Genomic DNA, 72089 nt, shown 5'->3' on the forward strand with positions numbered 1-72089 from the left:
TGATCATTCTAGACTCAATAGCTAGAAATATCGGGAATCCCTACCATCCTTAACTCTAAATGGGTCAGATACCAACTTCTTTCTTTCAGCAAAGAGAGAAGGACTAATAATAGACGAAAATCTAAATTACACTGAGTATGTAACAGCAGTGTGTAAAAAGGCATCGGCATCTCTCCGTGTCCTACTACAATATAAAAAGCTTGTACAAACACTTATACTTCCAGTTAATGTTTACAACGATGTTATCCTGCAAGGTCTTTCCCAGGAAAGCTCCCGGTGCCAGGAACTGGCTATTAAGGCCGATGTTCGTTATATCTGTTATGTTCGCCTCTTTGATCATATTTCACCGTCATAGTAACAGCTGTTCTGACAGTTTGCAGACAAGCTATGTTCGTCTCATTGATCATATTTCACCGTCATACACACAGCTGTCCTGGCAGTGTGCAGACAAGCGCAGAGATTTGCACACCTCCTATCTTCTCTACTGTCTTATCAATCACCGATACTTCTCTTCGAAATGAATGCTCTAGCCTGAATAACATGGCAGAAAAACCTGTTCCCATTAGGACAAAATCCTTCCTGTCCCGTTCCATCGTTCAGCTATTTTTTCGAAGTCTCAGTAGAAGGATTCAGACTCTGGAATAACCACCAAAGCTGTATTAGCGAACTAAATAACATCTCTAGTTTTAGAAAACAGTTAATGACATATCTACGGAAGCATCAATAATGAGTACCTATGTCCCTGCACGCTCTCGTTACAGCTGTACATCCTACTTACCAACCAGATTTTCCTCATTTCCCAGTAAGATTAGGTGGTGCAGCCTTAAATTTCCTTTCCCCACAACTCGCTATATCAGGAATCCTTTGATTTGCATTTAATAAACCCAGTCGCGGTCACGTATGAATTGTTACTTTTTATTAGTGCTTGTTCGGTTTAAATACACTACAGAGGTCATCACGTGATCTGTGTTCTGTGAAGAGGAATAGAACATACTACATTAAATACTAAAGAAATGTCCGCCGGGACCGATCGCCCAAAATTAAAAAGGGAACAACTTATACGTTACCACGACTGACACCATTATGGTTATTGTTATTATTGATATTATCATAAATAGGAGCAGAAGTAAAGTACGTCCAATGTTAATATTATTAGTTCACAGTCAGCAATATTTACTCACATTATCTCTGTAGACAATAACATCATTTTAATGACATTTGTCGTATAAAAATTGTTATTTCTTAGGTTAATATGTTGTAGGAAAAGTACTTATGTGTAACACCCTGGTAAAGGGTAACAGAGGGCCTAATGGCCCTAATCAGATAACGTCAAATGAATAAATAACAAGTAAATAAGTAAACAAATGAATATTTCTGTTTGTTTCAGTGTGTATTTCTTTCAGTTACGTTCCTGACTACACTGCAGCAATTCTTTCTCTGTAGGTTCCGAGTTTCATTTAGCTACGTTACTTAGCAGTAATATATCATGCGAAAGTTAATTTCGTCCTTACGATTTGCACACCAGTATATTTATGGGTGTCCTGCTGCGTCACCGTACGTTTTGGCTATGTTTTACCCCTCATCCTCAGGGCGAACACAGTTAACAGTCGATAAGAAACGGGACTGTACGCCAAGGAAGTTGTCAATAAAACTGTCACAGACCCTACAAACTTGCATTTTTACATTTCAATACCACATACAAATTCCAAATTGGGTCCCGGCGATATATAGGTGCACCAAGCATTCAATATGTTTATATGTATCTCTGTCACCTACAAACATACATACTTGATCGGGAGTTGCTTGTCCGAGCGCCCCAACGTCGTTCTAATGTGCGGCAGTGCAGCACGTTCAATTGGGGACCGAGGCTATTTTGGTTTTAGAATTTGTAATTATGGTCCCTCTTTGCACGTTATGTTGAAATATTTTAACAAGATCAGAAAATTTCCAACCTTATTCGATACGAAACATGAATGACTCAAGTCATTCTTTAACGTACAAAACACGTTGTGAACGCGGCTTAAGTATAAGAAGTGGATAATCGCGAAGTGGCTTCATGTACACAGAGTTCGTGATTGTCGCAAATGTGGTGGCACCACATTGACACTTAATTTTTAAAATTTTGCCTTTGGGACGGAGCTGTGTTGCAACTGAACAGTTGAATTGATAGCTTGATTTTATAGGTACAGCCGATCATTTCGACACGACTGCGCTCTCGCTCACGGAATTGTCTCCATGAATTTATCTTACGTACGAGAATTCGCTCTATTGGTTGAGAATCTGCTCGGAGTTTTGTTTATTGACAACTTAATTCTCCATTTGATCAAGGATACTTAAATTCAGGTATTTGCTGATACTAGTACCTAGATATTACGCTCTTAACTCGTGACACAATCTTTAACGTTACTATGTGCCTTCCAGAAGCTGTGCAATTTCTTTGTGTACATTACTTGTCCTTTCAAGCGAGTTTCAGAGGCTTGTCCTGTTCGTTCTACATAGATTTTATCAGAGTCACAACGTGAACTGCTATGCACTTGAGCCGATCTACAGCAAAAATGTAACACCCAGTAATCAATCAACAGCCTGGAAATTTGCCAAGAGGTCGATGGAACAATGTACATTCGCAATAACTTTGGTTCGTTGACTAACAAGAGGTGACCGTACGCTGTCACAATACGTTCTTGATAGTTAATCTCTGGAGCAACTTAGATCGCATCTGACAATTACGAAAAATGCAGAATAAATGCTGACTTGAGTTCTGGAGACATGTGGTGAATTAGCCTTCAATACTACTTTTGGTTTTCTCAGAATAAGGCCGTAAACGTCTGCTCCTAGTACTAAATTATATGGACAGTGACTAGCAATTAGATGTTATTCCGTTCAAGTGCATCAATAATGTTCACAGCCTCAGCTTAGTACTTCGCATAACCAAACGTAGAAATGATTAGCTGAAACTGACTGCAATTACAAGTTCAGAACTCCACGGAAGAAGTATTAAGCCTCAGACAGAGCATCGATAAATGTTCAATCTGTATCTAGTAGTTCACGTTACTCCAATCTGTTAAGTTCACGAACTGCAGTTACGGATAAATTTCATGAGTACTGTGAGATTCACCTGCAAATTTACTATGTGTAGAGGAAACACTTCGCGAAAATATCCAAGAGCCTACACCCCACAGCTAGGATGGACACTGTATCCTAATGACTTGTGCAGCGTAGTCTCTCTTCCTTAAACTCGCGACGACTGTCTCTACAGCATGCTTCCAAGTATTGCTTGTATAGGCCTTATGTCTATCATATAGCTAGACACTGAACACCCTTCTTTTACAAAACTTACATTGTGTAAGCTACATTGAATATAAATACACTAAAATGAGTAAATCAGTACGAAGCACGTATTTCTTATCAATAAGGTATCAGATTTGAAGTTTGCGTTTGGTATGATTTTTGTGCAGTAGGAGGAATTCCTTTATGTAATTAGCAGTACACAAGCATTTAAAATGAATAGTCTGGATTATTTTTCACTGTCTTTCTTACGATACAGTGATATTGTGTTATCGTTTACGAACGATCTTCGCTGGTGTATGAGCAATATTGAGCCACTTGCTCGAATGATATTGGTACGTGGCCCCTTTAATATGATCTTGCACAATCCACACCACAACTATTATCAGGAAGGGAAACGGGATGGCGAACCATGGCTGGTAGTCATACTTTAATTTACATCTACTTAATTTATTAACATAAGGGTCCTTCAGATAATTCCCCACAATCTTCAGTAAAATGCAGCAGTTACTTAGTATAAGTTCTTACTGAAACAAGACAGTTATCAGAATCCAACAAGTACAATCATAAAACGCATATGAAATCAGTTAAGAAAAAACTAGCAAACACAGTATTGGCGTGGCTTCGCCACACTTAACAAAAGCTCACAACTGACAGTACAGTTCCTATCAGAGTGGGCCAGCCACTTAATTAAATTTGATTATTACACGGCCCAACACGGCCCAAACAACACTTAAAACTCACGTGGTTAACCACAATTCACTAAAACACGAATATGTAACAGAAGCTAGAAAGATTGCCATGAAACAAACCCTGATTACACTTTACGTGACTGCACACTGTAACTTAAATAGAGATGTGACATCGACTCAAAAGCACTGTGGACTGTCTATTACTACAGAGACAGATCACTGCAATTAGCCCAAAATTACATGACAATCGATAGAGAGAATTTAATTACTCAACACCTGCTCTATTTGCTAACGTTTACATAGTTGCAGGTCTATCTTTGTGTAACCCAAAAAACATTTGTTTGAACATCAGAAAATCACAGTCGAAGTAAAGAACGCGTTGTACCCGCCTTGGCGGAAAGGAAAGATATACTAAGCTTTTGGTATGGGGTCTTCGCCCAAAGCAATCCAGCCGTGGCAGGGTTACGTAAACACAGCAGGACCTAGGCTGCGGGCTACACTTCACTCCCCGCCAAGGCGTTGGCACTTACAGCAGCTTTTGACAAACACAGGACAATTGCAACTCTCTGAAAAACGCACAAAAATACAGGCAGAATCCTTGCACCAGACATACGTGCATCAGTCTACAAAATGTTCCGTTCACAGCAATCACTGGCCTTTAAATTGAAATCATTTAAGGACGGTTCACCGATAATAGTAATATCACTTAAGTGCAGTTTTCATTCACTTAATACCCTTAATAATCAATTAGAGAACAACCAGTACAGTTATAACTAAGACTTCATTGCGAAGCCAACATTTAACCAGTTCACACGGAGCTCATCCACATACTTCTCGATTAACGGCTGTGTAAGTTCTACAGTCATCTAGCGAGTGAAACGCCTCGTAACACGTCGCTCAGCCACGTACACTAACGGCCAACTTACTTTATGTTTGCACACAGCATAACCCAGCGGCTCAAGCAGCTTAATCACGTTGCGAAAGGGACCTTTCCCTTGATAGAAATCATGAAACTTATATCTCCGACCTGCCCCACAACACAGACTTGCCGACCAATACAACGCCGCAACATATCACGCTGATAGGGCACACCTGGTCGCAGTCGACACTGCTTTCTCCAAAGACGTCCCAAGTCTCTCAATGTTTTTCTTTCGAGTCCTGACGGCCGACTCTTGAAACCCGACAACCCGGAAGAAAGCCACACGATATCCAAAATCGATCGCAACGATGTAACGAGCGTATTCGGTGCGGGCGCCTGTCCGCCACGGCTCAGATATCGTAAGTAATTTTACGGTCCCTAGACCTTGAACATAATTTAACATAGGTTCCCCGTGGAGTTCCGAAAGGTTGTCTTCCAGGGAGAAGCTCCTATGTCGCTGCTTGGCCCTTTTCTATGACATATGCTATCCATTGCCATTTTTTGGGTTTAATTTTTGCTATTACGTCTTGTTCCCCGAACTTACTACATATTTAATCATTATTCAGAATTCTGCAGTCATTATTTCTGTTCGTTACGGGTAGAAATGTTTTACTTACAGGGTGTTTCAAAAATGACTGGTGTATTTGAAACGGCAATAAAAACTAAACGAGCAGCGATAGAAATACACCGTTTGTTGCAATATGCTTGGGACAACAGTACATTTTCAGGCGGACAAACTTTCGAAATTACAGTAGTTACAATTTTCAACAACAGATGGCGCTGCAAGTGATGTGAAAGATATAGAAGACAACGCAGTCTGTGGGTGCGCCATTCTGTACGTCGTCTTTCTGCTGTAAGCGTGTGCTGTTCACAACGTGCAAGTGTGCTGTAGACAACATGGTTTATTCCTTAGAACAGAGGATTTTTCTGGTGTTGGAATTCCACCGCCTAGAACACTGTTGTTGCAACAAGACGAAGTTTTCAACGGAGGTTTAATGTAACCAAAGGACCGAAAAGCGATACAATAAAGGATCTGTTTGAAAAATTTCAGCGGACTGGGAACGTGACGGATGAATGTGCTGGAAAGGTAGAGCGACCGCGTACGGCAACCACAGAGGGCAACGCGCAGCTAGTGCAGCAGGTGATCCAACAGCTGCCTCGGGTTTCCGTCCGCCGTGTTGCAGCTACGATCCAAATGACGCCAACGTCCACGTATCGTCTCATGCGCCAGAGTTTACACCTCTATCCATACAAAATTCAAACGCGGCAACCCCTCAGCGCCGCTACCATTGCTGCACGAGAGACATTCGCTAACGATATAGTGCACAGGATTGATGACGGCGATATGCATGTGGGCAGCATTTGGTTTACTGACGAGGCTTATTTTTACCTGGACGGCTTCGTCATTAAACAGAACTGGCGCATATGGGGAACCGAAAAGCCCCATGTTGCAGTCCCATCGTCCCTGCATCCTCAAAAAGTACTGGTCTGGGCCGCCATTTCTTCCAAAGGAATCATTGGCCCATTTTTCAGATCCGAAACGATTACTGCATCACGCTATCTGGACATTCTTCGTGAATTTGTGGCGGTACAAACTGCCTTAGACGACACTGCGAACACCTCGTGGTTTATGCAAGATGGTGCCCGGCCACATCGCACGGCCGCCGTCTTTAATTTCCTGAATGAATATTTCGATGATCGTGTGATTGCTTTGGGCTATCCGGGCGGCGTGGATTGGCCTCCCTATTCGCCAGACATGAACCCCTGTGACTTCTTTCTGTGGGGACACTTGAAAGACCAGGTGTACCGCCAGAATCTAGAAACAATTGAACAGCTGAAGCAGTACATCTCATCTGCATGTGAAGCCATTCCGCCAGACACGTTGTCAAAGGTTTCGGGTAATTTCATTCAGAGACTACGCCATATTATTGCTACGCATGGTGGATAGGTGGAAAATATCGTACTATAGAGTTTCCCAGACCGCTGCGCCATCTGTTGTTGAAAATTGTAACTACTGTAATTTCGAAAGTTTGTCTGCCTGAAAATGTACTGTTGTCCCAAGCATAATGCAACAAACGGTGTACTTCTATCGCTGCTCGTTTAGTTTTTATTGCCGTTTCAAATATACCGGTCATTTTTGAAACACCCTGTAAGTTTCTACTGGGAAATACCATGATTTACTTTTAGCTTTTTTGTGAAATTACATGTTTCAGATTCATTTTCTATATATGCAGTTTGAATTCCCTGATAATTAGATATTGCTAATTAACGTACTTCAGTTAATACTGTGAAAGATCTAAGTCAATTTGAAATCTTTGCTTGCATCCTACAACTCTGTTTGCCGATGCAAACCCGAAGTTAACAGTGGCAGTGAATGGCTGTTGTAGCGATACTGTGAAAGGGATTTCTTCATTATAAAACCAAGGAGAAAAACACACGATAGTGAAATAGCTCTCCATGTTTATGACGCGTCATACAATACAAGATAAAAGCAGACGAAAAAACTTCACAGTGCAGTGTGCAACGTACTTTTCGTTCTCATTCGTATAACTTGAAAATTCTACTGCCAAAAGAAAAGAACCAGAGCAGAATCTTAACGAACAAAATATTTTTTTCCATAACGCTTACTTTAATTTTTATGATGACATTCTTCAGTAGGTACATAGTGCCTGGTGCTGTTCTTCATTCCACAAACTCGAATTTGTTTACTATGTTGTCTGGCTGGGATGGACGGTGTCAGCCCAGACATATTGAATTACCACAGTAAGACATCGAGCGCTGACAGGACCGATAAACGAGGGTAAGTGTTCTCATACACGCAGAGCCACCGCGGCATAGCCTCAGACTCGACCCTTTTAATAACACGGCCGTCGGAGCTCAAAGGAACGTTCAGTCGTGCTATCAGTCTGTCCAAGTCACTAGAACCGGAGAGACTGACAGTCTGCTGTTTCAGTAAAACCACGACAAGGTGATCGATGACGCTCTGCCGGGTACCTTCTTGGTGACTTCGGCACCAATCGGCAGTCCACCTGACGCATACTACAGCTATGGCCTGCCGTTGCTGTTCTCTGGGACATCGTGAATGAGAAGAAGACTGATGTCCAGCCATCCTTTCTCTACCAACTGACATCTTGGATGGCCTGCAAGCTGTCACCTCAACACTGTCCGCCCCTGGTAGCTGAGTGGACAGCGGAATGTCGTATCTAACGGCCCCGGTTCGATTCCCGGCTGGGTCGGAGATTTTCTCCGCTCAGAGACTGGGTGATATGTTGACCTTATGATCATCATTTCATCCCCATCGACGCGCAAGTCGCCGAAGTGGCGTCCACTCGATAGACTTCCACCAGGCGAACGGTTTATTCGACGGGAGGCCCTAGCCACACAGCATTTCCATTTACCTCCACTCTGTCCAGGAGTAGTGCATTCACGCAGCCTACAGAGCGACCCATGAACGCCAACTGCAATCTTGGTAGAACCATGGTGAATGACCAGGGTCTAGGCTTTACGACAACCAACAACATGAACCACAGGCGGCAGTAGTTACCTGAGCACATGACAGTCTGTCTTTAGAGTGCTATACTGGAGAAAGTCTGGCTGGGCGATACCTTCTTGTTCCCTCACTGCCAAAGGCGTCACACACGACTGTCGCTCACTGACCTGGGCCTCCGCTTCACATTTCGCTAAAGAGCATCAGCACGTCTTCGCGTCATGCATTCACGCCCATCGCCCGACTGCCACCCTAAAGACACTTTACAAATCTGTACAGCCATCGTGAAAAATAAATGTTATTGCAGATACCACTGTGTCACTGACGTTTCTGGTTATAAACTGAACCACTCATCCACCATCTGTGCCCGGTCCCCTGTGCAAGACGTGACCTCAGATCTTTGGCCAGTAACAAAATCACTAACCGTGAACCATATTCGATCTTGAACACAAAAATGTCTTCAGGTTGCGTCACTGTAAAGAATGATCTTGTTGGCATTACACTACACTTTGTCGATCACCCACGTAAGTTCATTTCCGTTGCCTGGACGACCCGCTGTGAGATACATAAAATGTTGGAGTTGCAAATACGGAGAACCACAATCTGTATAGTGGAACGACGATAATTAAAATTTATGACGGACAGTGTCTCGAACTCCTATCGCGAGCGGTCGCTTACCATTATTTTCTTGTTCGTTGTATTTGGTCGTAGCGGACGTTCCATGGCATCCGCTGAAGTTTCTTTTCTTATCCCTTCACTCAGTTTTTTAATTACAGATATCAGCCAACTCTCTGACCGAACACGCTGAGCCACCCTGCAGGCACCATTAGCTTATCCGAGCACCACTCTATCCCAGAACAAAACTTCCATATGTCTTCAACCATGGCTCAACAATCCACACTCGTATACTCATTATTAGCTTCCCGTATAGGGGAGACATTTTAATTAAAATCCGCTGGCCCAGTGTCGGCAGATAAATACGATATTGAAGTTCCCGTGCAGTTCAGAATTACGTAGCAGTTTTCCTTCGGACATGACACAAATTTTCACTGTTGTCAATCCATTATACTGCTGATGGTTGTCCATATTCGCTTCAATGCCTGTTTCTTAGAACATGCATGCTTTTCCAAAGAACAGTGCATCGTAATTCTGAACAACACAGGCACTGCAATATCGTAACTACTGTTTGAGGTCACAGCAAATGGACACCATTCTCAAATGCATTAATAAATAACTGTCAGTCCTCAGTCCATGCATATTAGCTGGTCTGTTAGACTCCACGATTAACAACCGCAATCTTTTCTAGAAACATTCGGGTCTGCTGGCATTGCAGTGGAAGTGTATGTCGTTACTTATTAGTGGGCAACTATGCGCACTTTTGTCCTCAAGTTGCGATAAGTTTCATTAAAATCGATTAGCTTTCTGACCAAAGATTTATGCTTCCGCTCCGCCGAAAATCAAATGCGGAAAAAACGGAAAACAACAGACAGAAATGCTTGGGGCAGTGGAAGGAATGGCTATAGACATACCGGACAGTTTTTTTATGTCTCTCATTGACATCATGCAACATGTTTAAGACGTCGTAATTTTTTATTACACTCACGTTGAGAGAAAAAACAGAACACCTTTAACCACTATAGGTAGGACGATCATATTCACATGTATGTACATTATTATGTCCAGCAGTGATGATTAGCATTTGAACCATGAGGGCTCGCAGGTTCAAAGTCAACATCGATATCGCGGAGCAACATCACCTACCGGTAAAATGTGCCTGGGGCTCTCGTTGTCGCTATAAACTAGAAGTAACTGATCATTGTGACTTGAATAGACATGCAGGATGGCTCGCAGACGTATGTGCGAACAGTACCATCAAGTCAGTGAGTATGAAAGAGGGCGTCGCATTATTGGCATGAGATATATTCATCCATCCGGGAAATTGCTGCTCATGTAGCACAAAGTGTTTTGGAGGTACAACGGTTGTGTGCAGAATGGTTCACCGAAGGCCATAGAACACGACGAGATGAATCAGGTCCCACCACGCAGACCACTCCCATTGAAGACCGACAAGTCATCCGAATGGCATTACAGGACAGATTTGCATCTTCCTCAGCTGTGGCGTAACTGTAGAACAGTACAGCACATCCTACACCATCAAGGTTGACAGTCCGTAGCCGTTTATTACGTCACAGATTTACGTGCGCGTCTTCCACTTCTCCGCCTATCTTTGACGAATGTGCAGAAACATTCTAGACGGCAGTGGTGTTTGAAGCGACGTCTCTGGAGGGAAGGAATGGCATCAGATAGCGTTTTACGACGAATCAGGTTCTGTTTGTTTGAAAATGATGGCCGCATTTTGTTTCACCGCAGACAGAGGGAGCAGAATCACAATGAATGCTTTTTCACAAGACGTACAGTGACAACTCAAGGTCTAACGGTGTGGGAGTGGTATGGGTACAACCACAAATCACAGCTGGTGCGTGTCAAGGGTAATGTGACCAGCGTTACCTGTGTGAATGACGGTCTGCCACTCATAGCCATACCCATTCTGCACAACATCCCAGACGACACTTTTCAGCAAGACGATACACAACCACACGTTTTTGCACGAACACGTGCCTTCTTCGTGCCACAGGGTGATAGCCTTTCGCGCTGGCCCGTCAGATCACCAGACTTATCGCCAATCAAAAATGTGCGGGAAGTAGTGAAACGATGGGTACAGCGCTGTAACCCAATGCTAATGACCACAGATGAACTTTCGAACCAGTTAACTGTAGCGTGTATGGCTATAGCACAAGAAGCCTCTCACGCCTTATGTGCACCGCTGCCACCACGCACGGAAGAAGTTATCATGGCCCATGTGCCTGCTAGACCACAAGACACGTACTGAATGAAAGGGTCTGAAATGCAAATCATTTCTGCCGAACATACTAATGTACTGTACATGTCCTGTGAATATGAACGTCCTATATCTAGTCGTTGAAAGCGATTTTTCTGAACATGAGTGTACTAATCCGTATGATGTTCAATCTTAACACCTCAGTGTATATACATATACTACTTGACAAATGGTCGGATATCAACGTAACTTCGTACTGTTATACGTCATCAGTGGATATGTAACTTATTACAAAGAAATGTAGTTCTCTATGTCTTGTATAACCGTCGCCAGGTTGCATTAGTGCGATTCGCTTTTGGCATTGTCACGAGGCCTCGTCGGGAGTATAAGGGACGTGAACAACGTCAGACAGAGAGGCGTCAAGGTGTGAGGAGCTATCAAGCATGACTTCAGGTCACGGTTGGTATTACTTGGGGGAAGCCTGATGGGACGAAGATACGTCACGGTCATCCTGCATCCTCATGTATTACCTCCAATGTGACAATATCGTGGTGTGATTTATTAACAGGTCAATAGTTGTCTGCATATGTAACGTGCGTCTAGGAAATGTCTGCGTTGTGTTGAAGTGCTTCTGTTGCCTGCGAGAAGGCCATACCTGCCGCTGATGGAATGTGTGTGAAATCAGTTCGGACGTCTGTTCCGTGTGTGCCAGTATCCGGGACATCGAGGATCAGTTACTACAGGTGTGGGACAGTTAGCCTCAGGACAGATAAGAAATACCTTAGGACATTCATCCCGGTACATTATACTCTGCAAGATGGACTGCAACGTTACACAGTTAAGTGGGCCTATAATGCCAATTTCATTGTAAATTTGACCCGATTTTGTAACCGGTGGGATAATTCAGACTGTCAATCCATGAAGTTTCATTACGTGTCTTGCTTCTTTTATAGATTTCACTTTTTTTCAGCAGTATATGAATGATATGTGAAATTACATTTTGAATAACACTTATACTAATTTTCACCATGTACATTACAATACATGAATACTATATTGAATTGTAAGACGGCAAACTATACTGAAATATCAGATGCAGAGTTTATTTCAAAAAGACGCGGCAGTGTAATATATATATACGTCACAGAGATGGACAGACATCGCCTCATCTGCTAGAGTCAAGTACAATAGAACATTGATATGATTGCGGAGTTTCCCGCGAGTTTTTGAAAAATAATTTCTATAGGAAATTTGCTTTTCCAATGAGTTGCTACCAACTTCACATGATAATTAATGCCAGATTTTCAGATCCTCTGGCTATGTTAGTAACACATACCAACAGCAATAATTACTGTGGTACTGGTACAATGTGCTAAAGTTGTGTGTTAAAATTTTCTACTAAATTTAATAGTTTTGGCATTTTCCAACTGTTAACAGCTGCACACGATTACAGTTAGTGGTATACATAGCTGCGTAGCTGCTTTTTCAATTTTTTTATGGATTCTTATTGTAACTACGCGATTCCCAGAACGCTTATTGCGAAACTTGTTCAATATAACTGTCCACCATACAGTCATAAACTTACGAAATATTCCATTTTCTTCACTGAATGGCGAATGGTAAGCCCCAAGACAATAATTTACCATTCCATCAGATTATCTCTGCATCTCATGTCACACATGATGTATTATTCCGGCATTACCGTTGACTAATCCGTAGACACATTGAACATTACTCTACGCTCTCATATTAACTGGCCATCGCTCTAACTTGTTCTACGTTTGTCGATGTTTAAATTCAGTGTTATCATCAACACAGCAAGTACCTATTATTTAACCAGTAAGCTTGAAGCGTCATTAGCAGAATGGGGAAAACTGCAGCATCAAAGCTCTAATACATCACACTACTTCTCAGCAAGAATAGGATGTAAAATAACAACTAAATATGGCTCTAAGCGTGCTACGCTAGTTAGTGTACTCAGATAGTGATACTTGTCAATATGTCGCCCAGACCCTAGGGCACAATCTCCCAAATGGAGAGAAGCACACACACACACACGCACACACACACACACACACACACACACACACACACACATACACACACACACACACTTGCACACAACCAAACATTGCGCCACTGTGCAGACAGTGGCAAGCAGCTGATGTATTCAGTTCAGCCAACACAATAGACCCCCTAGGGGCTTGGCGGCCGCCACGGGGCTGTGCTCGAGTTTGGCCGAACAATGACGAATGTGTTGCGCCCCACATTTTGGCGCAAACCTGCTGCACAGGAATGTACATTTGGTAGTCGCCTTTCAGGCGCTACCGCGAGACGCTGAACAGCCGCTGAACAGTTCGGCACAGTAGTTTCCTCTTTGTGACACGATAGAGGGGAGAATTCCATCTTCACTACCAACCATAGCTGCATACCGTTCACTTCATTCGTATTCTAATAGTCCTAATCAGAATGCATCGTAAGTATACTGTAACTCCGCTTATCCATCGCTCCTTAGTCAGAATCTTCGGTTCATCCGGACGTTTTTTGCTTGAGTAATGTAGAGCGTTTGATACACCAGAGATAATAGCGGCAACGACCTAGTAAAGTTAAATAATGCCGCATAACCATAAAAAAATTCTTGCTAGTAGTTCCACATTTTTTATTTGAAAGCTGAAGTTTTATGACACGACGTTTTCCTAAACCGCTTATTAGTTTAGTATAATTTATGTGAGTTTTTTTCATTTTGAGCTTCACAAGCAAACATTTCAAAAACACGATCTTCCACATTGGATGTATTTATTGAGAGAGGTGCACGTATTGACCCACGATAAGCCGATACCGGTTTGAAACTACTCTGATGCAAACAGAGAAACATACGCCAAGTGTCACTATGATGACGTTAATTTGTAGTCTAGGGACATACAATCTGTTACGGCCAGTTATTGTGTTTGTTAGTAAGTCAAAATTATAAACCACGACGACGGGACTAATCTTAAACCATCTTAAAAGAGATATAGTGCTCTAAGAAACTCGTGAATTATACAGGGTGTCATAAAAAGGTATCCCTGATCTGAGAGATGGTAGTATGGATAGAAACAAGAAAAAGATGTCGAGTGAACACTGAAATCTCTCTCTCGGAAATGTTCCACGTAGCCTTTCTGAGATTTAAGGTTTTTTACCCTCACTACTGGCACCTCGAATTATCGGTGCGTTTCTTGGCCCAACCCGTAGGAAAACTGAGCAATGTGACATGCTTAACTCAGAAAAATTTAAGGGACAATTGAGACCAACTGAATTCTGTATCTCTATAACGTATTTATACATACATACATACTGATGTGATATGGGGGATACGGAAGTACTAAGGAATGAAGGGGTACGCTTGTAGTTCCCCGCGGCTATAGAAAATGCGATGAGGATTAGCTCAGTAGGCACTTCAGCTGAAGAGGTCTGGACATGTCTAAAGAGGACAATCACAGAAGTTGCAAAGAACAACCTAGGCGCAAAGAAGATAGCTGTGAAGAAACCATGAGTAGCACAAAAAATACTTCAGCTGACCGACGAAAGCAGAATGTACAAAAATGTTCAGGGAAATACAGGAACACAGAAAAACAAGACACTTAGCAATGATGTAAATAGGGTCTTCAGGGAAGCTAAGGCTGAGGGAAAAATGTGAACGAATGGAAAAGGAAATGACTGTCGGAAGAACTAACTCAGCGTCTAGAAAAGTGATAACAACTGTTGGTGATATTGAATTCAGGTGTGGTGAGATTAAGAGTGCAATGGCAATTTGGCAATTTCACTGTAAAATGCAGAGGGGAGAGCGGACAGCTCAAAAAGTGCACTGAAAGCCTCTATGAGGGCAAGGCTGGTTTCATGTGATGGAAGAAAAAATAGGTGTCGATTGGAAGAGACAGCGGATCCAATAACAGAATCAGAATTTAGGAGAGTTAGAGAGTTTGGGAGCACAGGTGATCAAATAAGGCATAAGGGAAAGATAACATTACATCAAAATTTCTAAAATTTTTTGCATGAGAATACGACTAAATTTTTATGTTGCTGTGTAGAATGTATGAGACTGGCGATATAACATCTGACTTTCGAAAAAATACCATCCATTCAATTCGGAAGACTGCAAGAGCTGACAAAATCGCCAATTATCGCACAGTCATCTTAACAGTTCAAGTTGCTGACGAGAATAGTACACAGCAGAACAGAAAAGGAAACTGAAGATGATTTTAGACGACGATCACTTTGGGTTCAGGGAAGATAAAGGCACCATAGAGTTAATCCTGACATGATTGATAACGGAAGCAAGACTGAAGAGAAATCAAGACGCTCTCATAGGATTTGTCGACCTGGCAAGAAGTTCGACAATGTCAACTGGTACAATACGTTCGAAGTTATGAGAAAAATAGCGAAAATCTATATGGAAAGGCGTATAAATATACAAAACATACAAGAACAGAGAGGGAAGAGTAAGAGTGGGAGACGAAGAACGTGGTGCTAGGATTAAAAATGATGTAAGAGAGGAATGTACTTTTACGCCACTACTGTTCAGTCTGTGCATACAAGAAGCATTGACAGAAAGAAAAGAAAGGTTCTAGAGTGGAATCAAAATTCATGGTGAAAGGATGTCAATGACAAGATTCGCTGACGACATTGAAATCCTCAGTGAAAGTAAAGAAGAATTACAGGATCTGATGACTGGAATGAACAATCTAAACAGTGCGTAATATGAACTGATTGTAAACTGAAGCAAAACGAAGTAATAAGAAGTAGCAGAAATGGTAACAGCGAGAAGCTTAATAACAGGACTGGTGATCACGAAGTAGATGAAGTTAAGGAATATTGCTACCTAGGCAACAAAATTACCCATGACTTTCGGAGCAAGGAGGACATGAGAAACAGAATACCAATGCAAAAATGGCATTCCTGGCGAAGAGAAGTCTCCTAATATCAAATGTAGGCCTTAATTTAATGGAGAAATTTCTGAGAATGTATGTTTAGAGCACAGCATTGTATAGCTGTGAAACATGAACTGTGGGGAAATCAGAAAAGAAGAGAATGAAAGCATTTGGGAAGTGGTGTTACAGAAGACTGTTGAAAATTAGATGGACTGATAAGGTAAGGAATGGGGAAGTTCTTCGGAGAATCTATGAGGAAAGGAATATATGGAAAACACTGACAAGAAGAAGGGATAGAATGGTCGGACATCTATCAAGATACCACGGAATAATTTCCATAGTACTAGAGGGAGCTGTACAGTGTAAAAATTCTAGTGAAATACATAAATTGGAATACATGCAGCAAACAATTGACGTCGTAGGGTGTAAGTGCTACTTTAAGATGAGGAGGCTGCGCAGGAGTGGAATTCGTAGTAGGCCGCATCAAACCAATCAGAAATTTTACGGCTGAAAACCAGTTATGTTCTATGGAAGCCCTGAATACTATCTATGTGATTTATAATGTGTGCATCCATATTTCGCTCCTTTCCTTGCCCTCTGTGTGAAAGAGTGAGTGAATATTTGAGTGTCCATTTAGTATTTCAACAGTAGCTAGTAGCGCAGCTCTTTGCTGTCTGCTGTAGACTTTGGGTGGCGAAGTAAAGGACCTCTGGTCAGTCCTGTTTACCTAGAGGTTCGTTATTAGGGGAGGGTGCAAAAACACTTTACACCGGATGGCTAGTGAGTGCACGTCTTAACTTTAAGAGTGACACTACAGACTTCTCTAGAATGTGATTGTGTAAGTTTTCAGGCCTATTTGAAGTAAAGTAATTCAATTTATTTCACACCTATAGTTTCAGAATGATATTTAATGGTTTATTCGTAGTAGGAAATGACGTATTTCTCAGGTTTTGTTAAGCTTTTCTGAAACTTACTTTGTCTTACTCGAACTTGTTGTTTGAAAATGCATTTCACCATGATACACTGAGTTACTGAAAGAATGGTTTCAATTAAGTGACGATGTGCGTGTGAATATACTCTCGTGTGAATGTAGTTTCATTTCCTGTCACAAACTATTTCCGTTTAAGTTTTGTAAGTAACTTATCAGCTTGTATTTTGTGGCACAATGCAAGCTCATAGATTCTTTCCATGTGCTCTCAGCACTGTCCAGTTGTATTTTCTGTGTCTGAGTCGTGTGATAGTAAATATTCATTGTAATGAGATGTGTTTGTGTGATTAAATTGTATTAAAGTATGATTTTAGAGTACTTGCTTTGTTCGTATAGGCATCGTGCACAAATGAGTCCGTTGAATCCTCGGGTTCTCACATGTATCGTTTGCTAACTTGCTTTGCAATTCATTTGGATTTTTCTTACCGTAGCACGTATTTATCAGTTTAATTTATCTCGTAAATATTCAACAGATTTCCGAGCACTCCATTTCATTAGGTTTTGTACCTACGGGCCTTGTTATTCTGTCTGTAGACCTGCTTAGTGTTTGAATGCTCGGTTCCATTTCCTTTTTACTGTAAGCTCAATGTGCTGTACTGACCGAATCCCATGGCCTGTAGTTATGTGGCGAAGGGCTGACTTCCTTCAGTCTATATTCTTTTAGTGCGAATTAATGCACGGGTAAATTTATCCTGTCCTTCCCTCATTTTGTAATAATTATATTCATGAAGCGCCTCAGTGTCCATCATACTGTTTTTTTTAATAACAACAGTACGTAAAGGCGGACAACGACAATGTTAAGCTAACTTAATTTCTTACGCAGTGTGGTGGCTTAACTTCCTGTTACATTTCACTCGGAAAGAATATGCTTCATGAACAAATTGATTTCAATTGATCGACTGCTGAAACCAAATAAGGGTATAAAGTTCATGTGGATCAGGTCAGAGATTAATTCTTCTTTTATAATGAAGTATTTCCAGCTTAGTGGGATGGCGACGCTGAATACTTAATTAAATGCTCAACGAGCTGAGTAGCCTTCAGAGCTTCCAGTATACATCCCCAGTGTATACCTGATTACAGAACTGATACCATTTAATTTAAGAAGTGTGAGCACTTTTTCACTACTTCGCTAGTGTAAACGTATCTCCTCTACTGCGAGCTCCTCGCCGCTACGATCGTCCTACGGAATGTCGTATACAAATCCATAAACAAATGAGAAGACATTACTCCGTCCTATGAATCATCAGATCTTCCAATGTACTCTGCTTGCCATTAGACACTATCTGAACTTTCGTGACATCGACAAAAGAGGTGTCCGTTCATACTAAGGCATGCTACTGTCCGACGTCTTGGGAATCGTGTCCTGTCTAAGAAATTGCAGGTTGGCCACAGATGTGCTAGCAGCCAGTGATGACGCGTTCCTACAAGTGTTTGTACATAATTAGTTTTACTTGCACATACCAAAGACTTCTCGTGACCCAAGAACCAAAAATCCAAGGGACTAAGGTCGGAGAAACGATGTGTTCACCGTACTGGACCTCCATGATTAACCCATTGCCCATTAAATGAATGTGTGAGGCGTTCTCGGACATTTCGGAGACAATGTATTGGTTCTCCATCAAGCATGAACCAGATCCCCAGCCTTTATTGAATAGTATCTCTTATAACAGGACAGGCAAGTAGTTTGAAAGGAACTGATGATACCGTGCTTCTTTCGCCCTGTTTGGCAGTATGTACCATCCTATTACTCTATTGCCAATAATTCATGACCAGACATTAATTTAAAATCGGCGCTGGATTTGCATTACCAACACATGTTGGTTATGAAAATTGAGGGAACCCATCTTGCTTGAAGTCATAATCGTCTATGAGCAGTATCTCTGTTGCAAAAAGTGGATCTTCGCATATCTTCGCAACAGCCATTGGCAGAATTGCATTCAGACAGACCAAACAAGTGGCCGGAGTTCTTGGAAACGCTGTAGATGATATGGGTACAGCAACGGTTCATACTGGATCATCTAGACTAGAGGATGATTAACCGTGACAGATGCTGAAATCCTGCGTAGATTAATTCCAGGAACTTCTTCCACTCTTGCAATACTGTACATTTTTATCTCGTCTTGTTTTGGTCCATACGGGCACCTCTCAAAACACGGAAAACATTTTTTCACACCCTGAATATTTGACCCGTCTTGTGTAATATTTTAATTTAGTTCCTGACGACCAAAAATCTTTGCTCGCACTTCGTGATGAGGGTAGGGTTTACTTCTATACTAAACTGCCCGTTACAAGTTCTATAGTTCCATTTCGGTAATTTCCAAGAACCCTGCAAAAATTAGAGCACAATAATTCACAAAAATCAACTGAGCTGTCCATCATCGAGATCCCTCTCCAACTAAAACACTAAAATACGTCTGGCTAGCACTCAATCATAAGCTAACCTACTAACTACCCAAAAGAAAAACCAAAATGCATATAACACTACTAAAACTAAACTAACGGAAAAATCCCAACAGTAAAACGTGATTAATGTGGAGTAATGATATCAGGGGAATACATTTGTCTGAAGTAGCACATGTAAGTGATCATCATTACCAGACCACAGGTTAATGCAAGCGCAAGATGAACCACTGCAAATGTGAAATGCTGGTATATTAATAACCACTGTAACTGCCAGAAAGCTGGATACAACCTGCAAACATGCTTGCATTGTGTTGCGCTGCTGCCGGGTGTCAGTGTGTGGAACGGAGTCCCATGCCTTTTGTACTTGGTCGGAGAATACAGGGACGGTTAATACTGCTTGTAGACGACGCTGGAGTTGTCCGATGATGTATCCTGTGTGTTCGATAGGAGTCACGTCTAGTGATCTAGAAGCATGTTGGGTCACAACAGCGGTATGTGGGTGAGCGTTATCCCGCTGGCAAACACACTTCTGGATTGCTATTCGTGAATGGTAGGACAGTAAGTCGGATCCCCAGACGTAAAAGTTTGCAGTGTGCATAGGTTAACCAGGAGAATGCTCTTCCTGTCATATGAAATTGCACCACGGTCCATAATCCCAGATGTAGGTCCAGTGTGTCTAGCACGCAAACGGGTTAGTTGCAGGCCCTCAACTGGTCTACTTCTAACCAACATAGTGCCATGACTGACATCGAGGCAGAACCAGATTTCATCTGAGAGCACAACAGATCCCCACCCTGACCTCCAGTGAGCTCTCGCTTGACACCACTAAAGTCGCAAATGGCGGTGGTTTGGGGACAGTGGAATGCACTCTGCAGGGCGTCTAGCTGGGAGGTGGCCTTGAAGTAACCTATTCGTAACAGTTTGTTGTGTCACTGTAATGCCAACTGCTTTTGACATTGCTGCTGCAGACGCAATGCGATGCGGCAGAACCGAACGCGGAATATGATGATCTTCTGTCTCGGTAATACTACGTCGCCGTCGGAGCCGGTCTTCTTGCAACCCTATATTTTCGTGATCAACGCTGCCAGAAATCATGTACAGGCAGTAACTTTTCCGCCAAGTCTTTCTGCAGGATTGCATAAGGAACTTTCAGCTTCTCGTAGCCTTAGTACAAGATTTAGTTTAAACTCAGGATGGTGCTGATAATTACATCTTTGTCGCCCTAAGGGTGTTCTTGAATTTTAACTCACCATGTCCGTTCTTACAGGTCTTACGATCGTTACAGCTTGTATTTAAAGCAAACCTGATTTTCGTCCTTATAGTAGCGCTAATAGCAGAACTATCTGTATTATATGACTGATGCGAAATTAGACAGACATCATCTTCAAGATGTAGAAACACACCTAGCAACTTTCGTTTACGTCGTACAACTCATTCTTGGCGTTGCCATTTTTGTCTGTCACTGTATTAACCGACCGAACATGGAGCACTAAATACCTCGTCCATCGCAAACACATACAAGACCCTCATCCGTACCAACCTGACTTCCAAACACCTACTTGTCTATCTCCAGATGTTTCCTAATACTCATCCCACAATCCTTGTTTTCTCATATAGTCTCCTCCAGCTATTATTACAACCAGATCCCTCACCTGTGAAATGTTACCAGGAGCCCACACATCCTTCTCACAGGTGTCATTGTCACACATATCACCAACTGGTCTTGATGAAGGTACTTGTTTTTATTGTTGTATATATACTTTTATGTAAGAAATTGTTTTAACCAATGGTAGAAGATCGGCAGCTTGGCAGCCGACATTTCGCTCTTTAGGGGATTGTAAATAACTGATATGTAAGAAAGTTACTAGTTGTACCCATGTACAATGAAGGAGGTTACTATTCTGGTAGGCTTATGTTCTTCTTTCTCACTGAAAATGCCTTAAAAGTGAAATAGACTAATTCCTTTAAGCATTTCTTTATTTTTATTTTATCTGCTCTTCTAATTTTTTACGTTATTCACCTGGAATGCTTTGTCAGAATTTATTATGACCCACACTATATTTCCGTACAGTTCTATGCTCCAAACGTACACTATCAACAACTTCTTCCTCAGTTCTGTACCAACATCTGATACCAGCAAAGCTTATTTACTGGAGACGGGTATCTTCTCCTGTGCCAATTTTCACCTGATACCTTCGTTGCTTCCTATGTAATCTTACAATAGGTCCTACGTAGATTTCTCTCACTTCGTCTACAACCGTAGCTTTCCCATCTTTGATGTTAAAGAAGTCTCCTTTGTACTATTCATTAGCACTTTTGTTTTTGTGCTGTTTGTCTTTAAGTCATATACCATCGTAAATATTTTATCCATTTCTTTTCATAGATTTGTTCGTCTTGAACTTTTGTTTATCCATGCCTTCTTCCACTCCTTTGCAGCTTCTCTCAATCTCAAGGCAGACGACACAGTTGATAGCCCACATCGCCGTCCTAAATACGCCTGAACAAGAACTTTTCTTTCAAGATCTTACACTTCCATTAGTCCCATTTCGGTTTTGGAAATCTTATACATTCTAATTTTCCGCACGCTTCTAAAGGCTTTTGATCATCTTAAACTACATTAAGTTATTGAAGGGTGTCTAAAGATTCGCAAACGCTAACAAGTTACCCATCTACCTTCCACTATCAAGTTCGAGAGAACTGCAAGTTCTGTACCCTGTTCTCTCCTGAAACAAAACTGACTTTCCTCCACCAGTTATTCCGTTTTTCTCTGCATCATTCAGCATTTCATGCCTGTTGCCTCCCAGACTAATATCCTAATATCTTCAAATTCGATCAATCATGCCCTCTTTGATAACAAACAAAAATGCTGTCCTGAAAATGTGACATTAAGTCAGTTTTTCACAGATTTTTGGCACCTATTAAAATAGCGTTCTAGTACTACACCCCCTGTATATGTCAGTAACCCAGAAGGCACGTCATCAACTCTTCTGACTTGTTTGGTCTCAGATCATTCAGTATTCTTTCGTATTCTGACTGCTTTACTTGACCGCCTATTTCTTCCGCTTTAACTTTCACTCCTGTCACGATTATGGATTCCTCTTCTCCATTCTACAGGTGCTGCCACGTAATCTTCCCATCTGTTCACCATTTATTTTGCATTTAATAGAAGTTCCTCATTGTACCGTGTAGGTTAACATCTTTGTATTTTACTTTCTCGGCGTTACGTTAAATCTTGATATATGCCTTGCCAATTATTTCTATATTAATGTCTTTGTCTGATACTATCAGGCTTAACCTGTCTTACCCCATCCTTCCCCCTGTAATCTGATGTACATTGTTTTTGTTCATATACTGAGTGGATAATCATCAATTTTCTGGGATATAATAAGTTTTTTGCATCCTGTACAATATTTATTTCTTATGGCAGGACATGTCCCGCAACAGACCAACTCATTTATATAAAAAATGACAGCATTAGAGTCTTGCGTCCCCACTGGAAAAATTTTTGCGATGCCCATTCGTATAACAGCCAAACCATAAAGATTCAAACAACAAAGAAGTGCTAAATAATTTGTTGGAGGAAGGAAGAAATAAGCCCCTTGTTAAAAACGGAGAGGCTTTGTTGATTGTTCAGAGTAAGCTGGGACGACTAACTAGAAATTTTGTCAAAGTCTTCTCGTATCGCCCTACAGTCATTTAACGACACCTTCCCAAAGACCACGGCATCATCAGCAAACAGCCGCAGATTGCTGCCCACCCTGTCTGCCAGATTATTTATGTGTACGGAAAATAACAGCTGTCGTGTCACAGTTCCCTGGGCCACTCTTGACGATATCCTTTTCTCTGTTGAACACTCATACATACTGGATTCTGTTTTTTGAGGGACCACTTATCGGGGAACGTACTCCATGCGCTTGTACCTTCCTCAACAATCGGCAGTGTGAGACCATGTCATACACTTTTCAGAAATCTAGGAATACGGAATCCGCCTGTCTCTCTTCATCCATAGTTAGCAGTATATCATGGAGGAAAAGGGCAAGCCGAGTTTCGCTGGATCGATGCGTTCTAAAGCCCTACTGTCACTGCCACTGACACATATAGCTCACAAAAACACACGCCACTTTGTGTTCTGCACTTAATTTCCGTCACCAGCTTCTCACCGTTCCTCCTCACTGGCTGTGTGTTTCCATCTTGTCCTGGACACCAGCCAGCCAGCCACTTCAACGATGTCCGCCTGCGGATGGCCTAACCCCGTGTTGTCCGTGCAGACTGCTGCTGTACCACTCTGCTCGGTTCCACGGCGCTCTTCAGTCCAGTCCAGTCCTTTGTGCTCAGTCGCCGCCAACGATCTCTCTGCTACTCGCTACGCCACGCCAAAGACGTCGGCCAGTGGGGCAGTCACATAGATACCCGCGTATAGCAAGTGCCCTCTCGCGAAACGCACCACGACAAACTACCAGTAAGCACGGCACAGGCGGCAAGAAATTCAAATGTGTCGCAATAAATGGCACGGGGAGTGGACTCTTCTTTCCGTCCTCTCTGCCATTCCCTACACCCGCAACTGAGGTTTAAATCACGCTCGTGACACAGGGAGTTAATTCTCCATCTCTACCATGAAACACACAACACTCCGTCACCATATCTGACAGTAGTCGCAGAAATACACTAAGGGCCATTACAATTGCCACACCAAGAAGAAATGCAGATGATAAACGGGTATTCATTGGACAAATATATTATACCAGAACTGACATGTGATTACATTTTCACGCAATTTTAGTGCATAGACCCTGATAAATCAGTACCCAGAACAACCACCTCTGGCAGTAATAACGGCCTTGATACGCCTGGGCATTGAGTCAAACAGAGCTTAGTTGGCGTGTACAGGTATAGCTGCCCATGCAGCTTCAACACGATACCACAATCAAGAGTAGAGACTAGCTTATTGTGACGAGCCAGATGCTCGGCCACCATTGACAAGACGCTTTCAGTTGGTGAAATATCTGGAGAATGTGCTGTCCAGGGCAATAGTCGAATATTTTCTGTATCCAGAAGGGCCCGTACAGGACCTGCAACATGTGGTCGTGCATTATCCTGCTGAAATGTAGAATTTCGCAGGGATCTAATGAAGGGTAGAGCCACGGGCCGTAACACATCTGAAATATAACGTCCACTGTTCAAAGTGCAGTCAATGCGAATAAGAGGTGACCGAGACGTGTAACCAATTGCACCCCATACCATCACGCCGGGTGACACGCCAGTATGGCGATGACGGATACACGCTTCCAATGTGCGTTCACCGCGATGTCGACAAACACGGATGCGACTATCATGATGCTGTATACAGAACCTGGATTCATCCGAAAAAATGACGTTTTGCCTTTCGTGCACCCAGGTTGGTCGTTGAGTACACCATCGCAGGCGCTCCTGTCCTTAATGCTGCGTCAAGGGTAACAGCTGCCATGGTCTCCGAGTCCATGCTGCTGCCAACGTCGTCGAACTGTTCGTGCAGATGGTTGTTGTCTTGCAAACGTCCCCATCCGTTTACTCAGGGATCGAGACTTGGCTGCACGATCCGTTACAGCCATGCAAATACGATGCCTGTCTTCTCGACTGCTAGCGATACGAGGCCGTTGGGATCCAGCACGGCGTTCCGTATTACCCTCCTGAACCCACTGATTCCATATTCTGGTAACAGTCATTGGATCTCGACCAACAAGAGCAGCAATGTCGCGATACGATAAACCACAATCGCGATAAGCTACAATCCGACCTTAATCAAAGTCGGAAACGTGATGGTACGCATTTCTCCTCCTTACACGAGGCATCACTACAACGTTTCACCAGGCAACGCCGGTCAACTGCTGTTTGTGTATGAGAAATCGGTTGGAAGCTTTCTTCATGTCAGCACGTTGTAGGTGTCGCCACTAGCGCCAACCTTGTGTGAATGCTCTGGAAAGCTAATCATTGCCATATCACAGCATCTTCTTGCTGTCGGTTAAATTTGGCGTCTGTAATACATCTTCGTGGTGCAGCAATTTTAAAGGCCAGTAGTGTATACACAGAGATCGTAGTACTACAGAAATGGCTGACTTAAGAAGGACCCCTTTAAGACATCGGGAACACTGAATTCAGTACTCTTCTCTGAGTTCCACGAGGTGGTTGCCTTTCAGAACGATAAGGTGCCTTGCATAGTGGAGAGAAGTGGAAGGGAGTGAGGGAGGGGGACATGTAGATTTGTCGAAACGCAACAAACACGGGGGGCATTACCAGCAAAATACTCAATCTGAATAATTTATTGAACATAAAACTCGTTAAAACCGAATCGAAATTTAAATCATTCAATTGCACATATTTGATAAATTGATCACTCTTAGTGTATTACACGTATGAAGGAATTATTGATGAGTTATTTATTTTTGATGAAATGAAATGAAATGTCGTGTGACGAGGGCCTCCCGTCGGGTAGACCGCTCGCCTGGTGCAAGTCTTTCGATTTGACGCCACTTCGGCGACTTGCGCGTCGATGGGGATGAAAATGATGATGATTAGGACAACACTACACCCAGTCCCTGAGAGGAGAAATCTCCGACCCAGCCGGGAATCGAACCCGGGCCCGTTGGATTGACAGTCTGTCACGCTGACCACTCAGCTACCGGGGGCGGATTTTGTTTCTGATGTGCACGTGTTTCCAAATTAATCTTGATGAAAGAGAATTTCATGCTTTCTTAATGTAATTACATGGAATACTCGAGTAAAACTGTTACGTAATTTCCGTTATATCCAGGATGCTTTATGCTTCCAAACTTGTTCTTTTTCTATTTGAAACTATAACTGCTTAATTCTTTCCGGAAGAATTCTGTTGCACTTCTCGCATCTGTCGTGTCTGTCATGTGCCACGTTCATCCATAAAAATCTATATGAAGACTATTTAAAATAAAGAACAACATAAATTTGCCCAGTCTTAGTATAAAACCGTATATCTCAAGTTCAAATTTATGTCGTAAACGGCTATAAGTACCAAAATCGTATATTCAACAATACGCCTATGTAAATGGGAAAGAAGATATGCATACAGTCAATATTACCGAAGGTTTATTACATCGAAGCCAACACATATTTCCGAACGGAGCCGTCAGCCAGCCCAGCTGCTGCTCTTCAAAAGATGCTTCACATGATGCAAGACGCATGAGTCCTTCCAATATATACCTGCATGAAATTATTATAAAAACATGATTACAGCCGGAGGAAGAAATAAGAGTTATGTTCTAGCGTGCAGCTAAGGTAGAGATGTATTTTGAGCGTCCATTGGGGGTTGATGATTCCATGTCGATGGACAATCCATGTACTTGAAACCGTTATCCTTCGAAATAGTTCGTCTGACCTACATGCGAACGTGTAAAATTGTAAAACATAGCCGGCCGCTGGTGGCCGAGCTCTTCTAGGCGCTTCAGTCTGCGACCGCTACGGTCACCGGTTCGAATTCAGCCTCGGGCATGGATGTGTGTGATGTCCTTAGGTTAGTTGGGTTTAAGTAGTTCTAAGTTCTAGGGGACTGATGACCTGAGATGTTAAGTCCCATAGTGCTTAGAGACATTTATTTGTAAAACATAAAAATGGGGCAGGCAGGTAAACTATTAACTCATATACTGAAGCGCCAAAGAAACTGGTATAGAGGTGCGTATTCAAATACGGAGATACGTAAACAGGCAGAACACGGCGCTGCGGTCGGCAACGCCTACATTAGACAAGTGTCCAGCGAAGTCGTTAGATCGGTTACTGCTGCAACAATGGCAGGTTATCAAGACTTCAGTTACTTTAAACGCGGTGTTACACTCGGCGCACGAGCGATGGCACACAGCATCTCCGAGGTAGCGATAAAGTAGGGATTTTCTCGTACAAACATATCACGGGTGTACCGTGAATATCAGGAATTCGGTAAAACATATCAATAATCTGGTACAATATCAAATTTCCGACATCGCTACGGCCGGAAAAAGATCGGGCGAGAACGGGACCGACGACGACTAAAGAGAATCGTTCATCGTGACAGAAGTGCAAATTGCTGCAGATTTCAATGTTGGGCCATCAACAAATGTCATCCTGTGAACCTTTCAACGAAACATCATCGATTTGGGCTTTCGGAGCCGAAGGCCCACTCGTGTATCCTTGATGGCTGCATGACACAATGCTTTATGACTCGCCTTGGACCGTAAACATCGATATTGGCTGCTGATGACTGTAAGCATGTTGCCTGGTCGGACGAGTCTCGTTCCAAATTGTATCGAGCGGATGGACGTCTGTTGGTATGGAGACAACCTCACGAATCCGTGGAATCTGCAATACAGCAGGGACTGTTCAAGCTGGGGGGAGGCTCTGTAATGGTGTGGGGCGCGTGCAGTTGGAGTGAAATGGCACCCCTAAAACTTCTATATGCGATTCTGACAAGTTGCACGTACATAAGCATCCAGTCTGATCACCTGCATCCATTCATGTCCATTGTGCATTCCAACGGACTTGGGCATTTCCAGCACGACGACACCCCACACCTCCAGAATTGCTACAGAGAGAGTTCAGGAACAATCGTCTGACTTTAAACACTTCCACTGGCCACCAAACTCCTCACATTTGAACATTATTAAGCATATTGCAACGTACTGTTCAGAGGAGATCTCCACCCCCTCGTTCTCTTACGGATTTATGGACAGCCCTGCAGGATTCATAGAGTCAGGTCCCTCCAGCACTACTTCAGTCATCAGTCGAGTCCATGCCACGTCATGTTGCGGCACTTCTGCGTGCTCAGGGAGCCCTACACGATATTAGGCAGGTGTATCAGTTTCTTTGGCTCTTTAGTGTATAGCCAATGCCATTATTTAGGCAACGCATTCAACATTTATTTTCTAAGAATAGTGTTTATTTTAAATTCTGACCGACCAGTAAGCTAAGGAACACTCAAAATTATGTGCGTCGGCTGTTTGCCTGTCTTACCACAGTAAAAAAAAAAAGGTCTTACTGTCTTTGTGCTCGTCGGCAGATACTGTTGGCGGTGCTTAAGGCAGCATCTTTACTACCGAACCATACATATGAATACCTGAAATAACGAAATTTTATCCCCGTGAATGTTAATAGAGAGAATGTTGTCCGCTTTCGAAGCTGTGTGAAATTATGTATCCAAATGTGAGCAAAAATGCAATTACAAGACGGCTGCATAATCACAAACACACTGTCGAACAAATCATGCCAGTAGAACCTCAGTCGTTAATCAGACACTCATTTGTGTCTAGTGTGCTGCGGTTGCTGAAGGGACAGTTCTTCATGGCACGAAATTATTACGACGATGGAAGCTTTGTGAAGCCATGCAGTTACGTGGATTCCTTACTGCTCAACAGTTATCCATAATTCATCGTCATTGTAAAGAATAGCGTTCCACGTCTATTCTTACTGTCACAAGATGGTCAAATAGAGGGAAAGGAGGAGAGTACGTAAGTATACGTGAACACAGTTAGGAGGCAGTACGTTACTGCGCTAACGTTCTGAACTACACCGAAGCAATGCTCCTACACCAGCAACATTCCGAAACTCTCCACTTCGTGTTCTGATACCGCACACGATCACACCAAGTACTTCAGGATTCAAGTACTCGCGTCTCTTTACATCGGAAGAAATACAATTTTTACGATTTTTGGGGATGAACTAATTTACCTCTTGAAGAAATGGTAGCTCATAATTCATTTAGTATCGATACTTGTATACTACCAACTGGTATCTTTCATAAACAGCAATTACAGATAAGTTGGTAAATTCTTTCCTTTCCCACTTCTTTATGTTTTTTTACCTCCTTCTCTTTTTCTTATCATCGTTAGAAGAGTCAATTTTAATTTTGTGCAACATGTACTTGTACACAGATCCATAATGTGCTCACATGCATAGTTAATTTTTGCTATCTGAAATCATGTGTGTTGTGTGTTATAGTAAAGTAGGCTCTTGCGATCCTTTACTTGTTTGCTGGGCACTAGAGCCTACTGAAATGGTGAAATAAAATAAATCAAATAAAAATGAAGACAGCTTTGTAATTGGTGCTACATAAATAATTGCATGGGTATTTACAAGCCATAGACAAAATGTAGCAAATGCTACGGGTCATCGCTGACTCACTGCAGATCTTCTCTGGGAAAAATTAAGAGTTACTTCTTTTGAACTCGAAATAAATATTTGTTTAAGATTATGTGTGCGTTACTGCGCAGTATATTTAAAGCAGTGGAAATAATAGATTACTGATACAAAACTACGTGTTTTCGAATGTTTGAAGAATGCAGTAGCTGTAATTCCACTTTCGTCAACGAAATACTGTGTGTTACGTTGATTCACAATGGTCTGTTGTTCATTACTACCAATATGCGTCAACATATTATGAGCGTGGGTGACCACAGGTTATTTAACGAACGGGGTACAACATATCTTCGTGTTTCCTCTAGCTGCCTCAATGTGTTTGAGGAAGTGTCAAGTAGTAAATCTTACAGCAGATATACAAAACCTACTACCCTTCTAAACCCACAGGACAGGACAGGTAGTTTAAATCGTGGAAAGGGGCCGAAATATGCGGCTGTCAGTTACACTGAAACATACAACCTTTTATTTGATCAAACTTAACACGAGCCAAGAAAAATTTAAAAAAAACACAGTTAATTAGCAGCTGAATGCGCCATACGTTCTCATGCCTTAAGGGCAAGACCACTTTAATTTAAAAGCGGCTGAAAGCCAACAACTTACAGCTCAACCAAAATCAGAAATTTTAAAGGAAAAGCCTTATCTTAAAACAGTTTCTTAATTAGGTTGAAGGCCCAAAGAATTTGACACATTAAGAGCAAACAAATTCAAAATCGGCTGAACGCCCAACACTTAAGACTCAATAACATTAATTTTAAAATTGCCAAAGACTTTACGTAAAACAGTTCTTAAGTTAGGCTGAAGGCCCTAACCATCCGACACCTTAAGGGCAAAACAATCGGTTAGCAGCCATACAAGTACAAACAACGAGAACAAACAAGCAAGGGCAGTACACCCAAGGATGCTCAGAAGTTCCGAGGGTCAGCCTGGAATTCAGACACTAACACCCGCTTAGGTGAGACAGGCAGTCGGCCCAACCATTGTTGATCTGACGACAACCCAACCGACAGATAGTCAACAGACCCACCGACAAACTCCTCTTCACCCAACCAGCACACAACAGGGAGTTCAATGGAACAACATAGAAGGTATTGGCGCCCACAACCACAACTGTCAAACTACACACTGTGCTGGACAGCGACAACACGATGTGGAAAATACACTGCCTGAATTTACGTCAATGGCCAAGGAAGGTACCTGGAATGTTAACGGCCGTAAGGCATAAGATTCCACAGGTGCCCTTCAAATAACCAAGTACAGTTGAACTCCACTGAAGGGTGGCTAAAATTTACCAACTTGAAAACACACATTGTTGCTCGCGGGAATATCTCAACAGCCGACAACGAACTCCTAACGACACGATGTGAACAATCGCGACTTGCCGGTAGATTAAGTCATAACTCAACCTTCATGTCCAGGATCGGTGATCCACGAACCTCGTAGCAATGGGAACAGCACCACACACTCTGACAGTGCATAGAGGCCGCCAGCGGGTCCGGCCAAATTACGCGCCACGGATATTTCGTCCCTGTTCCATACCAACTGACCACCTGCCCACACACAGCCTAGCCGGAAACTATAAGTGCCAGGCGAAAGATCGTCCAAGTTGCGAATATCGATACACACCGCTGCTGCCATCCACGGAAAGAAAGAATAACAGCATAATCGCGAAACCGCGGGAGAGTAAACACAGAATAGCAACCAAGGTGTAATCCAATGCATAGTATGAGCCAGCCACGGTGCAAATACATTAATTTTGAAATATACTTCTCCGTGAATAAGGAACGTTATTTGTGATTCAAAAGCTTGGTATCCCAGTGGTGATTAAAGTAAAATCGAAAAGATTAAAAAAGTAAGCAAGTGAAACCATACAAACCTGGAGACTGAGTGGAAACATTAGTATAACTGATGTAACCGTCAGAGAATTGTATCAGTTGGTTTCTAGCATTGAGCATCACCAATAGCGTGACCAGAACAAATTGACAAAATTATCGTACATAGCATGGCGAAGAATTTGCTGAACTGAGGGTGAACACAATAAAAAATATGTAGTGAATATTAAAAGTAATATTTTTTATTGCTAGTTACAACTTTCAACAAAATTTTGTTACCTTTAATCTTACGAAGATGACATGGGAGATATGATACTGCGTGAAGAGTTTGACAGAGCACTGAAAGACCTGAGTCGAAACAAGGCCCCCAGAGTGGACAACATTCCATTAGAACTACTGACTGCCTTGGAAGAGCCAGTCCTGACAAAACTCTACCATCTGGTGAGCAAGATGTAAGAGACAGGCGAAATACCCTCAGACTTCAAGAAGAATATAATAATTCAAATCCCAAAGAAAGCAGGTGTTGACAGATGTGAAAATTACCAAACTATCAGTTTAATAAGTCACAGCTGCAAAGTACTAACCCGAATTCTTTACAGACGAATGGAAAAACTGCTAGAAGCCGATAACGGGGAAGATCTGTTTGGACTCCGTAGAAATGTTGGAACACGTGAGGCAACACTGACCCTACGACTTATCTTAGAAGAAATATTAAGGAAAGGCAAACCTACGTTCCTAGCATTTGTAGACTTAGAGAAAGCATTTGACAATGTGGATTGGAATACTCTCTTTCAAATTCTGAAGGTGGCAGGGGAAAAATACAGGGAGCGAAAGGCTATTTACAATTTGTACAGAAACCAGATGGTAGCTATAACTGTCGAGGGGTATGAAAGGGAAGCAGTGGTTGGGAAGGGAGTGAGACAGGGTTGTAGCCTATCCCCGATATTATTCAATCTGTATATTGAGCAAGCAGTAAAGGAAACAAAAGAAAAATTTGGAGAAGAAATAAAAACTTTGAGGTTCGCCGTTGACATTGTAATTCTGTCAGAGACAGCAAAGGACCTGGTAGAGCAGTTGAATGGAATGGACAGTGTCTTGAAAGGAGGATATAAGATTAACATCAACTATAGAAAAACGAGGATAATGTAATGTAGTCGAATTAAGTCGGGTGATGCTGAGGGAATTAGATTGGGAAATGAGACCCTTAAAGTAGTAAAGGAGTTTTGCTATTTGGAGAGCAAAATAACTGATGATGGTCGAAGTAGAGAGGATATAAAATGTAGACTGGCAATGGCAAAGAAAGCGTTTCTGAAGAAGAAAAATTTTTTAACATCGAGTATAGATTTAAATGTCAGGAAGTCGTATCTGAAAGTATTTGTATGGAGTGTAGCAATGTATGGAAGTGAAACGTGGACGATAAATAGTTTAGACAAGAAGAGAATAGAAGCTTTCGAAAAGTGGTGCTACAGAAGAATGCTGAAGATTAGATGGGTAGATCAAATAACTAATGAAGAGATATTGAATAGAATTGGGGAGAAGAGGAGCTTGTGGCACAACTTGACGAGAGGAAGGGATCGGTTGGTAGGACATGTTCTGAGACATCGAGGGATCACCAAATTAGCATTGGAAGGCAGCGTGGAGGTAAAAACCGTAGAGGGAGACCAAGAGATGAATACCCTAAGCAGATTCAGAAGGATGTAGGTTGCAGTAAGTACTGGGGGATGAAGAAGCTTGCACAGGATAAAGTAGCATGGAGAGCTGCATCAAACCAGTCTCACGACTGAAGGCCACAACAACAACAACAACAATCTTTTGTAAAAGTCGTTAACACGAATGCATGATTCTACATTTACCCCATCGACACTCAGTTTGCTTCTAGCATCGGTTGTACAGGTTCTTCTCTGTTTAAAAATATTTTCAACGAAAATGATTTTGTGGCCGTAAAAGTATGAATTTGTTTCAAATGTGTCACGCACTAGCCGGTAACAGCGAACCATATAGTTATTGATTTGATTTTGCAAATCAGTAAATACATTAGTGATATGAACAGAATTCTGAAAATACTGAACCAAGTATGCTTTGGTACCGATATCGAACTCGGTAAAAGAAACCGAACACTTGGATACTCAGGTCACCACTCACGAATGAATTGTGAGTGAAAAATATTTTCACATAGCTGACGTGACCGCACACGTCACCTTCATACGATTGTTTTATTTCGCCGAAGAAATGGAATGAATGAAAAATTATAGACTGGCAAATCCATTGTGGAAGCCAGTCTGTTGTGGCACCATTAAGAGGATCGTGTTTCCAAAGGAGTAGCATTTCACAGAACGTGTCGGATTCTCGTCGTGGCCTGTCGAGACTATGACTTATTGTTAAGCAATATCGTTGCTCGTGTTGGTCGAGATTCCACGACTGCATGCGTATATGGAATCTAAGGGTTCAGGTTGTCCGTACATGATTGTTGAGTGACATCACGTACCTTGAGTGAGGAAGTGGTCTTGTTTTCGGCAAGACAAATATTTACACGGAAAATGCGATAACCCTGGAGGACCACCGACTGTCAAATGGCAACCACTGTTGGGGCTTCGCTTGACGCTGCCACAGAGACACACCGCCGACAATAATGCGCCTACAATGGCGCGCCATACGACAACATTTTACGTATGAGTGGAACCTCGTCGCCTTTACAGGCTAGTCTCGGTTCTGCGTGCTCGATGGACGTATCCATGTGTGGAAACTACTTGGGGAACAAACGCTGCCAGACTGTACTTGTCACCGTCATATGCGCTCAGTATCTGGCGTGATGGTTCTGGAAGCCATTGGGTACACAACACGATCACCTCTGGTTCACAAAGCCGTTAATTATGGAAGCAAGTTTTACATTTAAGAGGTATTAAGACAGATGACTGTGTCCTATCTTCGATTACCGGCACAATAACTGGGGAGCTCTGGCACAGAGATGAAACAGCAGCGAATGTGTACTCCTGTCAACCAAGCTCAGGTCGATTTGAACGCCCGACGAAATAGCACCATTGTAATAGAGGTGGTACCTCTGTGTACAACATTTTGCGTCCGCACTGCCCCAAATCATTTATAAATTTAATCATGTCTTCTTCCACCTACAATTTTTACATAAAATACGTAAATATTATCTGCTATCGCCCTGGTGTTGCAGTCTTACTGGCGGGAAGTTCAAACCTAGCAGTTCTAGCGTATTTTCCATAACGTGTGTTATAGACATCTACATCTACATCCACAAGGTTACTCTGCTACTCTCAGTTAAGTGCCTGGAAGAGGATTCATCGAACCATTTTCATACTACTTCTCTACCACTGCACTCTCGAGTGGCGCGTGGGATAAAGGAACGACTAAATCTTTCCGTTCGAGCTCTGATTTTTCTTATTTTATTATGATGATCATTTCTCCCTACGTAGGTGGGTTTCAACAAAATACACTCCTGGAAATGGAAAAAAGAACACATTGACACCGGTGTGTCAGACCCACCATACTTGCTCCGGACACTCGAGAGGGCTGTACAAGCAATGATCACACGCACGGCACAGCGGACACACCAGGAACCGCGGTGTTGGCCGTCGAATGGCGCTAGCTGCGCAGCATTTGTGCACCGCCACCGTCAGTGTCAGCCAGTTTGCCGTGGCATACGGAGCTCCATCGCAGTCTTTAACACTGGTAGCATGCCGCGACAGCGTGGACGTGAACCGTATGTGCAGTTGACGGACTTTGAGCGAGGGCGTATAGTGGGCATGCGGGAGGCCGGGTGGACGTACCGCCGAATTGCTCAACACGTGGGGCGTGAGGTCTCCACAGTACATCGATGTTGTCGCCAGTGGTCGGCGGAAGGTGCACGTGCCCGTCGACCTGGGACCGGACCGCAACGACGCACGGATGCACGCCAAGACCGTAGGATCCTACGCAGTGCCGTAGGGGACCGCACCGCCACTTCCCAGCAAATTAGGGACACTGTTGCTCCTGGGGTATCGGCGAGGACCATTCGCAACCGTCTCCATGAAGCTGGGCTACGGTCCCGCACTCCGTTAGGCCGTCTTCCGCTCACGCCCCAACATCGTGCAGCCCGCCTCCAGTGGTGTCGCGACAGGCGTGAATGGAGGGACGAATGGAGACGTGTCGTCTTCAGCGATGAGAGTCGCTTCTGCCTTGGTGCCAATGATGGTCGTATGCGTGTTTGGCGCCGTGCAGGTGAGCGCCACAATCAGGACTGCATACGACCGAGGCACACAGGGCCAACACCCGGCATCATGGTGTGGGGAGCGATCTCCTACACTGGCCGTACACCACTGGTGATCGTCGAGGGGACACTGAATAGTGCACGGTACATCCAAACCGTCATCGAACCCATCGTTCTACCATTCCTAGACCGGCAAGGGAACTTGCTGTTCCAACAGGACAATGCACGTCCGCATGTATCCCGTGCCACCCAACGTGCTCTAGAAGGTGTAAGTCAACTACCCTGGCCAGCAAGATCTCCGGATCTGTCCCCCATTGAGCATGTTTGGGACTGGATGAAGCGTCGTCTCACGCGGTCTGCACGTCCAGCACGAACGCTGGTCCAACTGAGGCGCCAGGTGGAAATGGCATGGCAAGCCGTTCCACAGGACTACATCGAGCATCTCTACGATCGTCTCCATGGGAGAATAGCAGCCTGCATTGCTGCGAAAGGTGGATATACACTGTACTAGTGCCGACATTGTGCATGCTCTGTTGCCTGTGTCTATGTGCCTGTGGTTCTGTCAGTGTGATCATGTGATGTATCTGACCCCAGGAATGTGTGAATAAAGTTTCCCCTTCCTGGGACAATGAATTCACGGTGTTCTTATTTCAATTTCCAGGAGTGTATTTTCGCATTCGGATGAGGAATTTGGTGATTGAAATTTCGTGTATAGATCTCGCCGCAAAGAAAACCGCATTTGTTTCAGTGACTGCCACCCCAACTCGCGTATCATATCAGTGACACTCTCACCCCTATTGCGCGATAACACGAAACGAGCTGCCCTTCTTTACACTTTTTCGATGTCCTCCGTCAATCCTACCTGGTAAGGATCCCACACCGCGCAGCAATATTCCAGCAGAGGACGGACAAGTGTAATGTAGGCTGTCTCTTTAGTGCGTTTTCTACCATATTTTGAGACAATGTTTCATTGTGGGAACTATTAAAAGCATCTCGCATTGATATCTGTACTAAATTTCGAGCTTCCGTGAAACTTTTATGTACTTCTGTATTTGGCATGTTTTTTTCGTTGCTTCTGCAACAGTGTTCTGACATCTTTTGTGTACCATGATGGATCAGTCACGTCTCTTATTAACTTATGCGGTATGAATCTATCTATTGCTGTCGATACTGTATCTTTGAATTTGAGCCATATCTGGTTTAGACTTACATAATTAGCTTGGAAGGAATGGAGACTCTCTCTTAGGACGGCATCAAGAGAATTTTAAAATGTTTAAAATAGATATATTGTGCGTTTATTTTTAGTGGTTTTCGTTGATATGGATCCCTGTATCCGTCATGATGCTCTCTATTAAATCGGGATTATTTATGGCTAAGAGGTCAAGTGTGTTTTCGCAACCGTTTACAATTCGTGTGGGCTCATGAAATAACTGTTCAAAGTAATTCTCAGAGAAACCTTTTAGTACAATTTCGGAAGATGTTTTCTGTCTACCACCGGCTTTGAACATGTATTTTGTCCAACAAATCGAGTGTAGATTGAAGTCTCCACCAATTATAAATGTAGTGGGGTAGTTTTTGCCCGGTAGAAAAAATTCGGTAATCGTTGTTAACTTTTTTTTTATAAGATCTTCTTTAAATAGTTACTGATGTTTAAGTAGCATCCAGAACCTGACATTGTGTTTTAGCACAATGTTAGCAGGGCCAATCCTTTTTCCGTAATGTGCTCACAGAAAGCAGCGGTCATTTACGAAAACAAGAAATAAATTTTCGTTGACTTTTCATTCTCAACACGCCTTTTCTCGATAGAAAGATGTTGAAAAAGGATCAAGAATTTGAAAATATCAATATGCCCTATGACTTTTATTCCAAAAAGTCACATATAATACTAAGACTTGAATGTTTGGGTTAATTTTTTCTGAAAAATTAAAAACTATTACGGAATATTCTGTAAGAAATCATTAAAAACAATAAATATTGTTTTCAAAACTTTAAAATATGAAGACTAGATTACATTACTTTCTAAATGTGGGCATAAAGTACCTCTTTCCCCCTTCGTATTGCGTGGGAAAATAAAGAAGTGAATGGCACTGGAGAGAGAAGAACATTAAAACACAGCTTGCCTAAATACAGCAATAGACTGATAAGAGTAGTGAGTGGTGAAGGAACAGCTAGTTAGGTGTAAGACAGAAGTGGCTAAGACAGAACTGGGATATAAATTGTAGAGGGAGATAAAGTTTCATATAGATGTAGATCCCAATAGTTAAACAAGACCTGCACGAGCGTGTACAACTGCATCGACCCATTCTTCAGGCTGAAGAATATTCTTATACAAATGCACTGAGGTGGCGAACCTAAAAGTCGCTGAAAGTCCTCTGCACTTGTGTTGTGCCATGCTGCCTCTATATCCGCCGATGAATGTGACAATGATGTAGCTTGAAGAGTTTGTGTACGAACTGACCTCTCTGTTATATTTCACTAATGTTCGAAGGGATTAATGTAGGGCGATCTGCGTGAGGGAATAATTCGCTCGAATTGTCCAGAATGTTCATCAAACTATTAGCGAAAAATTGTGGCCCAGTGACATGACACATTGTCATCCATAAATATTCCGTCACTGTTTGGGAACATGAAATCTATGAAAGGCGGCAAATGGTCTCCAAGAAACCGAGCATAGCAATTTCCAGTCAATGATAGATTCAGCTGGCCCAGATGATCCAGTCCATTCCATGTGAACACAGTCCTTTTCATCACGGAACCATCACCCGCTTGCACGGTCCCTTGCAACAATTTCCGTCTATGGGTTTGTGAGACCTGCGCCAGACTCGAAACCTACCACCAGCTCTTACCAACTGAAATCCGGGCTCATTTGATCACGTCGCTGTTTTCCAGTCGTCTAGCGTCCAATGGATACGGTCACGAGCCCATGAGAGGCGCTGCAGGCGATACCGTGCTGTTAGCAACGGCACTCACGTCGGACGTCTGCTGCCATACCCCACTAACTCCAGATATCGTCGCAGTGTCCTAACGGGTACGTCAGAGCATCCCACATTTATGTCTGAGGTAATTTCACACAGAGTTCCTTGTCTGTTAGCACTGACAACTCTAAGCAAACGCCGCTGCCCCCTACCACACACTTGACTTTGTGGTTGTAATGTTGAATTCCCAGATGATTTCCGAAATGGAATGTCCCATGCACCTAGCTCCAACTACCATTCTGCGTTCAGAGTGTATTAATTACCGTCTTGCGACCTTTATCACGTCGGAGACCTTTTCACATGGGTCACCTGAGTACAAATGACAGCTCCGAGAATGCACTGCCTTTTTTGCCTTGTTTACGTGATACTACCGCCATCCGTAAATGTGCATATTCATACTCCATTAGTTTTTTCGCCTCACTATGAATGATTACTTTTGTTCTCGATCATATAAATCTATGAAGTAGGATACATAAAGTTCATTAGGATTGTTTCTGTGATGTCGTCGCAGTCAGTACCAAATGAGGCGATACTTCCTACTGGAGTGGATTAATTATTTTGCTCTTGTCCGGATCCATACGGCAACAGTTTATTGCTCCGCCACTGCTGGCCACCTTTCTTTTTATTTTGGCATCCCGCAGAGGTACACCTCAGATTCTTCCTGTACAATTTCTTTCATACTAATAAATTTCTAATTCTATTTGCCCTTATGAGGAGCATTTTCTATTTGAAACACGTATTGAGTGTGTTAAGAGCAAATGTGTTTTTCTTAGTAAGTTCTGCCAGTGAATCATGACCTCTACTACTTCTGTAATATACAAAAAGCTCCTACTCAAAAATTGTTACATACCTTTTAAGCTACTTTCGCATAAATATTTTCCTCCTCATCTACTAGAGATATTCTAATTCTGTATCAGACTGTGGACATTTTGGCGAATAAGGCAAAACTTTTAACAAGTAATATATTTTACATTTCTTTTTAAAACAATTCCCGCTATTCTGTTACTGATTTGTTCAGTATACCATACATATTTTTTTAAATTTTCTTTCTTGCAATAAATTCAGGATCTAAATTTCCAAACTGTTTTCGTTTCATTTCGCGTTGTTCTACCCCTAATCTGGCTTCACTGACTTAACGTAGCCACTATCAGACCCTAAGGTTGTGCAGTTTGTTTTCCCAAAATCAGCAGAAAACGAAACGGTTGGATTTCTAAGTTTCATATCGTTTCTTATCTAGCGAACGTTATATAGCAAACTGCAAGCGCCAAAGCTGTTGTTATCTCCACCTTCGTCCAAATCGATTTCAGACAGGGAGAGGGGGGGGGAGGGGGAAGATTAATGCGCTCGCCATCCTTTTCATGGTTCCACATGCTCTTCGCCTGCAGCAGGTTCCAGCACTTGCGCACTTGCGAAGTAAACACTTTCGATTTGCAAGAGTGGAAGGAATACATGAGAAACACTAAAAAGGAGAAGGGACAGGATGATAGGACACCGGAAAAAACATTAGGGAATGACTTCCACCCAGCTGTGACATAGTCGCGATTATGAACAGTGATCCAATAAAGTCAAATGTTTTCTTCAAAAAAATGGCCCTGAGCACTATGGGACTCAACTGCTGAGGTCATTAGTCCCCTAGATATTAGAACTAGTTAAACCTAACTAACCTAAGGACATCACAAACATCCATGCCCGAGGCAGGATTCGAACCTGCGACCGTAGCGGTTTTGCGGTTCCAGACTGCAGCGCCTTTAACCGCACGGCCACTTCGGCCGGCAAATGTTTTCTTATTCCAGTCTTTGATCACAATATAAATTCCTCTGACGTGACTAGTTTCAGTCAGTAAAGACCATCTTTAGAACTACAATATAAAAAAAATTTACAAATAATGGTCATTCTATCTTTCAAAACAATATAACATTTCATATCACAATAAACTCTCATACAAACTAGGAAATATACAAATAAAATAAGGTAAATCGTACCTGTTCTACATCATGCCCTAATGTGATAAAGCTATAATGGCATCGTGAAAACATTCATACAATCAGCAAAGCATCGTCACGCAGAACTAAAATATAATGAAAAATGGACCACATCGTCCTCACAGTCATTTCGCAACTGGCGTTACTGTACAAAACCTACTGAAATGCAGTAGTTTCCAGAAAACTGTTTGCCTACATTCTTCATAGATGTCGTTACTGTGGGCTTACATGTATTGTTCATTTATAGAAGAACCTCAATATGATAAACAATCTTAGGTAAAATTAATGTACAAAACTTTTAAGTTAAGATAACTATTACAGAAACCAATTGTGATAATGTAAAAGTTAACCATACAAAATTATTAAAAGGAAATACATGAAGGTAATAGGTCTGACACTTTTATGATGAATTTACGGTCAATAATAAAATATGCGTACTACACTGCCTATAGCAACCTATAAATTACCTATGAAAGATAAAATGTCTATATGACAAAATAACTGAAGAAAAGACAGATTAATGATTAGCGCCCTCTGTTGGCTAGGATGCCAGGATGTTACGTGGGCGCGCAGCAATCGTAAGAACTTAACCACTAGAGGGCTTTTCATGCATTGTCTCCCACAGAAAACGTTTACACAACATACTGTATTAACAGACAAAAAATAAAATTATATAGCCTGACCATACAATCCATGAATAGGTAGGACATAATCAGTTACAGTATTAGATTGACGAATGTATGGAAGTAAGGCAAATGCCTACTGTTCTCAACATAATTCATCAAGCAAGGCTAGGTATAAATACGCGAGGCATTAAATGGTTGTCGTAGTATGTTAACGAAGAAAGCAAAGTAGGCGTTTGGCACATAATCTCTTTGTCTATTGAGTGCCCTAGTGGGTTCATGCTTTTTGGCCTTGTAAATCTCTTAATTCTCCAACAAGTCGAGATCGCATACAACTATCAATACTGCCTATAGTGTGGTCGGTTTCTGCTAAATGCATTCCCAATGCTCTTTTGTTATGTGACTCCAAACGTTCTCTAAACCTTATTTTAAAAGAACGGCCGGTTTGACCTATATAAAATTTATCACAACCTCTACAAACGATCTTGTAAACCGCAGAGGCATCAAATTTATCAGAATTATTACTCAAATTATGTTTTACACCGAATTTATGAGGGTTGTGAACTTGAAAACCACATCTAACTTTAGATTTCCTGAAACAGTTTTCTATTTGTTGGAACATTATTCTTTAAAATATCATTGGAATAGTTTTCAGTTTTTCTTTATTACTTCTTTTTTCTGGGTGATTGTGGGTGTGGCTACTATTTCCTTTCTGTTTTTTATCTCACTGTACGGGTGCATAACGTCATTTGCAGAAAAAATGTTGGCTACTGCAATTTGCTTAAAAATACTAAGTTCTTGACGTATTTCATTGTCCGCCAATGGTAATCGGAAGGGGCGGTGGATCGTGCAAATGCCCTTTTATATCGTGGCGGATGGCACGAACTGGCACCGATAATAGTACCTATACATGTAGTCTTTATCAAAATCGAAAATTTATGTATGCTATCCACCTTCTTAATAGCAATATGTAAATAGATAATGGAGCCTGCTTTTTTATTAATGTAGTAAAAGCTATTTTTTGGTGCATGTTACCTATGGCTTGAGCAAACGTGGTAACCTCATTTTCGTCACCCTCTAACTGTAGCAAGATGTCATCAACATAGCGTTTATAATATATAGTCTTCTCTTTTAGTTGTGGAAACTTAGCAAAGAACTTACATTCTAAGTTGTTCATAAAAATGTCTGCTAACGTACCAGCCAAACTGTTACCCATCCCAAGACCATCTTGTTGATATATTTTGCCATTGAAGGTAAAAAAGTGATAAGTTAACGCAAATTCTAAAAGTTCTATTAATTCTGTGTATTCAGCAGTACTAATCTTGTTATGAATTAGCAGGTTACATTTAATGATCTGAATCGTTTCCTTTATAGGGACACTACTGTAGAGGTTTTTTTCATCTAGGGATGTTAGTGTCCCATCATTTGGAATATGTATATCTTTAATCGCATTAGCGATGCCAGAACTGTTTTTCACCCCAAAATTGATAGTGAACGTTTACACGACTTTAAGTTTATTGTGAAGAAACGTATTTACTTTACAAAATTACGATGACAGATTGTTAACGATTGGTTGGACAGGGTTTCCCTTCTTATGTATCTTAACTTGCGATCTCAGTTGAGGCAGCTTAGGATTCATTATTTTTAGCGATTTCTTTTCGTAATTGTTCAGCAGAAATGATTCAGCAGAAATTGGGGGCAGTCTACCTTTTTCCGTAAGTCTATCTGGAACTTCCATGTCGAGTCTTTGAGAACTTCTATTATCTCATTTTCTGAAAATAATTCCTCGGTTTTTCTAATGTAATCCTCTTCATATAGGAGGACCGCTGTAATATCCTTGTCTGCGTGAATGACCATTGCCTTCCCTTATTCTAACGTTGTATTAAGATCATTCAAGGTACGACTTTCACGACGGACGGCAGTAGAAGATTTACTCTGACTGGATAAAGATTTATTAACTTTAACGGCTGTGTCCGCAACTTCTAGTTTCCTGATCTTAGCTGCTTCACACCCCATTTTAGTTTCAACTATGACTCTTTTAATGGTTCGGTTATTAGGATTTGGAGTAACATTATGCTGTAAACCTTGGTTCAGCAAAGTATTTTCATCCTCATTCATTTCCATATTTGTCAAGTTAGCTTCCCTATAATAAAAGCATTGTTGTCCAACGCCACTTTTACTTTTTACCACATTAGCCTTCTGACGCAACAGCAGTATGCCTAACTTTTTGTTATGCCTCTTTTCTATTCTTTCCAGTCAATCCCTACTCAGCTGGAAATTTCTTGCCAAACAAATTGAAACGGAGTACTATACAGTTCGTTATTTAATCACAAATGTAAATCGAAAGATTCTTTACTTAACAAGTATTTATGTTTATACTAGTCACGTAATTGGGCCCTAATCCAGTTCATCTCACTTTTGGCATTGACAAGGTGAGGGCTGACCGCTGTTTGATTTTCACTTTCGCATAGTTCGGTGAGACACCTGCAGCAAGACACTGCTTGTTGAATCTAATATTCATTACCTCAGTACTGATTTTCTGCTTTAGTTTACAGAGCCTTTTGAGTCTGTCGTAATCCAGACACGGCAATAGTTTCACCAGCTGCGACATAGTTACGAATATGAACAGTGATCCAATACTGTCAAATGTTTCTTTAATCCAGTCTTTGATCACAATATAAATTCCTTCGACTATGACCGGTTTCAGTCAGTAATGACCATCTTCAGAACTACAATATAAAAACATTAACAAATGGTGGGCAATCTATCTTTACGAAAAATATAGCATTTCATATGACAATATACTCTCACACAAACTGGGAAATGTACAGAAAGATAAGGTAAAGCGTACCTGTTCTACACCATGTCCTCATGTGATAAGGCCGTAGTCGCATCGCCAAAACATCAACAAAGTACGTCACATAAAACTAATCCATAGGGTAAAATCGGCCATATCGTCCACACAGTCATTCCGCAACTGGTGTTACTGTACAAAACCTACTGTAACGCAGTAGCTACCAGAAATCTGCTTGCCTACGTTCTTCATAGATGTCGTTACATGTATTCTTCATTTATATACGAACCATGATCTGATAAAAACAAATTAGGTAAAATACATCTAGCAGACTTCAAATTTTGATAGCTGTTATAGAAACCAACCGTGATAATATAAAAGACGAATACAGTTAACCATACAAAATTATTAAAAGGAAATATATGGTGATAATAGGTCTGACACTTTTGTGATGAATTTACGGTCAGAAATAAAATATGCGTAATACACTGCCTACAGAAACCTATAAATTACCTATGAAAGATAAAATGTCTATATGACAAAATAACTGAAGAAAAGACAGATCAATGATCAGCGCCCTATGTTGGCTAGGCCGCCATGATGTTACATATGTGCTCAGCGATCGTAAGAACTTAACCATTAAGGGGCTTTTCATACATCGTGATATGTATCCCACAAAAAAGTTATATATATAACAGTTATCGAAATTTAAAATTCTGCTACATGTATTTTACCTAATGTGTTTTTATCAGATCATGGTTCTTATATAAATGAGGAATACAGCTAAGCCTACAGTAACGACATCTATGAAGAATGTATGCAAACAGATTTCTGGTAGCTACTGCATTCAGTAGGTTTTGTACAGTAACGCCAATTGCGAAATGACTGTTTGGAGGATGTGGCCAATTTTACATTATATTGTAGTTCTGCGTGATGATGCTTTGCTGATTGTATAAATGTTTTGATGATACCATTACGGCTTTATCACATTAGGACATGGTGTAGAACAGGTACGCTTTATCTTATTTTATGTGTACATTTCCCAGTTTGTATGAGTGTTTATTGAGATATGAAATGCTATATTGTTTTGAAAGACAGACTGCCGACTAGGTGTAAATTCTTTTATTTTGTCGATCTGAAGACGTTAATTACTGACTGAAACCGGTCATCGTCAAAGGAATTTATGTTGTGATTAAAGACTGGAATAACAAAAAGAAAGACTTCAATGGTACTAGAGGAAACTGTTAGAGCGAAAACTACAGAAGAAGAAAATATTGGAATACATACAGCATATAATTGAGGATGTAGGTTGCAAGAGCCACTCTGAGATGAATAGCTTGGTACAGGAGAGGAATTCGTGACGAGCCGCACTAAATCAATCAGAAGTCTGATGACTGATCACTCAAAAAACGAAGGGTCGTGTAAAATCGTTTCCCATCATTAATTTCCACGACCTCGCCTCTGCAGCTAGGATTATGTCGATGTTTGGACATACATAGTTTTTTCCGCAGTGAAAAGGATGAATCGCAGACAATGACTGTAACATATAAGCTTATTTTCGAAACAGCAGTGCTCAGAAAGTGGTACCAGAAATTGATGCTTTAGTGAGAAGCAAAATAAGTTTAATTCATTGACATCCAGTGTTTTTGTTTTTAACGTGTGAATAAAATAACCCCGAAATACAAGTCGATGTGAATATAAACTTCATCTGAATACGACATTCATTATAAGGCAGCATCAGTCTTATGAAATACATTGCTTCGTAGTTTGTCGGTACATGTTCTTCGCATCATCAATTAAATGAAATGCAAGTTTCATTACTTAGTCATTTCTCTTCAATGCACCATTGTTAGGAAATCGGTTTGCCACGAAAGGTATTAATTAGCCACAGCGAAGCGATACGTATCCATAGAACTGACTCTAGTTGTCGTAGAATGGCCTCATTGACAATAGTTTCTCGTGTCGAGCTTACTTGTTCCGCTTCCTCTTCCTCCTCTGCTCTTACCATCCCTTCCCCCACCGTTATTCATCTTGATCCGGCTGGCTAGTTACCAAATACTGAGTTGTGAGAGCGAGCCAACTTGAACGAGCAGGTCGGTGAACACGCGTAATTTAAATTCTTCAAAATATGAATCTGGAGGTGTTGTGGCATCCTGCTTAAATCCCTCTTGGTATTCCGCTGAATTTTCATATATTTGTTCCACTTGAAGATGGTACTCGATGTACCTCTCACGAAGAGATAAAGGAAGTGGGATACGTGGCCTGCTGCTCCATCGATGTGTGTACATTGAAGAGGAAAATTTTATGACCACTTAAATAGATCGTACGTCCGCCTCGGGAACGAAATACATCACTGATTCCGCCTGTCAGGGATCCGACAGATTCTTGGCGGGTTTGGCAAGGTATGCGGCGTTAGATTTTTGTACACACGTCACATAATTCGTGTAAATAATTGGTCGCTGATTTGCGTACGCGGAGGTGGCACGCGACAGCGAGTAAGATGGGTTCCATAGGATTTACGTATAGCGAATTTGGTCGACGAGACATCAACGTGAGTTTACTACAATGCTCCTCAGACCACCGTTGCACTGTTATGGCTCTGAGACACGGATAATTATACTGCTCATAGATGACATCAGCATCGTTGAAGACTTCAAGCGTGAAGGAATGCAGGTAGTTCGCAGCTGTCAGCGTGCCTTCGACTATTACCACTGTTCCCATGCCAGCGCAGGAGAATGTCTTCCATAGCGTGATACCGCTCCCACCAGCCTGCGTCTGTGGCGCGTTGCACTTTTCGAGCCGCCGTTCACGTCGATGCCGGCGTTTGTGGAGACGACCGCCGACCTAGTGTAGCAATAATATTCAGCCGAAGATCCGACATGTTCGACGGTAGAATCCTGATGGTCCCGTGCTCAATGAAATCGTAATTGAATCAACATTTGAACACGTAGGGGTGGTCCACTGCGGTCCTCTATATTCCACAATGTACGCAATAGTTTGCTCCGAAACACTTGTGCGTACGCCAGCACTGGGCACTTTCGGCAGAGTTCCCACAGATCACCATTTGTCATACTTAACAGGTCAGTCAAACCACCGAACCCCACGTTTTGTGAGGAGTCGTGGATGCCCAATCATTGAGTGCGTCGTGGCAGTTTCAATCTTCTTCGCTCACTTTCCGTAGATGCTCGCGACAGTACCACGTGAACATTCGGGCAGCTTCGCCGTTTCCGAGATGCTCGTTCACAGGCTCTGAGTGATAATAATGTCCCCTTTGTCCAAGTCGCTTATCTCACTGTATTGCCCTATTAGAAGCCCATATCTTCGCTACGGCGATCTCTCGTTTGTGTCTGTTCGGCTTACATAATTTCCTTTTGTATCACGTGCCCGGAACGCTACTGCTTGGCGTCCAACGTCGCGGTAAGAAGTGGTCATAATATGTGTTTATATATACACAATGAAGAGGCGAAGAAACTGGTATACCTGTTTAATATCGTGTAGGGTCCACTCGACCACGCAGAACTGCCGCACCACGACGTGGCAGGGACTGGACAAGTGTTTGAAGTAGTGCCAGAGGGAATTGACACCATGAATGCTGCAGGACTGTCCATATATCCGTAAAAGTACGTTTCAAGGGATACCAGATATGCTCAATAGTGCTCATGTCTGGCGAGTTTAGTGTCCATCGGAAGTTTTTAAACTCAGAAGAGTTCCTGGAGCCACTCTGTAGCAATTCTGCTCCTGTGTGGTGTCGCATTGTCCTGCTAGAATTCCCAGAATCCGTCGGAATGCACAGTGGATATGAATGGATGCAGCTGATCAGACAGGTGCTTACGTACCTGTCACGTGTCAGAGTCGTATCTAGACGTATCACGGTTCCCATGTCACTCCAACTGCACACGCCCCACACCCACACGCCTCCACCAGCTTCAACAGCCCCTGCTGACGTGCAGGGTCAATGGATTCTAGGCAACATGTTTCCAATCGCCAACAGTTCAATGTCGGTGTTGGCGGGCCCAGGTGACGCATAAAGCTTTGTGTCGTGCAGTCATCAAGGAAACACGACTGGGCCTTCGGCTCTGAAAGCCAATGTCGGCGATATTACGTTAATTGGTTCGCACGCTGACGATTGTTGGTAGCCCAGCATTAAAGTCTGCACTGATTTGAGGAAAGGTTGCACTTCTGACACTCTGAACTATTCTCTTCTGTCGTCGTTGGTCCCGTTCTTCCAGGATCTTTTCTCGGAAGCAGTGATGTCGGAGGTTTGATGTTTTACCGGATTTCTGGTATTCAGGGTACACTCATGAAATGGTCGTACGAGAAAATCCCCGCTTTATCGCTACCTGGGAGATGCTGTGTGCCATCGGTCGTGCGCCCACTGAAACACCACGTTCAAGCTCACTTAAATCTTGCGATCTAACAACCTGCATCAGACACTTGTTGTCTTATATAGGCATTGCTGACCACAGCGCCATATTCTGCCTGTTTACACATCTCTGTATTTGAATTCGCATGCATATACCAGTTTCTTTGGCGCTTCAGTGTATGTATAAAAATTCTGAGGTTACTAGACTTACTTTTGCAACGAACACATTGAAAAGCGGTGGTACCAGGTTACAAAATGGAATCCTTGTAAGTTTAATACTGTTGTTCCCACAAATCAAACATTTTTTTAAAGATTTTTTTCTCACTTAGCCTTCTATGACCGGGAGATTGGAGTAAAATTACTGAAAATATCATAATATGTGATGGGTGACGTAACCATGTGCGCTGCACAGTGATGGGTGCTGCGATTGTGCAGCGTCGCTGGGGGATTTGGGGCGCCTATCGGCCGTGCGGTGCTCCGGCTGCTGTTTGCTCGGCAGCCCACCTCAAACACTGTGCGCACCGAGAATAAACGCCGGAGAGCCTCTCTCCGCGCCGCCCGGCCCCACTCCCCCGTTCAGTGCTGTGCTGTGCTGCGCTGCGCCAGGCTGTGCCGGGCCGTGTTTGCTCGCCGTGGTCCGCTGCTTGCGCTCTTGCCAGGTCAGAAGCGTCTGCCATTTACAGCCGACGCCCGTCTGTTCATTTTCGAGAGCATGCGTACGACTACCACGTAACTCTACAAAAATAACTTTAATTCTCTCCCTCCTGTCTTTTTACCTGCAACAGGCTTCTCTCACGTATTCTCTGTTGACACAGTAGGACAAAATCAAGGGATTGGTGATAACGTCCGTAGGTGGCGGAATCCGGAAACGCGGCCCCAGGACTACTAGGGAAACTAGCAAGTCAGAGCCCTCTTCTCTGAGAGAAGCACGTGCTGTCCGTGTCAAGGACTCATGAGAGAATCGCACCTACTCGTCGTCTGATCACCAGTGTCGTCCAAATTTGTGATGCATGCAGGGCTTGCCCACAGCTGAAAGTGAAGGACGTGGGAGTAACAGATGCCTGAGCGTTTAAAAAGAACAGCAATCGTGGCACGGGTCGGGTGTGGCGTGAGACTTTTATATTAGCGCAGTTTCCAGGCAGCGGTTGCCGCTGCGATAAAACAGCACACGAGGGTCGTGTGCTTCAAATACTATTAGGATAATTATTTTCATTTTAAATTTTTGTGTTATTTGCACTGGAAAGAAACCTAAAATGAGTAATATAACGTAACTGTATACAACGCAGCATGCTATAGCTCTTCCTGGAAAATTATGATTACAACCATGCTGCCTACAAAAATACTGATTCTTTTGGAACCAAAATGAAGAAAAGACCTTGTATAAGTATTTGGAATAATGTAGGGATATCGCCATTACTTCCTCAAAATCTGGGAAAATCAAAACTGGCTTATATAAAAAAAATTACTGATGTGATGAAGCCTTCCGTTAACTGACTCGTGGGGAAGACAAACAAATCTACAATTACACAACGAGGTTTTTCAAGATGAAGGAGGGCTTCCGTCCTGTAGGATGAAAGTGATTACCCCCAAACGCTCTCTGCTACTGCATCCTAGAGATGCATGTTTTCATCGTCTGGTAAATAATGTAATTAAAAAGTCTTAAAGCTGCCGTTACGTCATCGACAGAGAATAAGAAATAACGGCTAAAGGAGACTGCATCAAAATAGATTCCGTTGTATATCACCAGTTATCCTCTCCAATATCTGGCGAACTGATGGTACACAGGTGGTTTGCTGCCAAACTGTGCGATGAAAGCAAACCTTTTTTTAATGTAAACCAAGTTCGTTTCTCCATAGAAATTTTGAAAGTTACATGGAATTGAAAAATGCAGCGTTCATAACGCTCGCAAGATGCTGAGAAAATTATTGCTTCCCCTGTTTTTATTATAAATGTCACCACAGCACCTGTAAATCATAATATGTAAAATACTACAAGTACACAATTTTACAAACGAAGTTCTTGTGTGCGCCTTGTAACCCCTTCCTGCAAATTTATTTCCTATCCAAAATTTCCTTTCCCTTTCATTTAGATGCCGTTAATGAAAATATCAGTGAATAAAATATTCTGACCATTATTTCAGTTCATTTACATTGTAAGGACCATTAAAACTAGAAACAAAAAGAAAACAAGTAAGTGCTGTCCTCTTGGCAGTATATGGATGAGAGCAAGGAGTAGGGATGTTCAATGAATATCGATATTTACAATCAGGTGTTTTGGGAGTTTGAATATCGATGCTACAGTAACGATACTGCACCAATGGAAACATAAATTTAGGCAAAAAAAGCGGGCTACCTGTTACCACTGTCAATAATTTCAAAGAATTTTTCGATATTTAAACGGATCTTTCGCTGAAAATGTCTCACAACGACAGCAGTGAAACACACTTGTGACACCTCCCGAACGCATTTTGTACCTTAATGAGGTTGTACCGGATTTATATGAGGGAAAAACAAATCATGTTTGTTCTTAAGACAAGTTGTTTAGTAATACATACCAGCACCAATTCTACACCATTAAAACACTGTTATTAATAACGAAATTTTCACTCTGCAGCGGAGTGTGCACTGATATCAAAATTACTGGCAGATTAAAACTGTGTCGGACTCGGGACCTTTGCCTTTCGTCCTTTGCAGGAGAGCTTCTGTGAAGTTTGGAAGGTAGGAGACGAGATACTGTGGGAACTGAATCGGTGAGGACGGGTCGTGAGACGTGCTTGGGTATCTCAGATAGTAGAACACATGTCTGTGAAATGAAAAGGTCCCGAGTTCGAAACTCGGTCCGGTACACAGTTTTAACCATTTAGGAAGTATCACTGTTATCAACAATTTTTCCATCCTATACAACGCGGAAACTATTAATTATAGAGAAGAAACGAATGTCATGTCTCTTGTAGAAAATGAAGGGTATCTACCAGTGGAAGTTCTGGTTGGGTATCGGTGCTCGTGATTGAAGGTGTCCATAAACAAATGTGGTATCTGCTAACATACAGGGTGGCACGTCGTTCTCTGGATGTACATGAAACGAAAACCTTTGATGTTTAAATGAACTGAGTTACGAGATCTGCACATTTATGATAGTTAAATAAATATTAAATAAGTAATTTGGCCATATCTATCTGTTGCACAATTGATTGCAGTAGGATGGAAGTTTGCGAGGGAATACGTAAGCACGTGGTCCGGTAAAAATGAATCGTTTATTGAGGCACAACTGAACACACTGATAAATCAAATAATTAATGCGTGGGTCATGGTTGCTGTTCTACATAACGCTCTTGGCTGACTTACAAAGTCACACTTACAACTTCGTCTTGGAGACCACAGCATTATTTAACATTAATTAATTATTATGGTAAGGTCAGAGGAATATTTCAATGGTGACATTCACGAACATATACACTTATAATAGAGATTCCAGACAAATATAAGAATAAAGAAAAACTTTGCCAGTATGCACATGATTGGCAAACGGTCGTTCACTTGGCTTGAATCCGCGAAGCAAGTGAAAAAGAATTCATCGATAACAATAAACTGTTAATAGTTGCACCATAGAAGAAATTCTGGAACTAATTTTAAAGTTGTAGCGCGAGAATCAGGAACTGTGACGTGTAACGATTCTCACAATCCGCGAGCATGTGGTCGTCACAAACAAACATTCTGCATAAAATGAGTGGTAAAATTCAGAATAGCTCACCGAATTGGGTAGTATACATCACTGTGAGAATCTGCAAATTTAAAGCTCTCAGATTCGTTCTTAACACGTGCTGAGACAACAAAGACATGTGGAGACTAGATTGCGTAACTAAATCGAAATTAGCGACGTTTCAGAAATCTATTCAATTATACTGTACTCTTGGGATCACCAGCGAACTAAATCAGGCAGAACTGAGAAAGTAGATCACGAGTCCACATGTCTGAGTAGAGGTAGAATAGAACAATGGCTTGCATGCGTGGACAAGTCCAACTGGTTAGAACGTTCCGAAACTATTTTGTAAGGGGCACATTGTGCTCATGTGGGAGGGATCTAGATGCTTGTTAAACAATAAACTGGTAGCCAAGATCGCAGGAATTCTTTTTATTCCTTTATTACCGGTTCCGACGAAACTAAAGCCGCCGTCATCGGATCTAGGGAGGACAGAAAACACTATAAAAGTGGGCTTGGATTCCACTTACATAACATATATACATATAAATATAGTTACATACCTTAGGACACATACAGGTTACAACATCAAGGCAAACAATGGTGATATTAATAGTTGCCTAGCTCGCGCTTGTGTGTGATGGAGACATTGAACATTTATAATGTCATCTCTCTTGGACCCCTCTGTACTACTTACGATAATTTTGTAAGTCCTGCGTGTTATGAGCAACTATTAATATCGCCATTGTTTGCCTTGATGTTTTAACCTGTATGTGTCCTAAGGTATGTAACTAAATTTATATGTATACATGTTATATAAGTGGAATCCAAGCCCACTTTTGTAGTATGTTCTGTCCTCCCTATATCCGATGATGGCTGCCTTAGTTTCGCCGAAATCGATAATCATGGAATAAAAAGAATTCCTGCGATCTGGGCTACCAGTTTATTGTTCCGAAACTAACCAGAAAAATTCCGAACGCCGCTCAAATAGCTATGAGCGATGAGAGCAAGACGTTAATTTTGACTGTAGCTGAAATCTACAAAAATAATATAATGAATTAACAATGAATAGGCATGCTCACACATAGTCGGTGCCGCCAGCATCGCGTCACCCTAAACACTGCCAAGCGAACTCTTTTGTAAGCCACGCGTCCCGTTCCTCCGGAAGTGCCAAGAGAGCTCCTTATCGTGTGGTGCCAAGCTGTACGAGAGCCTCGTCTAAAGCGAACAGAAACTTCTTTGCTACCTGATGCTTGCTTTATAGGGTGGGCTATTCTGCCACAGTAGCAGACTACTTTTACACCCACAGATTGAAATTTTCCTTGTACACTCTCATTAATGCTTTTTCATTCATCCGGTGATAGGAGGAAATGCTATATATTCTTACATACTGCACGCAGATGTACTGAATACGAGTATGGGGCTCCGAAAATTACCAAAATTTAATAAAATGTGAGGTGAAATAAAGCTTGTGGCCACTGTAGACACACTCAGCTCTCAACTTTTTTTTTGTGTAGTTTACAGTTCGCGTCCAGAATTGAGGTGCCAGAGGTGGGTACATTAAACGTTAAACAAAATGACGAAGAGGCTCCTGTAGAGAACCTTCAAGATGTAATTTAATATCATTTCATACCGCGTAACATTTTCGCTAGAAGCTGCGGTTTTTTGAGTTATGCAAGGAAAACGCAAAAGAAACTGACCTTTGAAACCACCCCTCCCCCACCACCATTACCACTACAACAGCCACCACAATCTCCGCGACATGTTGATCATGACACTCTTCCCTACCATTGTACAAACATTTTTCGGGGCATAATTTTTTTCTAATTTTCCTTTGTTGACTTCACTATGAGAGACGTGCTTCTTCTCGTACAGAGAAGATAGTAAGATCAGAGGAGATGATGTCACACAACTCTCCAGGTTGTTTCTTAAACCGTCTTTCTTTCTTACTTCTTTGTGTTTCACTCAGAAACTGAGCACGGTCTGCACCTGCACCTGGCCTCCAAATCAGGAAGGCCCTTTAACGTCGATTAAACGTGTATTTTATGATTAGTAGTGCACTTTCCTCTTTTACTTTGATACTAGCTCAAATTGTTCAATTGGCTCTAAGCACTACGCGACTTAATATCTGAGGTCATCAGTCCGCTAGAACTTAGATCTACTTAAGTCTAACTAACCTAAGAAAATCACACGCACTAATGCCAGAGGCAGGATTCGACCCGGCGACCCTAGCAACAGCGAGGTTCCGGACTGAAGCGCCAAGAACCGCTCAGCCACAGCGGCCGGCTGATACTAGCGGCTCCAACTGCCCATATGACTAGATTTTTTGGTGTTTCATCCTCATTCTGCGAATGAAGTGTAAACTTAACTACTGTACATCCAGTAAGTACACCGGTGTGCTAAACTTAAGCACGAAAGTAGCTTTGGCTTCCTGTGCCACTGCCGAGTTACACAGCTCGATGAAACTTTCACAACACTTCGGAAGACCCGCTACGTTATAGTGCAGGAGGTAAATGAAAGAAACTCGCAATGAGACGAATAGAAACTACACTTTTCTTCGAAGAAAATTGCAGTATTACATTAAAGAGACCGCGATTGATGGTGGTCACCTGGACATTACAAAAGACGTTACACGGTTCTTACAAGGGTGTTTGACCACCACCGACAGTAATGCATGCACCGCAGCGTGCTACCGTGCTGGTCACTGGCCACAATGTTGACAAGGTGGTTTTTAGGGCGTTTCATCATTTTTTTTCCCTAAAGGTGGGACCCCTCCACGCCCACACCAACATGGTGACCAAACCAAACTTTCTACTGTCACCTCCGCATAACATGTTAGTTTTTGAATCAGGAGTCACAGGATGCAGGCTGTGATGTTATCCATGCTTTTGGGTAAGATTGCTCATTAACATGGTCCATCAGGAGATAGAGAGTGCACGAAAGCGATCGAAAAGTAGCAGTTGTAAATGCAGAGGGGAAAAAAGTGTCAAGGAAAGCGCCAAGGAAAAAAAAAAAAAACTCTGCGACAGTAGGACGGGTAGTAAGTGCAGCCGGCCGGGGTGGCCGAGCGGTTCTAGGCGCTACAGCCTTGAACCGCGCGACCGCTACGGTCCCAGGTTCGAATCCTGCCTCGGGCATGGGTGTGTGTGACGTCCTTCGGTTAGTTAGATTTAAGTAGTTCTAAGTTCTAGGGGACTGATGACCTCAGCAGTTAAGTCCCATGGTGCTCAAAGCCATTTGAACCATTTAGTAAGGGCAGTAGCGGCTTGCTAGCTGCAACAGTGCATTCAAGATGTGGTAATGTTAGTGCGAGGTATAGTGCATCGTTACCTTTGTCGTTGCGGAAGCTCGTTGTAGGGCTGCTACAGTTGCTGCGTCCCTATAACAGTTCAAGGTCGTCATACATTAGTGGGCGATCGGTCACAGATCAGCTCACAGTGTAGGTGGTGTGCGTGGCTGGTTGGCGTGCTGTGTACGGTACGGTTTCCCTGCGGTTGCCTGTTTTTCGGTATCTGGGGTTACCAGTAGTAGCTGTGTTGCAGGGGCTTGCCAGTACTGTTGTGTTAGTGTGCTATGGGCCATAGATGTTTACTTCCTAGCCAATAGTGTTTTTGGTCTATTATGTTTCCATCTATGGTTGTGGTCGTAGTTATCGAGAGAAAGGATAAACGGATTACGCGAGTGTCTCGTGTTATTGTACGGTCGTGTAGAGAGTTTTTGGAATACCTGCAAAATGATATCTAGCCGATATTCCCGTTGAAGATCCGCGGTGCGTGTGTAGAGCGGAGCGTTGCATATAATTGTGAGTACTTTGTTTTGTAAGAGCTGCAGACGGCGCAGACGTATGGGCGCAGCGTATGCCCAGACAGGGGATGCGTACGTCATCAGGGGTCGAATAAGTGTCATGTACATGGACCTATACACCCTCCTCTTCAGTGTGCTACGCCTGTTAATCATAGGGTAGAGTTGTTTGAGCCTCGCATTTGCTTCGTTGGTCACGTGTTGAATGTGGTCCCCCAAGAGTAGTTTCCGGTCTAGCCCGACACCGAAGTATTTGACCTTCTCGCGAAACGTATTGGACGTGCATGTTGCGTTATTGGGTTGTAGTGCTGATGTTTGCGCAGTAGTTTCGGTCTTCTAGTGAACAGAACGGCTTCGCACTTGTCGACGTTTACTCTAACACGCCATTTCACCGGCCTAGGCTCTGCCGCTCTGAGTGCAGTCTTTTTATTTTTTTTTTTTTTTTTGTCGTCAGTCTACTGACTGGTTTGATGTGGCCCGCCACGAATTCTTTTCCTCTGCTAACCTCTTCATCTCAGAGTAGCACTTGCAACCTACGTCCTCAATTATTTGCTTGACGTCTTCCTCTACAGTTTTTGCCCTCTACAGCTCCCTCTAGTACCATGGAAGTCATTCCCTCATGTCTTAGAAGAAGTCCTATCATCCTGTCCCTTCTCCTTATCAGCGTTTTCCACATATTCCTTTCCTCTCCGATTCTGCGTAGAACCTCCTCATTCCTTACCTTATCAGTCCACCTAATTTTCAACATTCGTCTATAGCACCACATCTCAAATGCTTCGATTCTCTTCTTTTCCGGTTTTCCCACAGTCCATGTTTCACTGCCATACAATGCTGGACTCCAGACGTACATCCTCAGAAATTTCTTCCTCAAATTAAGGCCGGTATTTAATATTATTAGACTTCTCTTGGCCAGAAATGCCGTTTTAGCCATAGCGAGTCTGCTTTTCATGTCCTCCTTGCTCCTCCGTCATTGGTTATTTTACTGCCTAGGTAGCAGAATTCCTTAACTTCATTGACTTCGTGACCATCAATCCTGATGTTAAGTTTCTCGCTGTTCACATTTCTACTACTTCTCATTAGCTTCGTCTTTCTCCGATTTGCTCTCAAACCATACTGTGTACTCATTAGACTGTTCATTCCGTTCAGCAGATCATTTAATTCTTCTTCGCTTTCACTCAGGATAGCAATGTCATCAGCGAATCGTATCATTGATATCCTTTCACCTTGTATTTTAATTCCACTCCTGAACCTTTCTTTTATTTCCATCATTGCTTCCTCGATGTACAGATTGAAAGTAGTGGCAAAAGGCTACAGCCTTGTCTTACACCCTTCTTAATACGTGGACTTCGTTCTTGATCGTCCACTCTTATTATTCCCTCTTGGTTGTTGTACATATTGTATATGACCCGTCTCTCCCTATAGCTTACCCCTACTTTTTTCAGAATCTCAAACAGCTTGCACGGTTTTATATTGTCGAACGCTTTTTCTAGGTCGACAAATCCTATGAATGAATCTTGATTTTTCTTTAGCCTTGTTTCCATTATTAGCCGTAACGTCAGAATTGCCTCTCTCGTCCCTTTACTTTTCCTAAAGCCAAACTGATCGTCACCTAGCGCATTCTCAATTTTCTTTTCCATTCTTCTGTATATTATTCTTGTAAGCAACTTCGATGCATGAGCTGTTAAGCTGATTGTGCGATAATTCTCGCTTGTCAGCTCTTGCCGTCTTCGGAATTGTGTGTATGATGCTTTTCCGAAAGTCAGATGGTATGTCGCCAAACTCATATATTCTACACACAAACGTGAATAGTCGTTTTGTTGCCACTTCCCCCAATGATTTTAGAAATTCTGATGGAATGTTATCTATCCCTTCTGCCTTATTTGACCGTAAGTCCTCCAAAGCTCTTTTAAATTCCGATTCTAATACTGGATCCCCTATCTCTTCTAAATCGACTCCTGTTTCTTCTTATATCACGTCAGACAAATCTTCACCCTCATAGAGGCTTTCAATGTATTCTTTCCACCTATCTGCTCTCTCCTCTGCATTTAACAGTGGAATTCCTGTTGCACTCTTAATGTTACCACCGTTGCTTTTAATGTCACCAAAGGTTGTTTTGACTTTCCTGCATGCTGAGTCTGTCCTTCCGACAATCATATATTTTTCGATGTCTTCACATTTTTCCTGCAGCCATTTCGTCTTAGCTTCCCTGCACTGCCTAATTATTTCATTCCTCAACGACTTGTATTTCTGTATTCCTGATTTTCCCGGAACATGTTTGTACTTCGTCCTTTCATCAATCAAATGAAGTATTTCTTCTGTCACCTATGGTTTCTTCGCAGCTACCTTCTTTGTACCTATATTTTCCTTCCCAACTTCTGTGATGGCCCTTTTTAGAGATGTCCATTCCTCTTCAACTGTACTGCCTACTGCGCTATTCCTTATAGCTGTATCTATAGCGTTAGAGAACTTCAAACTATCTCGTCATTCCTTAGTACCTCCGTATCCCACTTCTTTGCGTCTTGATTCTTTCTGACTAATGTCTTGAACTTCAGCCTACTCTTCATCACTACTGTATTGTGATCTGAGTCTATATCTGCTCCTGGGTACGCCTTACAATCCAGTATCTGATTTCGGAATCTCTGTCTGACCATGATGTAATCTAATTGAAATCTTCCCGTATCTCCCGGCCTTTTCCAAGTATACCTCCTCCTCTTGTTGTTCTTGAACAGGGTATTCGCTATTACCAGCTGAAACTTTTTACAGAACTCAATTAGTCTTTCTCCTCTTTCATTCCTTGTCCCAAGCCCATATTCTCGTGTAACCTTTTCATCTACTCCTTCCCCTACAACTGCATTCCAGTCGCCCATGACTATTAGTTTTCGTCCCCCTTTACATACTTCATTACCCTTTCAATATCCTCATACACTTTGTCTTTCTGTTCATCTTCAGCTTGCGACGTCGGCATGTATACCTGAACTATCGTTGTCGGTGTTGGTCTGCTGTCGATTCTGATTAGAACAACCCGGTCATTGAACTGTTCACAGTAACACACCCTCTGCCCTACCTACACCTGTTATACCATTTTCTGCTGCTGTTGATATTACCCGATACTCATCTGACCAGAAATCCTTGTCTTCCTTCCACTTCATTTCACTGACCCCTACTATATCTAGATTGAGCCTTTGCATTTCCCTTTTCAGATTGTCTAGTTTCCCTACCACGTTTAAGCTTCTGACATTCCACGCCCCGGCTTGTAGAACGTTATCCTTTCGTTGATTATTCATCTTTTCTCATGGTAACCTCCCCCTTGATAGTCCCCTCCCGGAGATCCGAATGGGGGACTATTCCGGAATCTTTTGCCAAGGGATAGATCATCATGACACTTCTTCAATTACAGGCACATGTCCTGTGGATACACGTTACGTGTCTTTAATGCAGTGGTTTCCATTGCCTTCTGCATCCTCATGTCGTTGATCATTGCTGATTCTTCCCCTTTTGGGCAATTTTACACCCCTAGGACAAGAGAGTGCCCTGAACCTCTGTCCGCTCCTCCGCCCTCTTTGACAAGGCCGTTGGCAGAATGAGGCAGACTTCTTATGCCGGAAGTCTTCGGCCGCCAATGCTGATTATTTATAAAAATTTTGGCAGTGGCGGGGATCGAACCCGGGACCGAAGACTTTTGATTATGAATCAAATACGCTACCCCTTTTTTTTTTTAAATCCCATTTTGTTCGCTTTTGTTCGTTGTGTCTGCTCGGGGCGGACGCCGTAAGACATCCATTTATGTTCGTCGTTGATCGATTAACTCAGTTTGTTTTATTACAGAGGGCACGTAACCCTCTGACCGAACACGCTGAGCTACCTTGCTGGCGACCATTAGACCACGGGTACTGTCTTCAGTCCTGAGTTAATGTTAGACGGCTTCCAATCTTGCGCAAGGTTGGTTCCATCAGCGTGTGTGGCAACTGCTGGATGGTCTTTGATGCAAGTGGACGTGCCGCAGAACGTTCCTCCAACGCATTTTTATGGAAATAATACTTTACCGCATCGAAAAGCGCAGTTGGAGGAGCTTACGGAACTAGCGAATATTCAACGAATGGACTGGTCTGTCCGTCACCCCGACTTATCGAGTAATTGTGGAGTGCGTTGGGAAGACGTAGTGCAGGACGTCTGCACGAACTATAGATCTACTTTGTGCGTAATCCTCCTCACATCAAATAATGAAACAATTCCCGACCAATTCTCGTATGTAAAATGGTAGTTGCGAACTACTAAGTATTCGTTACGAGATCAAAAGCGCAACGTAATGTCATTGTTATCGAAGCAAAGCAAATAATATAGCAGTAATATGGAAATCATTCTTTTATGTAAATTACATCTGTGATAGACGTCACCATTCCTAGATTGTTTTATAATTGTCCTTCTACTCTTGCTGGATGCCGACTAGATTATACTTAAGTGCAATTTTGTCTGTTGCTTTTATAAGTAATAATCAGTGCGTAATATTTAACCGCTTTCATTGCAGTATACGAGCATTTTTCCATTTCTTTCGTTTCAGAGGGATTATGAAGGAATATTTTGGCCGCTTTGAGTTGGAGATGGTACGTTTGGTGACTCGAGGCTCTGTCGTTAATTATTCAATTAATTCCAGTGACCCGATATTTCCAAACGAAGTCCGATTACGTTTTCTGCAAAGTGTTTTCACATATATATGAGAATATTAATTAACGTACGTGGTATAGCGCCATTGAGCATACTGCCGAACAACATCGAACTTCGGCCTGTGTTTTTTTTAAATGGAACTGAGAACTATAACCCAAGGAAATAGCTTACCAGGAAATGCAAGAAACAAAACTGGGTATTTAAATGACTGAACAAATATGGCATGTAAAGAATCCCTGTTCCAAAAAATTTTGAAGTGTTTCATTTCGCTGAGTATTTTAAAATTCGTGATTACATCAAAAAGTAACTAAAGCACTAAAGGAATACTTATGCATCAGTGACCATTCAAAATTTGTCAATCGCGCTGCTGGATGAACGGAACGCCCTACCCATTAGAACTCTTTACCAATCTCGTCGGCAGCACGGGAGCACGTGGCAGAGCGCGCATTACCGCCCATGGTGAACACACGCTCTATTAAGAAACACGCCTTTCGTAATGTCGAGGAGACAATCGTGAACCACAGTGACTTTAGTTTAATTACTCTCTTTCTACAAAAGTGCCATTTCTGTGCGTTTCGTTGTGTATTTTCGTACTGTTGCCTTCTGTACTACACTATAGCGGTGCTTATTATCTGTGGTACCAGTTTCATCTAGCTGTGACGTTAAGCAGTGACATATCTACATCTTCATCTACACTCCACATTCCACCTTGTTGTGTGTGGCAGTGAGCACTTCGTGCACCACGTATTTTCCCCCTTTTCTGTTGACGTCGCGACATACGGTGATGCAGATCGCCTCTCTTGCAGCGTCTGCCACTGTAGTTGAATGATCATCCCTGAGGCGCTTCCGTTCTTACTAAATTAACCTGCAATGAATGGTGCTTCTTTTGTTTCGATGTTCTTTACTTCATCAGTCCGACCTGGAACGGATCTCATACTGATAAGCAATATTCAGTTACTGGTCGAATGATTGTTTTTTAAGCTAATTCCTATGTTGATGGCCTATGTTTCCTGAGGATTCATCCACTTAATCTCATTCTGGCATCTGCCTCACTCACGATTAATTTTACGTGGTCGTTCCATTTCAAATCGCTCTATAAGCATATTCGTAGATATTTTAAGGAAGTAAATGCTTCCAGTGATTGTTCTGCTATTCTGTACTGATACAGCAGTGGATCTTTCTATGTATGCACAATAAGTTATATTTGTTTGTACTCCATGCAACAAATGTTTATCCTGGGCAGATGCCCAAGCATTTCGCTACAATTTTCTAGCGCCGTGACTTCTGTGCACACAATAGGATCATCCGCGAAAAGTCTCGTGGAAATTACCATGTTGCCTACCAGGCCATTTGTGAAAAGTAATGGCTCCATAAGATCCCGTGCGATACGCCCGAATTTACTGTAACATCTGACGACTTGTTTCCGTTCAGAATGAGATGCTGCGTTGTGTTTGTCAGATATTCCATATACTCGCATCTTGTTCTTTAGGCGGTAGTGCGGAGCTGTATCGAATGCCTTCCGGAAGTCAAGGAACATCTACCTGCGTGGCTGTGTTTACAGCTTTCTAGGTCTCGTGGACAAAGTCATCGAGCCGGATTTCATTCGATCGTTCTTTTCGGAATCATCCATGTTGGTTCCTACAAAGGACACTTTCGGTCTCCGGAAACGTAATAATACGCGAACATAATACGTGATCCAAGGTTCTACAACTGATAGACGTCCGAGATACAGGTCAATAGCTTGTGCGTATGTTCTACGACCATTCTTCAAAACTGGTATGACTTGTGCGAGAGTCAGCCTGCTGCTTAACTTTGTGACACCACTTTAGATTTATGAAGTAAATATTAGTTGTAAACATTCGTGATTGTATTGTACTGCTGGCAGCTGTTGACGAGCGGTTCTAGTCGCTTCAGTCCGGAACCGCGCTGATGCTACGGTTGCAGGTTCAAATCCTGGATGTGTGTGATGTCCTTAGCTTCGTTTGGTTTAAGTAGTTCTACGTCTAGGGGACTGGTGACCTCAGATGTTAAGTCCCATACTGCTTAGAGCAATTTGAACCATTTTGTACTGTACTCAGTTTACAAAGCTAATGCAAATATGACTGAGTGGTTGCGTGTTGAAAGCACTACAGTTTGTTATTTTTGATAACTCGTCTGTTGGAAACAAGATACACTCTACTGCTACAGAGAGCACACATAAATACATCTTCTATTTTTAAGTTTATTCACAGTATCTGTGTTGTGTACATAGTTCCGCATAGTCATCGTGTACACAACTTTCCCACTAGAGCGCGCCCCACTAAGCACAACAGCGCAGGCGCAGCGCTCGTCCGTCTCCGCACTACGAGATGGCGCTGCCTTAGAGACGGACCAAATTCTGCTTCCGCCGATCTGCGTATTAATATGTAACGCAGCCAATGAGATTGCTGCTAACATAGAAACTTTTCTCCTCGCGGATCACACTCGCGCAGTGATACCTGAATGCGCGAGGTATTATAACGAGAGTACAGAAGGGATAGATAACATTCCATCAGAATTTATAAAATCATTGGGGGAGTGGCAACAAAACGACTATTCACGTTGGTGTGTAGAATATATGAGTCTGGCAATATACCATCTGACTTTCGGAAAAGCGTCATCCACACAATTCCGAAGATGGCAAGAGCTGACAAGTGCGAGAATTATCGCACAATCAACTTAACAGCTCATGCATCGAAGCTGCTTACAAGAATAATATACAGAAGAATGGAAAAGAAAATTGAGAATGCGCTAGGTGACGATCAGTTTGGCTTTAGGAAAAGTAAAGGGACGAGAGAGGCAATTCTGATGTTACGGCTAATAATGGAAGCAAGGCTAAAGAAAAATGAAGATACTTTCATAGGATTTGTCGACCTGGAAAAAGCGTTCGACAATATAAAATGGTGCAAGCTGTTCGAGATTCTGAAAAAAGTAGGGGTAAGCTATAGGGAGAGACGGGTCATATACAATATGTACAACAACCAAGAGGGAATAATAAGAGTGGACGATCAAGAACGAAGTCCTCGTATTAAGAAGGGTGTAAGACAAGGCTGTAGCCTTTCGCCCCTACTCTTCAATCTGTACATTGAGGAAGCGATGATGGAAATAAAAGAATGGTTCAGGAGTGGAATTAAAATACAAGGTGAAAGGATATCAATGATACGATTCGCTGATGACATTGCTATCCTGAGTGAAAGTGAAGAAGAATTAAATGATCTGCTGAACGGAATGAACAGTCTAATGAGTACACAGTATAGTTTGAGAGTAAATCGGAGAAAGACGAAGGTAATGAGAAGTAGTAGAAATGAGAACAGCGAGAAACCTAACATCAGGGTTGATGGTCACGAAGTCAATGAAGTTAAGGAATTCTGCTACCTAGGCAGTAAAATAACCAATGATGGACGGAGCAAGGAGGACATGAAAAGCAGACTCGCTGTGGCAAAAAAGGCATTTCTGGCCAAGAGAAGTCTACTAATATCAAATACCGGCCTTAATTTGAGGAAGAAATTTCTGAGGACGTACGTCTGGAGTACAGCATTGTATGGCAGTGAAACATGGACTGTGGGAAAACCGGAAAAGAAGAGAATCGAAGCATTTGAGATGTGGTGCTATAGACGAATGTTGAAAATTAGGTGGACTGATAAGGTAAGGAATGAGGAGGTTCTACGCAGAATCGGGGAGGAAAGGAATATGTGGAAAACACTGATAAGGAGAAGGGACAGGATGATAGGACTTCTTCTAAGACATGAGGGAATGACTTCCATGGTACTAGAGGGAGCTGTAGAGGGCAAAAACTGTAGAGGAAGACGTCAAGCAAATAGTTGAGGACGTAGGTTGCAAGTGCTACTCTGAGATGAAGAGGTTAGCACAGGAAAGGAATTCGTGGCGGGCCGCATCAAACCAGTCGGTAGACTGATGACACAAAAAAAAAAAAAAAAAAAACTGACCTCCGGTCAGTCAGTCTGCATTAGTCTGCACCAGTCTGTACCAGTCTGCATTTGTCTGTACCAGTCTATAGTCAAGTTTCGGTCTGCTCCTAATAACACTACCATATTCCTATACATAGCCATGAAGATAAATGAATAGACACTTTCTCAAGTATCAGAGATATTTGAGAATAATATTAACGTACCAAGACCAAAGGATCTTCAGATTGTCAACTGTAAACAGCATCCAGAATCAAGTTACGTAATGTCTACGCTTTTCATTATTTTAATAAATGTGTGTGAAAGTTAATCAAGTTCTGTTTAGAGTTGGTCACCGTCAATCTGCTACTCTAAGCTTGCAAGTGGCATTTCTATCGTCTGACCTAAGGGCAGAAGATAAACACGCCACGATAAGACCACGAGACATATTGCTGACACTCGCCTACTTCGTTAGAGCGACAAGTCAAATAATCTGAGCCGGCCGTTGTGGCCGTGCGGTTAAAGGCGCTGCAGTCTGGAACCGCAAGACCGCTACGGTCGCAGATTCGATTCCTGCCTCGGGCATGGATGTTTGTGATGTCCTTAGGTTAGTTAGGTTTAACTAGTTTTAAGTTCTAGGGGACTAATGACCTCAGCAGTTGAGTCGCATAGTGCTCAGAGCCATTTTTGAACCAAGCCAAATAATCTTTCGGTGTGTGTACCGAAGGTCTTACAGTACGCACACCACAATCTGCTGGCATTCTTGTCATTTTCCGAAGACGGTTAGTGTGTATGTCAGCCTGTGCGCTGAGCACCGCATGCGTCAGAAGCCAACTGGTGCGTTACTTCAGAACGTCGGCAGTGGGAGGAAGCGTGCAGGCGGCCGACACGCTCGGTGTGGCGTGCCATCAGGCAGGCAGGTAGCTGAGTTACGGGCCGCACACACGCGTGTGGGTCTACTGGCGCCAGGCGCCGACCCGACCCGCTGCCACAATTAGATACGCTGTAGCCCCAAACAAGCTGACGCCTTGTCGCTAGGAAAAGCTTGCGAGGCGCCTACGTACTTGCACCACACAATGGTAACAGTTGTCATGAAAGCTTGAAGATCCGTGTCTTCATCTCATTCCACTGAATATACAGCATTACTATTAAAATTAATCATTCACAATAATTATGAAGAACCGTGTTTATACGATTTTCAAACAGCAACAGGAGTGTCACTGACTACATCGTACGACGGCGCTTGAAAAGTCCGTGCAAAAATAAAAACTACTTACGGGTTTGGGGTAAACCTTTTTTTTTATTTTTCGACATAGTCTCCTTTCAGGCTCACACACTTCCTCCAACGCTGTTCCCTTCCGAATGATAGGAATTGTCGAGATCTGCAAAATATACTACTGGCCATTAAAATTGCTACACCACGAAGATGTGTTACAGACGCGAAATTTAACCGACAGCAAGAACATGCTGCGATATGCAAATCATTAGCTTTTCAGAGCAATCACACAAGGTTAGCGCCGGTGGCGACACCTACACCGTGCTGACATGAGGAAAGTTTCCAACCGATTTCTCATACACAAACATCAGCTGGCGGTCGTTGCCTGGTGAAACGTTGTTGTAATGGCTCATGTAAGGAGGAGAAATGCGTACCATCACGTTTCCGACTTTCATAAAGGTCGGATCGTAGCCTATCGCGATTGCGGTTTATCGTATCGCGACATTGCTGCTCGCGTTGGTCGAGATCAAATGACTGTTAGCAGAATATGGAATCGGTGGGTTCAGGAGGCTAATACGGAAGGCCCTGCTGGATCCCAACGTACTCGTATCACTAGCAGTGATGACAGGCATCTTATCCGCATGCCTGTAACGGATCGTGCAGCCACATCTCGATCCCTGAATCAACAGATGGGGACGTTTGCAAGACAACAACCATCTGCACGAACAGTTCGACGACGTTTGCAACAGTATGGACTATCAGCTCGGAGACCGTGGCTGCGGTTAGCCTTGACGCTGTATCACAGACAGGAGCGCCTGCGATGGTGTACTCAAAGACGAACCTGGGTGCACGAATGACAAAACATCATTTTTCGGATGAATCCAGGTTCTGTTTACAGCATCATGATGGTCGCATCCGTGTTTAGCGACATCGCGATGAACGCACATGGGAAGCGTGTATTTGTCATCGCCATACTGGCGTATCACCTCGCGTGATGGTATGGGGTGCCATTGGTTACACGTCTCGGGCACCTCTTGTTCGCATTGACGGCACTTTGAACAGTGGACGTTACATTTCAGATGTGTTACGACCCGTGGCTCTACCCTTCATTCGATCCCTGCGTAACCCTACATTTCAGCAGGTTAATGCACGACCGCATGTTGCAGGTCCTGTACGAGCCTTTCTAGATATAGAAAATGTTCGACTGCTGCCCTGGTCAGCACATTCTCCAGATCTCTGACCAACTGAAAACGTCTGGCCAATGGTGGCCGAGCAACTGGCTCGTCACAATACGCCAGTCACTACTCTGGATGAACTGTGGTATCGTGTTGAAGCTGCATGGGCATCTGTATCTGTACACGCCATCCAAACTCTGTTTGACTCAATGCCCAGGCGTATCAAGGCCGTTATTACGGCCAGAGGTGATTGTTCTGGGTACTGATTTCTCACGATCTGTGCACCCAAATTGCGTGAAAATGTAATCACATGTCAGTTCTAGTATAACAGTTTTGCCTAATGAATACCCGTTTATCATCTGCATTTCTTCTTGGTGTAGAAATTTTAATGCCAGTAGTGTAGCTATTAGTTGGTGCAATCACCTCCTCGTTTGAATAAAATCTTTGTCCCGCCAGCCATTTATTCAAATAGGGAACAAATAGTAGTCCGAGGGAGCCAAGTCTGGAGAATAGGGAGGAATCCCATCACCATTAATTTTGCGACCACAACTGCTGAGGTGTGTGTTGGTGACTTGTCGAGATGGAAAAGGACTTTTGCGGTCGAATCGCTGGCGTTTTTCTTGCAGCTCAGTTTTCAAACGGTCCAATAACAATGAGTAATATACACCAGTAATAGTTTTACCCTTTTCCAGATAGTCGTTAAGGATTATCCCTTGCGAATCCCAAAAGACACTCGCCCTAACCTTTCCGCCCGAAGGAACGGTCTTCGCCTCTTTTGGTGCCTATTCTCCCTTGGTAACCCATTGTTTTATATTGTTGTTTGGTCACAGGAGTATAGTAATGTACCCATGTTTCATCCACAGTGACGAAACGACGCTTAAAGTTCTGCGGATTCTTCCTGAATAGCTGCAAGCCATCCTTGCAACACTTCACACGATTCCGTTTTTGATCATACGTGAGCAATCGTGGAACCCATCTTGCGGATAGCTTTCTCATGTCTAAATGTATACGCAAAATATAATGTACCCGTTCATTGGAGATGTCCACAGCGCTAACAATCTCACGCACCTTAACTCCTCTGTCGCCCACAGAGCGTCCAGAACGTTCAGCATCACTTGTGCCCATATGGGCTCTCCGAAAATTTAGAAACCGCTTGTAAAATGTTCTACTCGAAGGTGGAGAGTCACGATAATGTTTATCAAGCTTCTCTTTAGTCTCCTGAGGTGTTTTGCCTTTCATAAGGTAATGTTTAATCACCACACAAAATTCTTTTACGTCCATTTCTTGACAATCACTCGACTTCCTTGATTCACACGAATGCCAAAGACAAAGAAATAGACCGATACGGCTGAAACGTGGTGTGCGTTCTTTCCAAAGATGCTACTAACTAAACGTGACCTCGATACGAGTCGGTGGTGTCATCTCTCAGACTTCGCACGGACTTTTCAAACGCCCCTCGTACAACAGTTAATTAGACGGCCACAAAACATTAAGCAGCATTTTACACATGGGGATTATTTGTGTATTTATTTATCAACTTCTTTGGAATCCTGCGAGACATAACTAGTTAGTCACAGGATGAATCAGTACAAAAGGCTGAATACAATGAAGCCCGATGTGACAGGAGGACCCTGCCCATAATGCTACAAATGTTCTCAAATGGAGAGATATTTAGCGACCTTCCTGATCACCGCAGGTTTTGGCAATCACGAAGATAAGCAGTAGAAACTTTCACCGTATGCGAGCGGGCATTAACTTGCTGAAAAATAAGTACAGGATAGCTTGCCAAGAAGAGCAACCAAACGGGGCGTAGAATATCTTAAACTTACCACTGTGGTGTACGGGTTCTGGGTTTGATAACCGAAGGGGTCCTGCTACGCGAAGAAGTGGCACCCCAGACCATTACTCCTGGCTGTCGGAACGTATGGCGGGTGACGTTGGTACAAGCCACTGTCCGGGGTGTCTACAGACATGTCTCCAGCGTGGGATCCCACTAACTCTTCAGTGACGAGTTCCTCCTCGAACTGAGCCCCGACGAACAGTACAGATATGCTTGTAGATGCCAAGGACAATGTTGGCAACCCAGCCTAATTGTCGCCCGCCATATGGCCTGACAACCAGTATAGATAACACAGGTCTGCGACAAAAATAATTGTCTCAAATTTATTTAGTGATTTTTTTATAGTGTTTTCAACGCTGATTTCGGGGCAAATAGTGAAAAAAATACGACACGTACAGTTATTTCACAGACTGCTTGTCTAGTATTAGCTTTTTTTCGATATTTCAGCACTCTAGTGAGTTTGAATTTTGGTTTTTAGGATCTCCATAAACTGTTATTTAGCCGTTTTTATACTAGATATACGTAAAACAAAGAGTAATCAGGAGAAACCAGCAGTATTTTCATGTCAGTGCCGGTCTGTCGCGCTGCCCCTTCCCCCGCCATCACCGAGCAGTGAGCTTGTCCTTCTGTTCACAGCACATCCTCACTCTGTGCTGTTCACGTGTTGTTGTTACTAGTGCTTTAAAGTAGTGATTGTTTCCTTGTGTTGTGAAGTTTCTTTATGGACAAATGACAATGGCTACCAGCGAATGTATCTTTCTTCTCTCAAGAAGGCGACCTGCTGTTTTGCAGTGACGTTCCAGGACTTATGGCACGTTTCGAAATAGAATACGCTCCTGATGAGTGGAGACATTTTATTGCTTCTTCGAAAAGAAGTCTTACAGCAGTACGTCTACACAATGGCAATAAGTATGCTTCTATACCAGTTGGACTCCCGGTTCACTTAAAAGAATGTTACGAAAACCTTGAACTGATTTTAAGTAAACTCTGCTATTCAGACCACAAATGGACACTATGTGGTGATTTAAAAGTGATTTCAATGCTTCTTGTTCAACAAAGTGGCTACACAAAGTTCCCTTGCTTTCTCAGTGAATGGGACAGTAGAGACAGAAAGCAACACGACATAAAAAAAGCTTGACCCTTGAGAAAAATCTTACAGGTAGAGGTTAAAAATGCTGAGAGGAAAAGCCTTGTGGATCCCAAAAAGGTGTTACTTCCACCACTTCACAGTAAGCTAGGGCTGATGAAACAATTTGTTAAGGCATTTCCAAAGAAGGGAAATGTTTCGGATATCTTTGTGGACAGTTTCCTGGTTTATCCAAGGCAAAACTGAAGGAAGGAACCTTTTTCGGACGAGACATTAGAAAACTAATGACAGATCCCAACTTTGTGGACAATATGGAAAGAAAAGAAAAGGCAGCATGGACATCTTTTACATTAGTTGCCACCGATTTCCTAGGAAACAAAGGAGCCCCAAACTACAAGACAATCGTCGCGGACATGCTCGACAACTTTAAGAAGTTGGGCTGTAACATGAGCATTTCAGTTCATTTTCTCCACTCACATCTTCACTACTTCCCTCCAAATCTTGGTGATGTAAGTGAAGAGCATGGCGAAAGACCCCACCAAGACATCAACGAAATGGAAAGAAGATATTAAGGAAGATGGAACGTCAACATGATAGCGTACTTCTGCTTGATGATAAAAAGAGATGATCCTCAACGAGTCCACAGCCGGAAAAGGAATAAAAGAAGCTTCTACAGAAAGCGAAAGCGTTATTATATGGACTTATGAACGTAAAGAGAAATGGAAGTGTACTGGAAATGTAGATTACAACGTTATTTATAGATGAAAGAAAAGTTTATAACGTTGGATAGAATGTGATAAATTGCTAAAATTTTGTTATTATACCAAAAAGTCCATTTTTTGTGAGAAAATCTGACGTGATAGACTAAAATGATTGTATTTTTGAAATCAGTGCTGAAAAGTACATAAAAGTCAGTTATCAAATTTGAAACAAATTACAAAAAAGTTTTTTTCAGACCTGTGTACTCTAGAGTGTCATTCCTTTTCATAGCAGGACCCCTCCGATGGTCATTCGCGACACCCTTACAGCATCGCAGTACGTCGGCAGTATTATACGCCCGTTTTGTTGCGCTACAGGGCAAGCCATCCTGGACTTACCTTTCATCAAGATAATGCTCGCCCGCACACGGCGAGAGCCTTCGCCCTTGTCAAACACTGCTTCGGCAGAAAAGCCACCGGATCTTTTCCCAGTTGAGAACGTTTCGAGCATATTCGGCACATCCCTCCAATCAGATCCGAATTCTGACAGTCTGACGCGCCAATCGAACAGAATTTTGCACGATATTCCTCCGGAGGACATCCAGCAACTATGTCAATCAATGCCAAGCCGAATAACTGCTTGCACAAGGGCCAGAGGCGGACCAAAGCATTATTGACTTGCCCAATTTGTGAAGCCTTTCTCTCGAATACATGTTCCGGTTATCTGAAATTATAATCTTTTGTTTGACTGTACATGGTTCAAATGGCTCTGAGCACTATGGGACTTAACCTCTGAGGACATCAGACTCCTAGAACTTAGAACCACTTAAACCTAACTATCCTAAGGACATCACACACATCCATGTCCGAGGCGGGATTCGAACCTGCGTCCGTAGCGGTCGCGCGGTTCCAGACTGTAGCGCCTAGAACCGCTCGGCCATCCCGGTCGCCGTCTGTACATGTACGTACATCACATCTGCCCATTTCCGTTCAATTCTGATAATTCCTTCGTGGTGCATCTTTCTTTTTCCCCTCTTTAGTGTACACAGTGCGATAGCTTCCACTCCTGCAGTCCTTCGTTCTCAGTTGCGTACAATATTGCTATATGTAGATGACTATTACTTTGAGACAGTCAAATCACAACTGAATAAAAAATCGTATTTGTGTCATAAGCGAAACGTCTTTCTTCTTTGAAAAGCATCTACAATGGATATTATTGGTGTTTTCCCCTTAAAGAGCGCATTTGGAATAAACAACATGGCCAGTTCCTTTTGCTGCCTTCCTTCCTGCTCAAACTTCTCTCATTCGCTCCCCGTCTTTCTGTTTCCGGTCCTATGTCCATGCTTCTTGTCGGCTTTGTGTCTTCGGCTTCATCTTGATTGCCTTTTTGGTTGTCCACATTTCTTTCATCTTCCGGCTTGCGTTCTTCGGTCCATTTTACGCCTGTTCGTTTATCTTATGTAGTTTACTTTTCTTAATGATGTTTCTGAATTTTATTCTGTCGTTTATTGTGTCTGCC

This window comes from Schistocerca piceifrons, chromosome 7, assembly GCF_021461385.2.
Source record: "Schistocerca piceifrons isolate TAMUIC-IGC-003096 chromosome 7, iqSchPice1.1, whole genome shotgun sequence".
Lineage (NCBI taxonomy): Eukaryota > Metazoa > Arthropoda > Insecta > Orthoptera > Acrididae > Schistocerca > Schistocerca piceifrons.